This window comes from Eublepharis macularius, chromosome 4, assembly GCF_028583425.1.
Source record: "Eublepharis macularius isolate TG4126 chromosome 4, MPM_Emac_v1.0, whole genome shotgun sequence".
Classification (NCBI taxonomy): Eukaryota; Metazoa; Chordata; class Lepidosauria; order Squamata; family Eublepharidae; genus Eublepharis; species Eublepharis macularius.
In genome coordinates this window covers 113,706,357-113,772,921 of record NC_072793.1, presented here as the reverse complement: position 1 = coordinate 113,772,921, position 66,565 = coordinate 113,706,357, and the positions used below count along the sequence as shown (strand labels likewise).

Sequence of the window (66,565 nt, the reverse complement as noted above, 5' to 3'; positions counted from 1 at the left end):
AATTTATTCTGATAATTGATAACAGGCCCCAGAAACGTTGATTGCCACTAGAGGGAGAGACAGGTTTGATAGGAACTGGTTAGGTTAGGGACTCACAGCAAGAAACTCAGAGTAGCAGCCAAACTTAGCCAAACAAATGCTACGAGACTGTTGTTTTTAATGTTGTTTAATGTCGTTTAATGTTGTAAAATGTTGTTTTAGTTAAAGTTGAAATGTTCCTGTTGAAGAGGTGGTGGAAGAGTGGGGCAGGTAGGGATGGTGCGGGTGGGGGCCAGCTGATGATGAAGGCTACATCCCAACACTACCTCACCGGTGTTTTCCAGTTCAGCCTGAAGCTGGTGCTGGGGGCGGGGGGGACCTCTGCAACCATCTCCACAAATGCCATTGTCTTGTGCTTGTGGCTAGGTATTGTTCTGCTCTATGGTGTTTCCCCACTGGCTGAACTGAGAGCCCAGCTGCAGGAAATGACAATGGTTCTGCAGGACTAAGTTGCAAGAGTTTCCCCCAGTTCAGTTAGGTTTGGGTGGAATAGGTGTGTGACACTGTGGTTTGGCTCCCTTGGAGTCACTGTGGTTATGTTGGGGGTATGCTGTCTCCCACCCTCAGCCCAGGAACTCCAAGAAATAAAGTGTTTTTGCAAGTAATTGTGTGTGTGTTTGTGATTCTCTGTGTGGAAAGTTGTGGTACTACTGCCTAGGAGACTGTTGTGATGTGACACTAGTGTCATGTGCCTTTAATGCTGTAACTGAAAGCTAAAAAATATTTTTTTTGAACTTGATTCAATGTGTGTTTGTGTTTTATTCTCTGGTGTGGTTAGTTCCCATCATAGGGAACAATGGGGAGTGGCTGGCCAGCCCGCTCTGGGGTTGGTGGGGAACTTGGGGGTTCGTGTCTGTGGTTCAGGTGTGCTTTCCCGGGGACAAGCTTGCACTCAGGAGTGTTCCCTCCACTGTGGCACCCCTGGCCTGTGCATGATTGCCCTGGGAAAGACAGTTTAAAAGTTCCCATCATAGGGAACAATGGGGAGTGGCTAGCCAGCCTGCTCTGGGGGTGGTGGGGAACTTGGGGGTACATCTTTGGGTCTGTGGGGCTGCTGGTAGAGTAGATTGAAAGGGGGATTACGCCTGTGTCCATGGATGTCATATTCCATGGGTTCCTGCTGTGGGAGTCTGGATATTCCCACAACAGGAACCAATGGAGAGTTGCTGAGCAGTTACTGCAGGGGTGGTTAGTTTTTTGTGTGGGGGGGTGGAGTTTGGTTCTGAGGGGCTGCTTGGGGTGTGTGTAATGTAGCCATACTGTGGCTGTGGCCATTGGCAGCCACAATCCATGTGTTTCTGCTGTGTGGGAGTCTTCCCCACAGTAAAATAAAAAAGAGTCCAATAGCACCTTTAAGACTAACCAATTTTATTGTAGCATAAGCTTTCGAGAATCACGTTATCTTCGTCAGATGCATTTTGCTACTACAGACTAACACGGCTAACTCCTCTGGATCTATCTTCCCCACAGTAGAAATAAAATGGTGCTGTGGGAGAACCACCTTTGGGGGGCCATAACATGCCCCCCCAATGTGCAATCCCTCTGAAACTTGGGGAGGGCATGGTAGGACAGGTAGGAGCAAGTCCCCCTAAAATTGGGTGCATTTTACTTGCAAAATGCCACCCCAAGCCACCTAGAAAGATCGCTTCTTTTTTCCCATAGGGAATAATAGAGAGTGGAGGAGGATGGGGGCACCTTCTTTGGGGGGCCATAAAATGGCCCCCAAAGTGCAATCTCCCTGAAACTTGGGGGAGGGTTGGAGGAGAGGTATTAGCAGGTCCCCTGAAAATTGGGTACATTTTGCTTGCAAAATGCCACCCCAAGCCACCTAGAAAGATCGCTTATTTTTCCCCATAGAGAATAATGGAGAGTGGAGGAGGATGGGGCACCTTCTTTGGGGGGCCATAACATGGCCCCCTGAAGTCTAATCGTTCTAAAACTTGGGGAGTCGTTATAGGAGAGTTAGGAGAAGGTCCCCACCAAGTTTGGTTTGCTTCGTAAAGAAAATGCCCCCCCCCGGCTCCTGGAAAGCCTGGAGCATGTTCCCCTTGAAAACAACAGCCGAATCTTTACAAAGCAAACCTGAATCTTTCCGAATCGGGCATTACGAAGCAGCCTGCCACTTCGGAATTCCCTTTATTCCAAATCTTTTTCCTGATTCAGGTAAACCCAATTGGGAAACCCAAATCACCCTGGCCCTGCACACCTCTATAAGGTATATCAATTTTTACAAAATTCTCTCCAAAATTCATATTCTCTAAAATCTTAACTAAAAAAAACCAATTCAAATTATCAAATGCTTTTTCTACATCTAAAAAAAAATTAAATCAGCTTGCTTTTCATTGCTTTTTTCAAAATATTTCAAAATATCAAGTACAATTCTAACATGTTCTTCTAGTGCCTCTTTGATAAAAAGAGGCACTAGAATAAATTCATGCAAAAATCATGAATAAATTCACAAATAAATTCTTGCAAAAATCTTTTACGTCTTTCTGCTAGAATTGTAGTAAAAATCTTATAATTGTTATTTAAAAGTGAAATTGGCCTATAATTTTTTGTTGAAGTCAAGTCTTGTCCTTCTTTGGGTATTAAAGTTATATTAGCCTCTTTCCAGGATTCTGTCATCTTACTCCACTGTTAAATAGAATTCATTGTATTTTTTAGATGTATTGATATTTCACCTTCAAACACTTGTAATATAAACCCGATAGACCATCTGGCCCTGGTGCTTTCCCCAATTAGATCTTTTTTATTGTTTCAGTTACTTCAAAAATATAGGTCCATTCATAAATTGACATGGATTATTAAGGACAATAACTTAATATCTTCACTGGATTCCACTTTTATTGTCTTTACCGCATTGCTGAAATAACAATATTCAAATAACTACGATCATTTTATCCTCAATGTTGTCTGTAATTTTGTTAGATTTGAATGATCGGCAAATATGATTAACATACTTTCCAAAACATTAGTTTGGAATGCTTATATTCGGGCTAGCACTCACATGAACACTGTTTGTTAACCCCACTCCTCCCATTTGAAAGCAACTCCAAGCCAAACTAAATGTGATGGTGAATGTGATAGAGGCACTTGATCGCTATCACCATTTTAAAGTGTTTTTAAAATGTTGCAAGGGTCCACTCCTGATCAGGCTCTTGGGATGCAGGTCTTTATTCCCCGTCCTGCACATTTTAACATGTCAAAACATCTGTGAGGCTCTGTTTCAGCACCAGAAAAGGTGCAGGAAGCGGGGTGGGGGGACTGCTCAATGCCACAGGCCCAATCAGGATTGGGCTCTTGCAGTGTTTTTAAAATACTTTACAATGGTGATGGGGATCACATGGCCATACATTCACCATTATGTTTAGTTTGGCTCTCCATGTTATCATAGTTCTACTAAAGAACATAAGAAAAGCCTGCTGTGATGGAATGGACTTTTAAACGAAAGGTTTACTAAGTGCAGCACCCAGAGAGTGGAAGGGAAAGGGTTAAAAAAAACTGCCTGAAGGGAGAATAGTTGACAGGCACTCCTTCCCCTTTTTGATTGGCCAGTGAGAAGATAACAATTGGAGCTGACAGAATTGTTGAGGAGTTGAAGTTTGGAGCAGGAAACCTGCTGTTTCCTTTTAAACTTTACTTAGCCTCTAGTGCCATTTCATGTAAAGAAAATGTGAGCTTCTCTCTTACCAAATATTTGGGGTGGGATATAAGCCAAAAATATGTTTTAAAGTGTGAGACAAAAAGATCTTTACTTTATACCCAGAAACACGCTACCAGAGGCTACTAAGCCATAGCAAACAATCTTGATTGTTTAGGACGGAAAGTCTGTCTCACAGTGGTAGAGTGAATGGGGTTTATGTCTTACCAGCTGAATCAAACAACTGATCCAGCATCCTGTTTCGCACAGCAGCCAGTCAGTTGCCCCCGGAGGGCACAGAGGCCAAGGACCTCCCCTGCTGCTGCCTCCTACCCTGGAATTCAGAAGCTTGCTGCCTCAGGATATGGTGGCTCCCTTCAATTGCCACAGCTAGTAACCATTGATGGATATGTGCTCCATGAAACTCTTTAGCCTCCTTTTCAAGCTATCTGTGCTCATAACTGCTACTGTAGTGAATTCCAGTTTGATTACTCATTGAGTAATGAAGTGTGTCCTTTTATCTGTTCTGAATTGACTTCATCCCATACCAACAATTTCATTGGGTGCTCCCAAGTTCTAGAATTATGGCAAAGGAAGAAAAAGCTCCCTCTCTCCACTTTCTCCACCCTGCACATAATTTTATAGCCCCCTATTGTATCTCAGCCATCTTTTTGTCTAGACTTAAAAGTCCCAAACTCTCCAGCTTTTCCTCAACCGTTAATCATCTTGATAACGTTCCTTAATCTCAGTCTCAGCCAGGGTAAAGAAACTCCTTTATCCAATTTGTTTCTTTTTTAGTTTAAACACCTTGGTTCTAGCTTTTGAGACGTTTTTCTCCTTTTGGGAGGCTGGGGCTGATCGGCACTGTCTGTTCCAGCCAGATAAGAGACCTTGAACCACAGGTGCAAAGCTGTATCTCTAGCAATGTATCTCTAACAAGCCTCATGACTTGTTAGCACGTAGCATTATTGGGTGGGGTGATGAGTTCTTTTCTCCTCCCTTACCTGTAAGGATAGGCTATGGCTGGGCTTTGTCATCAGAGGGTTTTTTTTAGCTCTTTTGATTGGCTAAGAGTTTAGACTGGCTGCAGATGGCTGGTCTTGAACACCACCATGGGGGTGGGGGAGGGGGGACTCAAGTCAGTTCCCCATGTTAAAATAGCATGGGGGAGGGGGTTTCCCTGTTTTTACTATTCTATGTGCACAGAATACTCCACATGGAACAGCAAAAACACACACGTCAGCTTCCTCACTATTTTGGAAAATGGCTTGATGGGGGAAGAAGGAGCCCTTCCTCCTACGAGGTTCCTCCCTCACCAGTGCCCTCACCTGATGGTCTGCCATCCTGCCAGCTCCCCAAGCAGGTGTCCTCCTGCCCTGGGAGTGACAGCGCACTCCAGCTACCTCTCCCTGCAATTCCTCTTCGGCATTCTCAGGAATCTGACTTTAAAGGATTCTCCTTGCCCCATCTTCCTGGATCATCTCCCAATCCTCACCCAGCCTCCCTGAGTGGCACTTCTCCCCACCTATCCAATGGGAGGGCTGGGTAGACTCTGCAGTCTCCTTGCCCCACCCACTCCATCCCAGCCCAGGGTAGGACGTTTGTTCTGTTCTCTGCCTGGCTTGCCGCTGCTGCTTCTGGAGCCTCTCTATCTAGTGGCTCCCTTGGTGTCTTGGGGACTGTGCCTGCCTGGCTTGTGCTGCTTGTGATCTCTTGCAGGCCTGGCTGAGGTCCAGCTGCCTGGGCAACTGCAGGAGAAGAATGAGTCATCTAGGTGGCTGCAGGCTACTCTCCAGGGTTGTGCCTGGCCACCGGCTGCTGCTGTCCTAACTATGAAGGTGGCCTGGAGCTCTGTAGAAGCACCTTTAGCTGTGATACTGACAGAGGTGGCACTGCAGGGCCTGAGGGCGAGGCTTGCTGCTGCTGGACACCTCCCTCCATGGTAGCGCTCTGAAGCTGTTGGAACTCTATTTTTAATAGCCATTCCCTGCAGCTGCTGTGTGGTTGTGGAGAACCTGAGTTGGGTCTGGGGACCCTGGATGCAACTCTTTAAAAACCTGCACATCTAGACAGACCCTAAGGCTTCACTTAGTTACACTGAATTTATATTTGAAAGGCCACATATGAATTGGAATGTAAATGAAAATTATATACACAGCTAATGAAAAAGTTTTATTTATCAACAGAAAGACATGTCATTTTCATAATAAAAATATAATACATCATGCATAAAAATAAGAATCCAACCTGAGTAGAAATGTCAGACCCAGTCTCCTGTAGTGGATAACTAATAGGGCTTTTGTGAGAAGGCACTCAGACATGAGAGTCTAGTCCTCAAAGTTCTAGACAATTGGTTTCTAATACTCAAATGAATAGTTGTTACTTGGATGTGAAAGAGCCAGACATCTTTCCTGAGGGAAATGCTTTTTGTTACATGAATGCCTTTTTGTTAGCAATCTCTTAGTGCTAAAAAAATGCAATTCTCTAATCCTTTATATAAAAATGTGGTTCGCATCCACATTAGCCTTTTATTCTAGAACAGGCATAATTTGTTCCCTCTATTTATGCATGCTTACTAGCAGCAGATTGTTCCAAAAGGCAGCAAAAACTATGGCTATACAGGGACCTGTGACACAGCAGCTGGGGTTCTTTAACAGCTTGAGAGACCCAACGTATGGGTTCAATATAATTGCATTGTCCAAAGCTCCGGGCTTAAGGCAGTATTCCCTGATTAAACCTCACAGAGTTAAGCATACTTAAGCCCATGGAAATGCATTTTTGTTAACATGTTGGATTTTAATTACGTTGCTAGCAATTGTGAAACTCGAAGATACAGCCCAGTCCTAAACACATTTACTGGAAGATGCCAATTCTTAGTAAGTGTTCTTTGGATTACTTCCTTGCAGGGTCATTCTAAACAGCGTTACAACCATCTAAGCCCATGGGCTTCAATGGATTTAGAATCTATGATGGTACTATTAATCTCATTAAATTTTACATACTGAATTTTTACAAAAAACTGTTAAACAGTGCACTTTTAAAAAATGTGCACTGAATTTAATAATTTAATTCTTGAAATTTTCACTCAGACCTGCAGATCAGAAACCAGGTTTTATCAAAAAGTCCACTGGGATAAGACAGAATTGAATATTAAGATTCTAGGTGACTGAAGAGTGAAATGCTGCATTCTTTCAGCAACTGTAATTAATGAGAAAGTACAACAGCTGTAAACCAAAGTAATACTTGATTCTTCGGCTTTTGGATCAGTATTTACATGTACATATGATTACAAGAAAAGTTCTTTTGGACCACACTATGTTTACCAGTAATAAAAAATGCTACAACTGTTTCTTAAAATTATTCTGTGTTCATTCTCTATTTAGTAACAAAACAGAAGTTCTACTACTTTGCCCTTAAGAATTGGTTATTCTTATAATTTGTGGGAATTTTTACCAACTAAAATGGTAAATGAAAATACAAGTACATTTATCTGCATAACTGCCACAATGTGCTATATATATGTAAAACCAAGATGTTTAAAAATGAAAATAAAAAGAAACAGTATTAATTATGAACATATATGCAAGCTAAATTGGATACATTAGAAGTAAAATGCCTGAAAAATTTGATGCATACAATTGCCAGCAACAATCTATACACTGAAGTTTTACCTCCTAATGCAGCAGCATTAATGTTCTTTTAAAAAATTATTCTTTTTCCGTGCCAAGTTACCCAATGAAAGCAAATGCAAAGAAAAAAATCAAACCAGAAAAGTGCCACAATCCAGAGCAAATAAATTTAAATGCCATAAACTCATTTTAATGTTAGTAAGCATAACAATGCTTATCTGTACTGTGGGTTGTACCTAGATGCATACAACCCATAATACAAATAAGCATAGTTATGTTGGGAAATGTATTTTGTTTTAGTCTTTTCCCCAAAAATTTCTATTGAAAAACTGGAAAATACTACAGAATTTGTTTTCTACAGTCATTTTTCCACCTCTAAGATAACAAAAATTATGACGTGCTAAGGTAGCATAGGCTGCAACAGCATGCAACTCTTTATTAAGTATTGGGTACACATTCAATTTTTCTTATTGAAAACCAAGACATTTATACTTTTAAATTTCATAAATATGATAACTTGTGAAATGTTATATCCTAAATTATAAATGAGCATTTAAATCAATAAAATATGTTTAAGTTTTGTAGAAAGCTAAGTATTACATATATTTCAATTTTCAAAAAAAAAATTCTGATTTTTTTTCTAGGAAAAAAAAGGTGGGGATGTTTTTTCTATGGCTTTAAACTTTCTGAGAATTTTATACCCTTATCTGTAGCCACTGCCTTTTCTCTTGGAGGCCTTTCCTCAAGGTTTGAAAGTTAATTGCAGCCTTAACAATCACAAGTTGCTTCACTGGTTTCTGGTGAGGGGATACAGCATCAACAGCAGTACCCAGTCATTGTGGGATTTTTAATGCAGTTTTACAGCTGAATAGAAATAGTCACATAAAGCTGCCTTGTAATGAATCAGATTGTTGGTCTATTGAGGTAAATATTGTCTACTCTGATTGACAGCACCTTTCACAACTTATCAGGTAAACACTTTTCGTAACATCTAATATCCGATCCTTTTAAAAGCAGGATTTGAGTCCAGTGGCACCCCAGATGCCAACAAGATTTTCAGGATGTATGCTTTTTAGAGTCCAAGCTCCTTTCTTCAGATACCAAGAGCTTAGATTCTTGAAAATTTATACCCTGAAAATTTTTCTTGATCTCTAAGGTACCACTGGGCCCAAATCCTGATGTTCTACTGCAGACCAACATGGTTTCCTACCTGATCCTTTTAAGGAAGGGATACAGGAATGGAACCTGGGACATCTGCATGCACAACAGGATGTTCCATGTCTGAGCTTCAGCCCCTCCCTATGCATAACGCCATATAAATATGGATTATAAAAGTTTTAAAAAATGCATTTCTATTGCCTTGTTACCTTTGGAGCCTACAGCAAATACAAACATGCAGAGTGCTGATGGATGCTAGCAAGCTAAATAGAACTCCAAAAAGGGTGGTTTCTGGTCTCTATGATCCAGTTGGATTTTGAGAGCAAATCTAATCCTTAACAAGAAGGAGTGTTAGATGTAGTGGACTTTCAGGACTAAAAAGTTACTGTCCCAAAAGCTTTCATCACATTGCTTGGGAACACTTTAGCCCTTACAAAATATGAGCCCTCAAAATTCCATGATGAGGCATATCATGTCTTGTGAATTATGTAAATTAAAAAATTACATGATTTATGTACATGATGTAATTAAATTATATAAAATATTGTGATCATAGACTTCTGAGATGTTTGCTAGACAGTTTTGTTCTCTCTTTAGTGCAGAAGGGCCTTTTCATATCTGTAGGATGACTGCATTGCTATTTTATGAGCAGAAGTCACCTCTGCTCAGCGTCTGTCAAGAAGGCACAGAATGTGAGGAATCCACAGTGGCCTGTAGACTTGAGGAATAACAGGATCTGGAGAAGAGGTGTACATGGCAGTGCTCTCCGATGCAATGCTAATAAGGTAATGTGGACATTTTGATGCTAGTCGCCTGGATACAAACTCTTGTACTACAGATTTTAACTAAGTTTTCCCAACAACAGCAGATGATCATCTTATTTAGTTAAGAGACTTAACAGAATGATCTTTCTGGCAAACAGTTCTGTGGGAAGTTACAGAAAAATGCTTGTTTGATTGGCTTCGGTTTCTTCATGCTTTGCATCCTAAAGAAAATAGTCCAAGTGCAGAAATTACCTGCAGAAATCAAAAGTTCAACATTTTTAATGTTATTTATAGCCCACATTTCTTTTTAAACCTCAAAGTGGATTACACAGAGTAGAATTAATATAATCAATGTCTGGGACACTCCATAAACAATACAATAAGTTATGGACAGCAGAAATCCAAATCCAATCTACTGCTCAGAGCAGCTGTAGGAGAAAAATAACCAAAAAAAGGCTGCTGGGCCAACAGTGTGACATCTCTTCCAGGGAAAAACTGGAAGTGATGTCAGTCCTCTGTATTGATGGAAACATCATGATTTTATCAGAGTTTCAGGTGATTCCTAGAGAGGTTTGATAGCATTTCAGGGTTGTCCCTGGAAGTAACACCATGTACTGTCAAGACAGTCCCCCTCCTATGTCCCTGTTCCCCAGTCTTTCATTTGTTGCCTAGATATGCCAGGCCTGACAACCCTAGATAGGTTGCACAAGCACCATTTGTTTTGTTACTGTAGTTAAAGAAATTAAAAATGAATATCCTATTCCAATAGGATAGTGCTGCTTTTAATCTTCAAAGAGCCATGGGACTCTTGTTTTGTAATGACTTTTAAAAGAAATAGTAGGGAATCAGCTATGAGGACAGAATGTATACCTGTAGACGAATAAATGAATATAGATGGTCATTTATAGAACTGTAACTAATATACAGTTCAGTCTTAGATCTAGATGGCTTATTCATTACTGAAAAGAAAAAAATTGGAAATACAAGAAAAATACATAGCTCCCGACAGACTGTAATCTAAAGATTTTTTAAAAAATTCTGTAAGCATTTTGCGATGTTGGCACAAAGGCTGAGATGAGGTAAACAGGATTATTAATAGAGCATTCTTGAATTTATGCTATTTTTCAATACTGTTGATATTTTTCATTTTTAATGACTTCTAGTGATCTCATATGGTTTGTAATCATATTTGTTTCAAGATTTGTAACTTTGGAGAAAACCATAAAATAATGACTGTCGTGCACTAGAGCTGCCTTTAACGTCCATAAACTACATCCTATGCCAGCTGCCTTAGGTAATGATGAATGCCACTGACTGCAAATCTGCAAAAGCTACATGCACACTAAAAGTACAGATAACTGAATTGCAAACAGATCAGCAGTTCAATAGCATGGATGATGAACAAATTCGGTAGAGACATGAGAGGATTTGAAAGTATCCTATTCACTGGAAAAGAGTTTCTTGTTGCTGTCACCACAGAGGGAAGCCTAGGAGAACCCCTTCCCTCCTATTCCACTTCATCAACCGAAAAACTCTTTTCTTGGTTTGTGTGTGTTTCTGTTGTGGTTTGTGTCCATTTATTCTATGTAGAGACAGTTAAATGTAAAAGCTAGATGTTCAGCGCTGAAAATATAACATTAGAACATGTGGAGGTGAATGAGACTTCATAATTTTACTGTGCTTCTGTACTTGCTCAACAACAAACTAGAACTCTCTGCTCCTGAGGCAACATCTATGTTTTTATGACCGGAGAGCTTGTTATGCAAATACTGCCTTGCATTATAGAGTACTTTCAGTGCTGAAAGCATTTCACATGCATTGTCTTGTAATCCTTAAAACAGCCCTCTAAGGCAGAACAATATAATTACCTTCATATTGCTGATGAGTGGAGGGCTGAAAGATTTGCTGAAGGTCAGCTAGTGAGCTGGCAGCCCAGGTGAAATTTGGGCTAGGGGCTTCCTGGATCATTCATAACTCAGTCTTTTAGCCTTCCACATGGAAAATGGCCCTGTGTTAGGGAAATGTCTAACTCACCTTTATATTACTATGCTTTTGTGGTCATGGGCTTCTGTACTCCAAAAGCAGTAATAAAAATATTCACAACCACTATAATGAACACCAGTCCTGTCGCAAGGTTATTGAGGAAGTCCAGCTTGGCATGTTTTGCGGGGTTATTAAGGTCGTATTTTACTGCAAGAGAAAAACAGTGAAAGGAATGCTTTTACAATTGGAGAGCTTTTATCCACATAATAGAAGTGTATTATTAAAAACCTGCAACAATTGTTTTAAGAAAAGTATGTCAGCATTAGAATAACATTTCAGAATATGCAACATATTTCTGGATTTTACATTTCATCTTGGATGTTTTTCACTGGCTTCTTGATTGTTTTTAATGGTTTTTTTAAGGCAGGAAGGAAACTTCTTTAGAATAAAGTATTTTTAATGAGGAAATAATTTCTTAGATGCAGCCATTCAAATGATTCCATAAAGTCTAACATTTACAGTGTTTTCCTTTGTTGTAAATGCTATTTTGTCATTGCTTTACTTTTTCCAGTTGTTGAATTTCCTTCAGTACCAGCTCTACCCACTGTTGGTTGTTCCTACTGCTTTAGCTTTACATCTGTTCAGTAAGACGTGATATATCAAAGGCTTGCAACTTATACTTAGTATTATTGAGAGCTTCAGCTGTGTAAACACAATTACTATTCATTAACTTGCATGTTCTCTTTGTCTGTACTACCAAAGGGTGAAAGAAGAAAAGAGATGGAGGTCACATCAGGTGATTTTTTTTTTAACTTCCAGGTCTTGATAAATATATTGATGGGTTACATTAAATATGCATGCTTTTTGTATGGAATTGCCTAATGGATTGGGGGTGGGGGGTGAGAAGATATTCCAAATCAGTAGAGAACCATGGATCTCTTTAAAAAACTTTCTATGTGTAGGCATATCATAAAAGCAGAGATGGGCTATGACAAACTATGTTTTTTTCTCTATCAGGAAAATGTATGAGTAAAGGCAAAGGGATTTTGATCTATCAATTCAATGACTATGATGATGTAAGTGGGAGAAATTGACATTAGCCTCCTCTTATTGTTTGTTTGTTTGTTTATAGGCAAAATCCAGTTTGAAAGCTTTCAGAGTTCTACTACTACTGTACAGATCCAGTATTCTACTTTTAAAATTTGTTGAGACAGCAATAGGATAAGCCATGTGAAAGGCTTGGGAAAAAATGTAAATTGGTTGAATATTAACATTTACAGTGCAATCGGGGGGGGCAGAAGTACTTAGAAAGCCAATGAGCCCCCATGATGGCATATCTGCCCACTCTATGTGCACATGATGTGCCGTCAAGTCGCCTCTGACCAAACATTCTATTGTTAACAGACTTGTTCAGATCTTGCAGATTTCTGGATGTGGCTTCCTTTATTGAGTCAAGTTATCTCATTTTCCTCTTTGCTATATCCTTCTGCTTTTCCTAGCGTTATTGTTTTTTCCAGTGAGTCTTGTCTTTTCATGATGTGACCAAAGTTTGATAGCCTCAATTTTGTCATTTTAGCTTCCAGGGAGAATTCAGGCTTGATTTGATCTGGAACCCATTTATTTGTGTTTTTTTGGCCATCTATGGTATCTGCAAAACTCTCCTCCAGCACCACATTTCAAATGAATAAATTATTCTTCCTGGCAACTTTCTTCATTGTCCACCTTTCACATCCATGCATAGGTTGTATTATCTTGATCTTGGTCCCCAGAAAGACATCTTTATCTTTAAGGATCTTTCTAGTTCCCTCACAGTTGCTCTTCCAAGTCTCAATCTTCTGATTCCTTGGTTGCAGTCTCTCTTTTGGTTGATGATTAAACCAAGGAATAGAAAATCTTGAATAATTTCAATTTGTCTTCTTGATGTTCCGCTGTAATTCTGCTTTGGAGCTTTCTCCTTTAACCTTCATCAGTAGTAGTTTCAAGTCTTCACTGTTTTATGCCAGTAACGTGGTGTCATCTGCATATCTCAAATTGTTTATGTCCCTTCCACCAATTTTCACTCCACCTTCTTCTAGATCTAATCCAGTTTTCCTCTGCATAGAGTTTGAAAAGGTAGGGAGATAATATACATCTTTGTCTGATACCCCTGCCAATTGGAAACCATTCTGTTTTCCCATATTCTGGTATCACAGTAGTCTCTTGTCAAGAGTACAGGTTGCACATCAAAACAATCAGATGTTGTGGCACGCTTGTTCTTTTAACACTATCCAAGCTTTTCATGATCAAAAGCTTTGCTGCAATCTATAAAACATAGGCTGATTTTCTTCTGAAATTCCCTAGTATGTTCCATTAGCCATTGTAAATTTGCAATGTGATCTCTAGTACTTCTTCCTTTTCTGAATCCAGCTTAAACATCTGGTATTTCTCATTCCACATATGGCAAGAGTCTTTGCTGTAGAATTTTGAGCATAATTTTGCTTGCATGGGAAATTAACGATAGTCCAATAGTTGCTGCACTCTTTGGCATACCCTTTTTTTCCAAACTGGAATGTAGACTGAGTGTTTCCAGTATGTGAGCCAAATATGTTTTCCATATTTGTTGATAGATTTTTGGTAAGACTTTGATGGACTCCGTTTCTGTAGCTTGAAATAGTGCTATTGGTATTCCACCTACTCCAGGTGCTTTGTTTCTCCCAACTGCTTTGAGTGCAGCTTTTACTTCACTTTCTAAGATTTCTGGTTCTTTGTCAAAATATTCTTCTTCAAAGGTATCTGTCATCTTTTCATCTCTTTTGTATAGTTCTTCAGTGTATTTGTTCTATTTTTCTTTTATTTTGTCCTAATCAGATACTGTATTTTCATGTTGATCTTTCAGTATCCCGAGCAATGGCTTGAATTTCCCTTTTATTTCTTGGATCTTGTGCAACAGATCTCTTGTTATTCCTTTTTTGTTATTTTCTTCTATTTCTTTGCATTGATATAATATTTCTTTGCACTGGTAGATTTCTTTGTCTCTGCATTCAAGACACTGAGAAGTTCCATTTAGAATTTTGACTCTATTTCTGTCACCTTTTCCTTTTGCTTCTCATCTGTTTTTAGCTATTTATTTATTTATTTATTTATTTATTTCAAATTTCTATTCCTCTCTCCCCGCAAGCGGGCTCAGGGCAGATAACAACATATTAAAATACAATAAAAATTCATCTACATTAAAACAACAGTGTATTAATACACATTTAAAACAAGATGGTGGACAGCCTTCACAGGGACGGTTAAAATTTTATACACCCCTTTTTTCAGGCCGGCGGAGGCCCAGCCTCAGCCATATGCCTGGTGGAACAACTGTCTTGCAGGCCTGGCAAAAGGACAGTAGGTCCTGCCAGGCCCTGATTTCAGCAGACAGAGCATTCCACCAGGTGGGAGCCAGGACTAGGCAGGCCTCCTTGGGGCCAGGGACCACCAACAGCTGTTTGTCCCCTGATCACAGTGTCCTCTGGGGAATATATGGGGAGAGACGGTCCCGTAGACACACTGGCCCCAATCCACACAGAGCCTTATAGGTCAATACCAGAACCTTGAATCTGATCCGGTACTCCACTGGTAACCAATGCAGCTCACGTAAGAACGGTGTTATATGCACCTTATTTGGCACTCTCGTAATAACACGCGCCGCTGCATTTTGTACCAGCTGTAATCTCCAGGTGTTGTAATTTCCTCAGTCATCCATTTAGGCTTCTCCTTTCTTTTGACTACAGGAATAGTCTTTGCACATACTTCCCTCGTAATAACATGCACCACTGCATTTTGTACCAGCTGTAATCTCCAGGTGTTGTAATTTCCTCAGTCATCCATTTAGGCTTCTCCTTTCTTTTGACTACAGGAATAGTCTTTGCACATACTTCCCTCGTAATAACATGCACCACTGCATTTTGTACCAGCTGTAATCTCCAGGTGTTGTAATTTCCTCAGTCATCCATTTAGGCTTCTCCTTTCTTTTGACTACAGGAATAGTCTTTGCACATACTTCCCTGACAATATCTCTGGTTTCAGCCCATAGTTCTTCTGATTCACAACCAATCACAATCACAATTAAACTTTGCATTGCAAATCTGTTCTTTACATGGTCTTTTAATTCTTCAGGAATATTATTTAGATTGTGTTTTGGCACTATGATTCTTTTAGTGTTTCTTTTAAGCTTTATTCTAATTTTTTTTTTTTAAAAAAAAATTTTTATTGGGTTAGAACATTAATATTTTTACATTACATTACATTCAATTTTCCCCTAGTTTTTCGTTTCTAACCCCCTCCCTTTCCCCCCCTTTTGTTGACTTCCAACAGCTTTCCCACCCTCTGTCCCTTTTCCCTTACTTCTATTAATTTCCTCTGTCTAAAACAAATATATATTCTCCATTATATTAAGCAGTACATCTTTAACTCTTTTACTTATTATACATCCAAACTACACTTCTTTAGATAAACAATTTATCCCATTATCCAGTTTTGAATATTTCTATATATCATAAACCATAAAAGTTTCCCACATTTAAATCAAACAATTTGATTTGTTCTCTATATATTAATCATTTCTTCTTTTTATAGTATTTCTATATAACTCATCACATAGTCAGTCGTTTTAACTCTTCTATACATTCAGTTTGGTGCATATAAGTCTTATCAAGTAAAAAAAATATTGTTAATTACTCAATCCTCATGTTTAAACCGTTAATTATTCTCTATCAATATTCTATCAATTAACCTTTACATATCTATATATATATCTCAATCAATTAATTAATCTAACTGCTTATAAATTCACATTTCTCTTCCTCCCCCGGTAAAGTCACCCCTCTCTTTTATACTTTTATTGTACTTCAGTAGTTCTCAAACTGCCACAGTTTTCCTCCCACCTCCCACTTCTTCTCCAGATATTGTTTCAGCTTCTCCCAGTCTGTGTTAAACTGCCCTGAGTCCAGATCTCTCAGTTTTCTTGTCATCTTGTCCATTTCAGCCATATACAGCAATTTGTAGATCCAATCTTCAATAGTTGGCACTTCTTGTACTTTCCATTTCTGCGCATACAAAAGTCTAGCTGCTGCAGTCATATAAAATATCAACGTCCTAAGATGGGCTGGTATTCCCTCCATTCCCAAGTTTAGCAGCAGGAGTTCTGGGTTCTTATTTATTTGAAACTGTAAAATTTCACTCATTTCTCTTATTATTTCCCCCCAGAACTGCCTAGCTACCTCACACGACCAAGCTTTATTCTAATTTTTGATATTAGCAACTTATGATCTGTACCACAACCAGCTCCTGGTCTTGTTTTAGCAGCAAGAATAGAGCTTCTCTGTCTTTTGCTTTGAATTATGTAATCTCTTTTGTTCCTGTATTGGTCACCTGGTGATTTCCATGTATGCAACTGGACATCCTTTCAGCTTTAATCTAGTTGGGGGTTGGGCGAGAGGGTTGGGTGGGCACCTTGTCTGCATCTTTAGTATAATTTCCCTCCCCCCTGGCAGAACAGGGCTCCTCTCGAGGCAGGTGCCTCTGTTGGGATTTGACAAGCCTGACTGCAGTGTTTTTTCTGTCCTGTCGACCCACTTTCTGCGGGGGGGTAGCATTGGCAGCTAGCAATAGTAAACATGTCCTGGCCTGCAGATTGACTATACACCTTTCTCTGCCACTCATGGTGTTGTCAACTGCAGCTGCCCTGCCATTGGAGGACAACTAGGGTGCGTTCTCTCCTGGCAGCACCTGGCCGAGCTTGCCATGCCAGCCTTGCTGGCTTGCAAAAGTCCTTTGGGAGTGAATGAGAGGTGCCAGGGTTCTTTGGGCCAGTGGGATTTTTTTACCTGGTCCTTTAACCACCACACTTCCATGCCATGGCATTCATTGCTAGGATTGCACTGCCTGACTTTTAAAATAAACGTTTGTAGCAAATATGGACTAGAATACATAGAATTATACTAGGTGGGCTTGAGGATGGCCCAGTGGGATTTTTTTACCTGGTCCTTTAACCACTACACTTCTATACCATGGCACTAATTACTTTGGGAAACTCTGCTGTGTTTCAAAACCAGTTTGCTGTGTGACATACAGGGCTGATATCTGAAAAACGTCTGTCCAAAGTTCATTTGAACTTGTGGAAAATAGACACACAGTTTGGATCCTAGCCACAGCATACCATTCCTCTTTTCACTTTCAGATTAGAACATTAGAATATTTTTTCCACAGGGCAGACAGCTGGTAGGGGAGAATACAGTGAAAGGCATTGTGTGTAACTCAGATTTATATGTTCAAAAGTCATCTGGTTGTAGAGCTGAAGTGTGATGATTCATCAGTACTGGAGGCATGGAAGGTTGTAAAATACAGCTGTCTCTATTGACAAAGCCAGGTTCTTAGCTTTGAAATGAAACTGCAGTAATCCTATTCCATTATATTCCATTATAATACAACACAACAAAGTTAAAACTTGAAACCATTCTTCAGTATGGGTATAGTTAAGCATTCTCTTATACCATTCCAGGCCTACTGTCATTTTGCATATCCTGAACTATTTCAATTTTCTCCCTTAAAGAGGTAAATAAAGGCTCTGATGGTTAATATAGGGTCTTCCATGATTAGAGTTCACCAAAGAGAAACCTTATAAAACCTTTTGCAGACTTATAACCTGACTGGGAATGTTATCATATATTTTTTAAAATTTGTTATTAGAGCTGGAAACCCTGCCCTTTAAGACAGGCTAATAGTTCAGCTTAGCTCACTTCTCAGTTCAGCAGAGAACAAAGCAAGTCAATAAGCTTCTGTTCTCACTTGTTAACAGAATAAAATACTGCCTCTTCACAGTAATATAAATCAGACTGCTGATGGGTTTGAACACTTTTTCTCCTTCACAAACAAACAATACCAAACAGGGAACTTGGATTTGACATCAGGGTAATAGTAAATTGCTGGAGTTACCAATCTCCTAGTGGGGCCCCGAGATCTTCTGGAATTACAGCTGATCTCCAGATAACAGAGATCAGTTCTACTGGAGAAAATGGCTGCATTGGAGGGTGGACTCTGGCTTTATACCCCATTTTGTTCGGTATAAACAAACCCTACCTTCCCTAGACTTCATCTCCAATTTTCCAACTTAGAGTTAGCAACCCTAGAAACAGCATATACAATCAGAACAAAAGAGGATACCAGGAGCTGTCCTATTCTGTACTAAGATGACAAAGAGATGTACAAACAAACAACTGCTCTCTTGCAAAACTCTCTTTGTGTCTTGAAGGATTATAGTGTAACAGGAAGAGTGGCTGGCCATCTGGATGTGGCTACCCAGAATCAAGTAAAATGGTTTTGGCTGATTTTCTAATAAGGTGAAACCGAGACTGCCAATATCAACAATGTAAGAACATTATGCCAGTGTCTTCAGATTCCTACTCTCAACCTTCTCTTCTATACCTTAATGAAAGAGCACTAGTCACAGTTCGGTGCCTTGAAAGATACATTTCAAGCACCTTTTACTGGGAAAAACAGGGGCTTTTGACATCAAATCCCAGTTGGAATGATTCACATGAAGTTCCTCTTCTTGAATGGATAAAAAATATTGCCTTCCTGTCAGTGGATAATCTAATGAAGGAGGCTATATTTTAAGCACTGTGCTTAGAAATGGACCCACTGTAAAGAGAAGGAAAAGACTGAAGACCCAGGAAAAGACTGCAAAACATCTGCTGTAGGCTTTTCTTTTTTAAAAAAGTTTTAATTTCGTAGGATTTTTCTCTGCGCTGTTTAGCTGTTTATTTCTGGTGTTCTTCTGAGTCCATGTTATATTTCTAGGGAAAAACAAAACTTGGTAACATGCAGAAGGTGAGGATAGCTCATGATATTTTTTTATTAATAGTTTTTTATATCACTGTATTTTGGGCACAGGGGATGCAAACCCTGGAATTATCTTTTGCAGGTCCTTGGCTTATAGCTATCATTTTCTAAACTTCAGATGACAGGTTTTAAAATTGTTTAGTTCAATTTCCCAGTAAGAGATTTTTGTGCTGTAACTTAGAAGAAAACTTTATATTTGGAAAATGGCAGAGTATACTCATTATGTTTAATCAGGTATAGTAGAAAACTGTAATTCAGACTGTATATTCTAGGAATAGAAGGACAGTTTCAATATTCTTCTGGAGCTGCTTAGAAACAAAAGTCACAACTTTACAATCTTTGAGCAGCATTTTGCCAAAACATATAAATGACAGAAACACACAGTTTCAGGAAAAAATATTTTCACTGTTTTCTATATTCAATAGCCTTGCCAGTAAGCCAACAAAAGTTAGTCTCAACTAGAGATGGGCATGAACAGAAAAAAAAACCAAACACAATGTTTGTTGCCATCCACGAACAGAGATTCACGAACATCGATGGACATGACATGTTCACGAACATGTTCGTTGGAGGTTCGTGGGAGCCAGAACGGCCCCCTTGGGACTTAGCTGAACTTGAGCCGGGGAAAGGAGAGTCCATGGGCCCTCCCCCTTTCATGTCATTTTCTCTTCACAGTGGCAAAAACTGGACTGTCTGCTGGAAGCCACTTTGAGGGGTTACAAGCCAGAAGGAGTTCAGAGTTCAGACAGTCCATGCCTATGTTGCCAGGGGAATTGATTGAAAGGCGCCAGACTGTCTGGCTTTACGAATGGCTGATGAACACCACGAAGAAGGCTTGGAATGAACATATGTTCACCGGGAACAGGGCCTCATGAACAGCTTGCTCGTGAACAGCAGATTGGGCTGTTCGTGGCTTGTTTTTGTTCGTATTGCTGTTCATGCCCATCTCTAGTCTCGACTATAGTTTTTTAAACCAGCCTTGCAGCTGACACACACTCATGCCTCATTATTTGTGGCTTTAAAAGGAAACAAAAATACCTTAGCCACATTTCTCTCAATTGGGAGCAATTCTCATTGTCTACAGATGACTAGAAAAGTAATTGCTGAAAGAAAGTGACAACCCTCCCCTTTATCCTTGAACAGTACCTCTAATTTTATGGGGTCATAATCATGCATTGGTGATTCTAGTAGTAAACTGAGTAAAAAGTAAGAAGCCAATATTAGCACAACAAAATGGTATCCAGAGTTTTGTTTTTAAACACATACAAATTAAGCTTCAGAATAACTTTTATACCATGCATTGTTTGTCTTAGAATTAGTATGCTGCTATTAAAAACTGAAATGATATCTTGCCTTTGTATTTGTATCACCAGACTTCTGAATGTATTTCTGTTTATTTTTAGAAGATATTCTAAATTTTAGAAGACATTCAAAACTATTTATCTTCAGAAAACCAGTTCTTTAGACAGTAAACTACTTGTAAAAATAGAATATAATGATTATTTTTAAAAAATTAGCAGGCCTTTTAAAAACTTGGAAATAGAGATACCAATAGATGCATTAAGGGTGGGAAAAATCAATATTTGTTGTCCCTGTACATACCAAGGAATATCAGAAGCACGCCAACTCCAATCTGTAGTGTGAGTGAGATGCTGATAAGGACAATAAGAGGAACATAGAATGAAAAGGAAGGTCCTTGTTCCATCACTGCTTTGAGCTGGGATGCATTGGCCATGAGCAAAGCAATGTCCAACATACTCTCAGCCGCACTCTTCTTATTGGCATAATGGTTAATATTAATCGGTCTGTTCCTCCGTAGCCACTGTCTTTGAGGCTGCAAGGCAAAATATTTCCAATATAAAAAGAAAAGAAAATGCATTGTTTATACAGTGTATTGTGTATAACAGGGGTGGGCAATTGTTTTGGTTCGGGGGCCACTTTGTGGGAGCGGAGGTTAGCAGAGGGCTGCACCTTTTAAAATGATTGCATTCATTAGTTAACTTTGCATTTCAGAAAAGGTATAAATTGTATCATAAAAATCAATAAATATAAATTAAATAAAATAGTGGTCGTTTTATTCAATTTATTTATTGTGCTAATTTCATATCATCTATAGCTGCAAGCACATTTAATTTTAGAATCAGTTTAATGAGACAAATGTAGGAATGAAGGAAATGAAGGAAATCTCAGTTCAAGGCGGATTTTTCTGACTGTCTTGGCGGGCCACAAAAAACTCTGTAGCGGGCCACATGTGGCCCGCGGGCTGCAATTTGCCCACCCCTGGTGTATACTATTTGAGAATCAAAATAGGACAGCTAATTCTCAGCTGAAACCACATGGTACTTTTATAGTTGAAACAGAAACAAACAAGGAATATGCAACAGTTCAAGCATAGATGAGGGTCTGACTTTTGGCAGCATCTGGATGGGAGACACCTGCGAGCTGAATATAAGTCACCCTGAGCTCCTTGAAGGAATGTATAATGTAGAATCCCCACTATGTCAGTACATTTGAGATATTTAGATAGCCCACAATAGAGAATCATCATATATTGTCTCCCATTTATTATGCTTACAGTTCAGACTATGTCTGTCAGAGTAACATCAGAAGGCAAATTATTTTATTGCAAGACACTATCATAACTATGTTTTTGTACAGATACTGAGAAATTGTGGTATAAGATATAGGCAGTACAAATGTGTCCACCATTGTCTGACAACCAGTTACTTCCAATGGGATAACGAATTCTATGAACAGATGGATGGGGTGGCCATGGGAAGCCCTCTCAGCCCAGTTATAGCAAACTTCTACATGGAACATTTTGAAAAAACAGCTCTAGAATCAGCACCCCACAAACCTACAGTCTGGTTCCAGTTCGTGGATGATACCTTTATCATTTGGAGCCATGGTGAGGAAGAATTGATGGGAGTTTTTAAACCACCTCAACAATATCCACCTGAACATACAATTCACCATGGAGAGAGAAACCGAGGGTAAACTTCCATTTCTAGATACCTTGGTCATCCGCAAAGCAAACTTTCAGTTAGGTCACAAGGTCTACAGGAAACCAACTCACACGGATCGGTACTTACACAAAAACTCCAATCACCGCCCTCGACAGAAAAGAGGCATAATAAAAACATTAGTAGACTGTGTAAGACGGCTATGTGAACCACACTTTCTCAATGGGGAAATTAATCAACCACGCACTTCAAGCAAATGGCTACTCCAGAAATGAAATCAGAAGAGCGAGTAAACCAAGGATAAATCAAACAACTAAGGAAAAACAGTCTCCCACAGGAAAAGTGTTTTTGCCATATATCAAAGGAATCACTGATCAGATGGGAAAGCTTATGAAAAAGCACAACCTTCAAGCAGTATTCAGACCCACCAGAAAAATACAACAGATGCTACGTTCAGCAAAAGACAGTAGAGACCCCCTCACCTCTGCAGGAGTATACCGTATACCCTGCAGCTGTGGACAAGTTTACATCGGGACCACAAAGCGTAGCATCCAGACAAGAATAAAAGAACATGAAAGACACTGCAGACTTGGCCATCCTGAAAAATCAGCAGTGGCTGAACATAGCCTAACTCAAACAGGACACAGTATCCTATTCCAGGACACTAAAATACTTGACAACACTTCCAACTACTTTGTCAGACTGCACAGGGAAGCCATTGAATTTCACAAGCATAAGCACAATTTCAACAGGAAAGAAGAGACTTTAAGAATGAATAGAGCATGGTTTCCAGTCCTGAAAAACACCAGGCTAACAAAACACTCTATACGCAACAATAGCCCTGCAGAGAAGATTATCACATCAAGCACCAATCCATATGCAAAAGAACCTCCTCAGGATACAGTGAAGCCTCCCTCCATTAGCATTCCACACCCTGGGAAACTCTTACAGGATGACTCAGCCCAACCCCACCCCTCCTGAGTAGATATAAATGACCTGCCAACATCTTTTCCACACTGTGACACTGAGAGATCTCTGTCTTTTGGTGCTACACCTCTGAAGATGCTAGCCACAGCTGCTGGCGAAACGTCAGGAACTATAATGCCAAGACCACGGCTATACAGCCCAGAAATCCACAACAACCATCGTTTCTGGCAGTGAAAGCCTTCGACAATATAGTAAAAATGTGTGTTTGTGTGTAAGCATGCAAACAATCTGGGTTAGCCTGTAGGAAAATATGAACCTTAGAATTATTTAGAAAAGATGGAGAGTTTATTTTTAAGTTATAGATAAATGTAAATTCTTTATTACCCAGGGCTATTTTCCCAATATATCAGGTACGCACTATTACAGTCAAAATTATAAATCCTACTTTGAGAAGCTATATGAAACTTGACTACAGAGATATTACTTGTAATAGATTCCACCAGTGTCTGAAATGAGTTCCAGTAGTGAACTTTGCTCTTTTGGATCTCTGAAGACAACTTCCGTAATAATTTTTATTTTTTTATTCGTTTTATTTTTAGCCCTCCCTCCCCGCGAACAGGCTCAGGGTTGGGTACAATAAAATGCTCGATGAGCATTTAAAATATATATACATATATAAATAGATTTTAAAATGCAATGTAATGTAAAATGTAATATTACAAGAGCTTAGATTTCTGCGGCATCAAACAATGCTGGAATAGAATTTGGATACTGAGGAGGGGCAAACTTGTGTTAGGCTGCAAGAAGACATTACATAATACAGCTTCTGCATATTAAAAAAAATCTTTTCCACAAAGGAATCTAATATGAAACACACCATGATCAGATAATGTGGGCAAACTGCAGAATGCTGATACTGAATAGAGGGCAGGCAGGCAGATCGTTCCTTCCAGTCCTGTCCTATGCTATGCAAAAATCACATACAACAGCAAAACTGCATTTTTCATTATATTTATGCATGTTAAGAGTTTAGAAAAACCACAGAATATACCTCCTAAGTATTATAATGTTACATTTGTCATGCTTATCATATGAAAATCCATATAACAATATTTAACAAAGTGAAGTAAAAGTATTTAAACGTCCATGCTTTGGGGGCCTTTTTATACATCATAAAATATTTTCTTTAGCTTATTATATCATTTTGGGGAAAGTATGCATCTCTCCTAAGAGTTTCTTTTTATGTCTACCAGAAGAACATGCTTTCTAATCATACTCTTCAGTGGCATTGATCAAAACACCCAGATTTCACTTTTTCTGTGCTAACCAAGTCACTAGATGTATGTTTATGGTGTGCCTTTTTAAATCCAAGAAAGTTTCAGCCTAGTTAATGGTTTCTGCTATGATAGATAACTTCCCAGTTTATTCCAGGACAGCAAGTTTACAAAACATGACCTAGTTTCCTCTAGAATCTTTGCAACTCAACCATACTTGAAATATTTTGCTCAGAGAAAACAATATCATGAGGCAGCAGCAGCCTTTTCTGCACTGGAAATGAAGCCATCTGATTCTATCCTTATGCAGGAGGTTTTGTATGTTTAAGCTTTTCTCTTGATCTGAAAGATTAACACTTTTTTGTTTTGAATATCTAATTACTGGGCCAAAAACATCCCTCCAGTTTGGCTTCAGTTCATCAGCAAGTTTTCCCATCCCCTGAAAAACTAACAGTACTAATCAGTGAAAATGTTGTTTGGAAAATGACAATTTGCTAGGCCATTGTGACTCCTCTTACAAAATAAACGTTATTCCTGCTTTTCAGATCTTCACAGTGGATCCCAGTTGGTATACATGTGTTCCCAGTTGGTACACATAGAATCTCAAACAGGGCAAATAGCACCTTTGGGGCTGTTTCGTGTAGGGGGAAAAGTGCAAGGAGAGGCTTAACCACTTTCTCACTGCAAGTCATGTTTCTAATTCAGATTTGGTTCTCCACATGACTGGAAATAGAGTGGGTATGTGGGCACTCCCTCTGTAGCCAGTATATGGAGGGGGCAGAGCTAATACCACTTTTAAAATATTAAACATGCACCATTTTCCTCCCTTTTAACTCTTTAAAAGGAATTTTCCACTTTTCCTGCTTTGCTGTGCTGTACTGATAAGCACAGCTTGTGAGGGGAAAGGAGGTGGTTCAGGGCCCATGGCTTAGTGGTACAGCATCTGCTTTGCATGCAGAACAATCCAGGTTCAATATGCAATAAAAGGAATCCAGTAATGGGTAATACAAAACACCTTTACCTGAGATTCTGTAGATTCACTGCCAGTCAGAGAGGACAATACTAATCTTGATACTGACTAATGGTTCTGTATACATGCCTCCTTCCCCTGATCTGGGGAAGGAGCAGCCCTGATCACAAGGAGAAAGCATATGTGTGACACTGCCTCTGCATGTAGGTGCCATGCTCATGAGCTGGAGATCTTGTGTGGGCAGGGCTAGTATGCTCATGTCCACTTTCCCTCTCCATATGTTCTGTCAATGAACAGAGAAGTTGCGTTTAAAGGGGTAGTTGGCAGCCCTGTAAACCTGTGAGTGGGGTGGGTGGCAGCAGCAGCAGTGACTGGCATGGGTGTTTGTGGACACTATTCCCACCCATTGTCTGCTGCTTGCTCTTGCTGTCATAGAGAGGGCATGTTTCTGCACACCCGCCTAGAAGCAGCCTCTCTATCATTTCTTTATCTGTCGCTGCCTTCTCTAAAATTCTAAAAAAGGTCTCCATAACTTGGTTATATTTAGCACTTCCTATATCTGTTCTTCCTGATCACATGCTACTGAATAACAATTTAAAATAATAGAACTTAAATATTCATTTGAAATATACATACAAAAATTAAAACATTGAAACCTATAAAATGTTTCCAAAATTGTGTGATGGAGTCAACTTGTTATACATGGATGTATTCCTCTGGTAAACTATTAGTCTGAATCATGGTAAGAAAAACTACCAAATTTTGCTGATTTTCATCTCCACAGACTTACATTGTTAGTATGTTTTTCTCCTTTCTCATCACATGTATTTGAAACTATGAAAAATATGTTTTGGTAGTGGGGCAGTACTCTGATAGCTCATAAGAAGTTACTTGGTTGATACACCATGACTCATACTTTTCAGTTCACCGGAACTTCCCTTTTTGTAGAAAGAAGTTATTCACTTACAAAACAGCCAGGTTGTGTCTCATGTATTAATGATGCAACAAGAGAAATGCCATTAATTTTGGAACAAGTGTATAAAACTAAACAATTGATTGGTCAGGTAAACTATTTTAAAAGAAGTCCTGAAACATAATTATAAAGATCCCCAAAGGGTTCTGAGAGGGCAGCAGTAATACCTATATTGAATTCTGAATGAATATGAAAACTGATATAGTTGAAAAAGTTTTTATCTACAATCAAAATTGGGCATGTGCGGTTTGGGAATCCGATTCAGAAAAAATGCTCGAATTGGACCCGATCCGTAAAGATTCAGGATTTCTGAATCTGGCCCCGATTCGGAAATCCCAAATCAAAGCTTTCGAAGCATTTGTAATGCTTTGGAAAGCTTCGGGGCTGAGTTTAAAGGACTCTGCCGCTTACCTTGTTGGTAGCAGCAGTGGCTCCGGCCCTCCCTGTGGGGCCATGGAAAAAGCCCTTCCTGCCGCACAAATGGCTACAGTGCCGCGGTGGCCATTTGAGGGGCAGGAAGGGCTTTCTCCACCTCCTCCGGCCCTTCCTGCCCCTCAAATGGCTGCCACAGCCATTTGAGGGGCAGGGAGGGCCGGAGGAGGTGGCTCTGCCCTTCTCCACTGCCCTGCAGGCTCAGGAGGCGGTGCGGCAGCAGAGGAGCTGGCTGGCTCCAGGCCGTCGCAGCCTCGTGCTGCTGCCGCCGCCACCACCACCACCACGGCGTGGCAACCCGCTGCCCAGCTCATGGCCCTCCTGCTCTCCCTCCAGCCAGGTAAGTGGGGGGGCGGGGCGGAGGGGTTGCCCCAGAGGAAGTGGGAGGTGGGGGTGGAGGGGTTGCCCCCCTCACTTCAGTATGCTCCAAATATTTATGGAGCATACCAAAGCGAGTAAAATACCATAATTCCGAAGCAGCTTACCGCTTCGGAATTATGGTATTTCCGAATTTCCCCCCCACTTTGGGTAAACCTGAAGCAGGAAACTTGAATCTTTTCGGGCTGCACACCCCTAATCAAAATATCAGAGATGAAAGACATTTTTATGTCCTAGGGAGATCTCCATCATATTGTGAAGGGCTAAGTTTTTTAGCATGGTGAGTTCAGAATTTCAAATGTGCAGATGAAGGGAAGGCAGAAAGAAATTGTGTATGGCTGCTGTCAAAATGGTCCTTAACTCTGCACAGAGAGTCCGTTCCTTCATGCTATTTTCTAGGGTCTACATCCCAGACATAAAAACATGCTTTCCTGAAGCACAGTTCATCATGTTCCCATTCCCATATACCTCTATACAGGTGAAGTAGCTGAGGAGAAGTATGCTGACAGATACACATGCTCATATACTGACATCTGGAACATTATTAGAGAAGATTATTCTGAAATCAAAAACATCTTCAGTTGAAGAGAGGAATTAAGACACTTACAATTTCACTCTCTAAAAAAGTTGGGCAATATAAGTTAAAGCTACAGTAGCTGAACTGTGATAACTGACTATTTTTCTTTTGGGTAGATGTTTCATGATCTTTTTAGGCGTAAATTTAAAAACTGAATCACAGAGCCAAAAGAAGAAATTATGTATGGGAAACACACCGATTTGCAGTGGGACAAGGGTGTTCAGATAAAAATGAAAAGCCACAAGAACCACTGGTACATACATAGCCTTCTTAGAAAGTATGCCTCCACTGGGTATCTTTTTCTACTTTAGTTTTCTGAAACAAGTTTTTTTAAAATACATCTTCTTGTATTATGGCTGCCAAAGCAGTAGGGAAGAGCAGACTGCTTTCTATGTGAAACATCACAGGTTTATTTATTTATTTATTTAACAACATTTCTATCCCACCTTTCTGTCCTCACAAGGGCCACCAAAGTGGCTAACAAATTTAAACATAAGTAATAAAATCACATTTTAAAACCACTAAAACCAAACAAAACCCCCAATGCATCATTAAAACAATTAAAACCAAAGCTAAATACATACAAAAATATATAAAAAAAACATTGAAACATTGGGCAGGAAAGAGGGATCACTGAGGGAATACCAAAAAAACCCAAAAAAGTCTTCACCCACTAGTGGAAAATGTATTATTTTTTATTTTATTTCTTATTTATGTTATTCATAGTCCACCTTTCTCACTGAGACTCAAGGCAGATTAAACAGTGTAAGTGATTATGATCAACAGCTGGGATATTCAATAAACAATACACTATGCATAGCAGAAATTTGACACATAAATTCAAGTCCAGTAAAACAGAGATTAAACACTGCAGAAACTAATGTGACATTAAACAATGTGGAAACTTCCTACTAGGAGCCTTTATAAATTAATAGAGAGTACCCAGTAGTACCCAGAGTACAGTACCTGTCCCTTTACCAGAGCATCTCTCTGAACCATTACCTTACAAGACAGTCCTATCGCTTGAGTAGAAATAATTCAGTTTTGCATAGTTTCATAGAATCATAGAGTTGGAAGGGGCCATACAGACCATCTAGTCCAACCCCCTGCCCAGTGCAGGATCAGCCTAAAGCCTAGTTTGCAGAATGCCAAGAGTGTGTGAGCTTTCCTGACCTCTTCAGGCAAGCCATTCTGTAAGGTGGGGGCCACCACAGAGAATGCATGTTTGGGGACATCTGTTGATTTTGCCCATTTGCAGGGTGGTATCTGCGGAAGGCCCTGTTCTGATGACTGAAACAGTTGTGGTGGAGCATAGGTATAGAGATATTCCTGCAGATAAGAAGGGCCAAGTCCATGAAAGACTTTGTATGTGATGGACAAAACTGTGAACTGAACCTGGTATTTGATGGATAGCCAATGGAATGATTGCAGAATGGAAGTAATATTCATGCTCCACCTAGCTCCTGATAATAATCAAGCTGTAGTATCTTGTACCAGCTGGAGTGCAGCTGGTGACTTTGAAGAAGGCAATTGAAGGAGATAGATGAATGTCTCCAGGAAGAGTTCCAGTGGTGTGGGCACCCAAAGCAGGGCCTCAGAAAATGTCTGGAATGGTCAGATAGGTTCATAAGGGAGTAGGTGGTCCGTCAGATATGTTGTCCCAATATTAGTATTTTAAATGAAACATATGTTTTTAAACTATTTTCTCTCTGCCCCCACTTTTATAATATTAATAGAAGAATGGGAATACAGATTTCAATTACTAAAACCAAGTGGAGGATAAACCGCTTCTTTCCTCACCACAATTCTGAAGCAAACTGAATTTGCACAAGTCTGCAGTTTCCAGAGATGCACGTTATCTAGTGCATCAGTCTAGTCTACCTAAGCTTGCCAATCCCCTGTTGGGGGCAGGAGATCCCTTGCTCCCACCATCTGCCCCCCCCCCCCACCTTTCAGCTGGCTGGTGGGGGTGGGAAAGATGCTGGAACACAGTGGAAGGTGAAGTGTTCTTCCGTGCACTCCAAAGCATCCCTGCATGCCTGTTGCTCCAAGAATGATGTTATTCCCGGAATGATGCAGAAATAATGGGTTGCACTGGGGCCAATTAAGTAAAAGTTGGCCCCCAGTTTAGTGTTTGGGGCCTATTTTAACTCAATCAGCCCTGGCACAGCACATTACGTCTGTGTCTCTCCCTTTAAATATATGTATTACTTGTTCTCTTATCAACTCTAAACTTATTTTACTACATAATGTTCATTTTTACAACTTCATTAGCATGTATTATTTGACATTTATGAAATTAAAAAGTATAAATGCCTTAGATTTCTACAAGTAAAACTGAAATACACCTAATATTAGAGAGCTGCAAACTGCAGCATTCTGTGTTACTTTAACACGTGTATCTTAATTTTTACCATCTGAGAGGCAGAAAAAATCATTGAAAACAGAACATATTAATTTTAGAGTAAACAAAAAAGTCTCTTATTAGGACAAAACAGTTTCATATGGATAGCTCAAGCTAGCCCAATCTCATCAGATCTCTGAAGCTAAGCAGGGTTGGCCTTGGTTAGTAACTGAATGGGACATCACCAAGGAAGACCGGGGTTGCTATGCAGAGGCAGGCAATGGCAAATTGCCAGTTAGTCTCTTGCCTTGAAAACCTAGCAGGGTTACCATAAATCGGCTGTGACTAGGTAGCACCCCCACCTTCGCACAGTCATAATGGGACTAACAGCATATTTGGCTATCAGGTTAAACATTATCACATTGAAAACAATTAACTCTTCAGCAGTTTATCATCATCATACACATTATAGCTTATTAACTGTGGGCGCAATTACATTTAAACAATAAATATATCCTTCAAAATATTGTACATGTCTACATATACATGGTAAGCACCTCTCTCCAATATCATAGAGGCGTTACATAAAAATCTTCATATTATGAATTTTGAGGAGTAAAATCTTATCTTGAAAAGTATTCCAACTCCAATCATGGGTTTTTTTGTTTGTTTTGGTGCTCCCCAAAAAAGTAGCTGAAAGGAAAAAACCCTCTTCCCCTCAAATATTCTGCCTTCACATCTCTAAGCAACACTCATTCCTTTTGGTGACTAGGTCTGGCGTACAAACTCTCTGTACCAGATGGAAGAATTAAACTATGACTTGGGGGTACACATTGTATTAAGAGTTCCTCCCACAGGCTAGGTTATTCCAAGTCTTCTCCTTATGACGTAGGCAATGCGCAGACTGGACCAAAATTCAACTTGTATAACAATCTAATGACAGAAAATACAAGTTGCAGACTTGCTTATGCTAAGACTGCATCTGGAGTTTAAATTCCCAGCAAAGTGGTATTTGTGATCCTCTCCTATGACAGTAAATGAGCTAGAACTGAGGTGGATGTGTTTATACTGAGTTCAGTGTTCTCAAGGTTATACAGTTTAATCCAATATCCACTTTATTTGGCTATAAAGAAAAATCTCCATGTTATAGGTGTTATTTTAAATAAAAACATTGCTGAAGCAATGCTCCTGGATCTGTTCCAAAGGGTTGCAGGATGGTAACTACATGCAGGCATCAGACGTATATGATGAAGGGATAGGTTTGCCATCCTCCAGGTAGTGGCTGGAGATCTCCCAGAATTACAACTAGTCTTCAGGCCACAGAGATCAGTTTACCTGGAGAAAATGGCTACTTTGGGAGATGGACTCTATGGAATTATGCCATGCCAAGGTCCTTCCCCTCCCCAAACCCCACTTTCTCCAGGTTTCTCTAGGTTTCACCCCCCCCACCCCCACCCCCAGATCTCCAGGAATTTCCCAACTTGGAGCTGGCAACCCTATGAAGGGAGCTTCTCTCTCGAAAGCTTATATATACCCTGGAAACTCATTGTTGGTCTTTAAGGTGCTACTGGGCTCAAACCTCGTTCATCTACTGCAGACCAACATGGCTACCCCCCTGAAACTAGACACACGGATTTTTCCTTCCTGTGCAGCAGTACACTCAGTTCAGTAGATCTATGTCGGTACATATGTGATGCACATGTGCAATGCTTTCCAGGCTCTTGCTAGGCTACGATGGGGAAGCAATTTCACAGTATGCTTTATATCCTATGTATATCTAAGTCTTTCCTTACTCAGAAATTCAGGTGTGGTGAGATGCATAGACAGGGTCACCCAGAGGACAGAGAGGAGGGACAGGTGCACAACTTCCTGTGAGGCACAGTGACAAAAGGGAGCCCCTGTGGTGAGGGTCTATATGCTGTGCATGTAGCATGGGGATAGCTGGCATGAGGAGTACCCCAGGAATGGCTGGACACACTTTTGGCTAAGGAGCAGGGCTTTAGTGAGGAAGCGAGGAAGGTCTGGCACAGGCAAAACAACTATGCATGCCCAGGCAGGACTTGAAAAAGGCTAAAGAATCTGGTGCTCTTTAGTTTAGAAAAACCGTAACAAAGGGAGGGATAACAGAAGTTTATAAAATTGTGCATGGGGTAAAGAAAGTGACCAGAGAAAGCTTCTTACTCTTTCCTATAATAGTAGAACTCAGGAACACTCAATTAAATTAATGGTTAATAACTTTACTCAGTGAGTAATTAATAGTGGAATTCATTGCCAGGGGAAGTAGGGATGGCCAATGGCCTAGCTGGTTTTAAGAGTGAGCTACGGTGAGTGAAGAGAACCTCCAGACACAGAGGCAGCAAACCTCTGAATACCAGTGCTAGGAGGCTGCTTTAGGGGAAGGCCGTAACTTCCTCTATGCCATGCTTGTTGGCTCTCCAGGGCAACTGTTGGGATTGCTGTGTGAAACAAGATGCTGGACTAGAGGGACCACTGGTCTGATCCTGCAGGGCTCTTCTTATATTCGCATGTGGCTTGCTGAGGCCTGGGGTGGGAGCACAACAGAAGGGAATGAGGTAACTTCTCCTGTGCAAGGGCATGAATCTCTAACGGTAGTGGAAATAATGATTTTGTGGCACCACCTCTGTATCTATTTTCTAGCATACTCCAAAGGAGGAGGTAGAATGGAACAGCGAGCTCTGCCCATCCTGTTACTCTCTACTAGCCTGGCCACCCCTGCTCTGATTACAGCCCCAGTCACAGGAAGATTCTGTAAATCCTAACTTGGCTTGCAGATATTTCAATTAACATTAAATTGTAAACAAATTCCTGGCTATACAGGAAACTATATTAGAACACATGAAGCTGCCTTAGACTGAATTAAACCATTGGCCTGTTAAGGTCAGTCTTGCCTACTTTGACTGGCAGTAGATTTCCAGTAGCTTTCCAGGTCCTCAGGTGGAAGTTGTTCCACATTTCCCGTTACCCGATCTTTTCAGTGCTGGGGAATGAATTTGGGACCTTTTGCATGCAAAACAGGTAGTCTAGCACTGAGCCATGGCCACTCTCCCTTATTTGATAAAAAGAATTTCAGTCATACAATTAGTTTTGTGACTCCTATGTATTTTTAATATTCTTTCAGCCTTCCACAGGGTAATTAGCTGACATTAAAATAACAGACTTTCCATTGATAGGATATTTCATTTATTAAGATTCTAAACCCACCTTATTCTCAAAGGTTATGAGGAAAGCAAATGTATTTTAAAACAATAATTTTAAGAAAATCTAAAATTTAATATCTAAAATGACAGAAATTACTAAATGTTGTCAAAGATATTTCTGTTCAGCTATAGCTTCCTTGCTGCTGTTTGCAAATTTTGCAACATGGACTACATGATGTGCTTAAGCATGAAAACTTATACAAAGGTTGTACAGAGCAGAGATGAAATATGTTTTCTTTGCCACTGAAATACGGGGAGAAACTGGGAAACCTCTTGTTGCTTGCACTTCTGCAGTGAAGGTGTTTCTCCATCCTTTCTTTTTGCAGGGCATGTTTGTTTCACCATAGCTCTTTGCACATATATGCTTTTGCAAGATGTTCTCCATCAAACGGCATCTAATTTTTTTCTGCTTAACATTGCATGAAGTTTGTATCCAGGTGCCTAATACAACGTTCACTGGAGGATCAGTGGGCTTCTGCAAGAGGGTGAGGCGGCAAAGTCTGCTCCACAAGCTTTGCTACACTCACACTGATTTGGATCCAACACTTGTCTTTTGAACTATAAGTCTATTTGCATAAAGTTCATTATAAAAGTAATTAATGATAAATTTATACATAGAAAAATAAAAATACAGTTGTACTTGTTTTGCAGTATACCTTTATCTCTCCTTAGATGTAAATAAGTGGGAAAATGGTGACTGCTGCTTTTAATTCCACTTGGGCTTCTTCTGCCAGGAAGGATATGTGTGACTGTGTGATAATGGCTGTGTGACTTTGGATCCCAGTCTAGCAACATGTCAGCATCAAGGATGGAAATCAGCTGACAGGAAATGTGATATAAGGCAGCTGAAGAACTCTGGCACATGCTTTTCAACGAAAAGTAACATAGTGTAAATAATATCATGTCTGCATCATTCTGAACAGTTGAGATAGATGCACTTTTCATTTGAAATGAATATGGTGCAACATTCATTCTTTAAAAAAGAAACTAAACTATTAAAGCCTGGCCAGGAACCAGTCTTCCCTGGAGGAGCCCTATAAAGAGCAAATAGGGTGATGCCACTTTCTCCACACTTCTGATGTCTCCACACAGGGGTTGGTACTGGGTGTATGAGGTCCAGATTTGGGCAAGTGACCTCTGTATGGTGATCCTTAGCTTAAGCCCTAAATTTCTGAGTAGTCTCCTGTTCATCCTACATGCAAGGTGTTATTTGCTTCCATTATTTTATAGACAGACTAATTGCAACTCTGGCCCTCCCAGTTCATATTATAATGATATCATTGTGTTAGTGTTAGTTTAGGGGGCAGAGGAAAATACTACCAATCCCCTTTATCATGAGAAGCCTTCTCTTTAAGGCTGTGCCACAGAGGCCTAGGGATGTCAGGTACAAATATACTTTCAGGAGCAAGGAAAATCCCATGTAAACTTACTAATAAGAATTAATATATCAATCAAGGTACAAGTGTAAGATATTTAATCACAATTCACAACAACTTAAATCCACAGTAGAGCTTCTCGATACACAATAGCCTTACAAGAACTCAAAACCACAAATGGAGTAATAATTCATACAAGGTACAAATATACAGCTCTCGGGGTCAAACTTTAAAAGATGCTGAACAATCCATTAATAGAGACTTTACCTAGCAATCTGAGATACTGACCTATAGGCCTACACAAGAAGCTTTTAAGTTAAGACAGAACACTGGAAAATCTGTAAACAGATTACTGAACAGCAGACTGGGAGAGGCAATTTAGAACTGCTATTTGCCCTTGGGGGCTAAATAAATAGGTTACCTGTGGCTGTTTGATGTAAGGAAATAGCAAACGGGAGTTACCCACACACATACTCCATAGCTCACCAGTCCAAATGGAGCCCTTCTCTGTGCAAAATAGGAGTACTTTGCCATTAAAACACTGTAGATCTTCCAGCATTTCCTCATACTCCAATTTATCATACTCCACATGCACCAAAAATGCTAGGAAATCTGTAATTAAATCTCCTGCATCTCTTCTGTTCTAATCCTGAGCATACTGTGAGAGTAAACCGTCTGTGAGTAAGATGTCTGTGTGAATGAAAGCATATATGAGTGACAAAGAGTGGGTTGCCTGTGTCTCTGCAGAAGACAAATCGATCGTTTCCTGCTGTTTTTTATTCTGTATGGCTTTGATTCCTCTGCCATAGAGTCACTGATTTTCCTGCAGTCTGGTTCACCTGTTCTGAGTTATGTACTGCTAGCTTTTGTTCTGTGCTTGGGACAATGAAGGCAAAAAAAACCCCAACCTGATTTCACATATATCCTGATGGGGTTTGAGATGATAATGACCATCCAAGAACAAGTGGATAGTCTGTTGAAAATGTCAACTCAGTGTGCAACACTGATTTTAAAAAAAGAAATTCCATCCTAGGGCTCATCAGGAAAGGAAATGAGAATAAAATTGGCAGTATAGGAATAGCAAGGCCGGAAAAAATACAGAAAGGTACAATCAAAATGATCACAGGCTTGGAGCATCTTTCCTATGAGGCAAGATTAAAGCATCAGAAGCCATAAATTTAGAAAAGAGTAACTGAGGGATGACTTAATAGAGGTAGAGAAAGTGGATCAAAATAAACTTTTCTGCCTCTGTCATATTGCTTCAACTTAGGACATCCTATGAAACTGACTGACAATATATTCAAGTCAGATACAATGAAATACAACTTCATACAATGAATAGTTGACTTATGAGACTCACTGCCACAAGATGTGTCCCTACCAAGATGGTTTTTAAAAGGGGGATTGGACAGATTTATTGACAACTATCAGGCATAGTCTGTACCCACAGCTGACTGGGCCTCCAGGTTCAGAGCCAGAATGCCTCTAAAAGGTTGAATGCTAGGGAGCAGTCAGCAAATGGGCGCTGTTGTTTGTGGGTGCTTTTTTAATTTTCATTTTATACCTCGCCCTTTCTTCCCAATGGGGACCCAAAGGGGGTTTCATCATTCTTCTCTCTTACTCACGACAACCCTACAGTTTAGGCCAAGAGTGTGTGACTGGTCCAAGGTCACTCAGCAAGCTTCCCTGACAGAGCAGGAATTCAAACCTGGGTCTCTCAGCTCCTAGTCCAACTCTCTAACCACACTGGCTGCATGCCGACTCCCCTGTGATGTGTCTGGCCACTGTGGAGAACAGGGCTAGATGGATCATTGCGCCGAATCAGCATGGCTACGCTTATGTATGGGTGTATCACTTGACAATAAAGGATTTGCAAGCCAATGGTATTGCTGTGTAGAGCTTTTACTGCTGGGTTCCACCCTCGGATTCCCACCCAGGCGCCACACGGTTTCTTTCAACGGTCGGTTGTCAATCCCGTACTGTCGCCAAGTCCCCTCTTTTGACCCTCACAACTTGCGTGACTGGAGACCTGGCGCAGCCTTAGAGATACTCTTCTTCACCGAGGCAGCCTTTACTGTTTACGTTCAACCTCGCACTACAGGGAGAGACGCTAAAGAAGAGCCGAGATTTGCTGGAATTCCGCGTCCGGGCTACCACAGCACGATCTCGCCGCTTTCTAAGCGCTTCCGAAAGCAAAAGGGAAATGTCCCGTCTGGTCCTACCCCCCACAGGAGGAAAGCACACCGCTGCCCGCGCTCCGCTGCGCTGCTGAGCAACTAGGCCCTTCGGAGTTGGGAGGCACCTTCTTCTCCCGCCCAGCTGCAGGCGCATGGAACCCCTAGCGACAGGCTGCTTCTGTCCGCTTTCCATTGCCAGCAACTCATCCGTCTTCTAATGCCTTGTTCCGCTGGGGCAGAAAGGGGTTAGGCTGCACGGCAGCAATTCCGCACCTTCCTTACCTCCTCAGGCGGCGTTCTGTCGCTGCCGCCATTCCCTGTAGTCAGCCCGTTCATCTCGTGGGTTTCTTCGGCCGAGCCCATGATGCGGCACTCTCCTGGTTGCCCTGCCGGAGAGCGGCGCCGACGCAGACCCACTACGAATTTGGCGGTGGCTGTCCGGGAGGCGTCCTCTCCCTGGCGGTGGCGGCTGTTTGGGAAGTGCGAGTAGGAGGGAGGGACGGAGGGAAGGAAGGAACGGCGAGCTGAGCGCGAGGTTTCCCTCCCGGCAGCTCGGCAATACTCGCAAGAGCGGCAGCGCCGACTTAGCCAGGGAAACCTCGACCCGCCTCGGACTGGGCTGCTACGGATGTTTAGCAGCCGCGGAGATCCCCTTTGGCCGCGTTTTTCCTGTGTTTGCGGATCCTGGGCAGTTAAATAGAAAGCATCGCCGCTAGTGACTGTAGGTGGAGTGATCCCTTTCCCGGGAGGTAGCGATTATCCCACATGAAACGTCGCTGCCTTTCCCGGGCTAATGAGGCAAACATTGCGGAGGTTGAATTTAGTTGGGCCAGGGGCGGGGAATGGAAAGCAAGAGCTAGATCTATATTTATCCCGCTGGATTTCAAAAACCTAACATTCCATATGTCGAGGATACAAACAATATCCTTTTAAAGACGAAGCAGTCTTCACAATGCACTGTGCAAACTTTTGGATTATACAGAAGTCTTCTCTTACTTACATAAGTATTTATACCCTGCTTTTCTCTCCAATAGGGACCCAAACCAGTTTACATCATTTTATCCTCAAAACAACAACCCTGTGGATAGGTTAGGCTGAGAAAAAGTGACTAGACCAAGGTAACGCAGCGAGCTTTCTTGGCAGAGTGGCCGTTTAAACATGAGTTGACCAAATCCTAATTTGACACACTAACCAATGCAGCACTAGCTTTTCTTAAGCTGTGTGTTCTACAAATGTGTTCTTTAAATGGGAAGGGATTAGTATTTTTGGACCGGAGCGTGCTGTTGGGTCCTGCTTATCCTTTTCAAAGAAGCTCCTTTTAGGATCAATCTATAATACATGTTTGTAATTATTTTTTCCAACTTTTTATTTTAATTGAGAGGCCACCTCTAGCTCATAATTGAGAGGTAAAAGAATACGGAGGAAAGAGAGTGCAACCCTGTACGTTCCCCTCAGATGAAACCCACTGAAGTTACTGTGGTTAGGCTGGAGTAACTCTGCATAGGACTGTCACAACAGTGCTTAGCAAAGGCAGCGTAAACTTGGGCCAAGGCTTGAACTCTTGCTCAAGATGAAGTTAACTGAGCAAGTCATGCTCTGTCAACCTGCACTATCTTACAGGATTGTTGTGAGAATAAAATGCAAAAGCCCGCCTTGAGCTAATAATAAAATGCCTTGTTAGGCTCTTACACTAGGTTTTCAGGTTACTCAGAAACATGCTTATAAATGTGAGCTAAATATACTTCCAGTCTTTCAACTATTCCTAGAAATATATTTTCCTCTTCTTAGTGCTTCATTTATTTATTGATGTGTGAAATGCAGCCTTCAATGGAAGGAGAGCTGGACTATGTTTGGAAATTTCCAGTCCTCAGCTTTACTTTATTAGTGGCCAGAAATAAATATGATGAAAGAAGTGAGCAGGGGAGGTGGCGAAGTCCAATCCTTACTATCGTTTTTCTGGGTTTTTTGCCTCTTTCATTGCTACGTTGACTTTGTAAGATTCCACTACTTTCCTGGTAGGAAATGAAAGGTCATCTCTTATTCCCACTCAAAGAAGCACTTCAGGTGACTTGGTATCTTGCAAATTTCTTTTTGCTGGTCAGCACTACTTCATGAGCAGTTTTGCTCATGAGACGCTCTGTCTGTGCCAAAAGGAGAAGAGAAAGTCTACATCTTCCGTGACTGGCAAGCACCTCTCCCATCACAAAACAGGAGGCCGAAGAGGTCCATACTGTGACAGAATAAGCCCTTGTTAAATCAGATGTGATTTGATACTATTTGTTTTGCCTTACATTGTTTGTAATATGTTATTATGTTATTATCAGTGCAATCCTAATTAGGTCTACTTAGAATCCTAATGAAGTCTACTCAGTGGGGTTACTGTCATGAAATTGTACTTAGGATGGCATTGTATATGGGGGTGGTGGTAAAGTATGGGTTTTTTTTTTTAGTAAAAGGAAGACAGTGTAGATAGATGTATTGTCGAAGGCTTTCACGGCCAGAGAACGATGGTTGTTGTGGGTTTTCCGGGCTGTATTGCCGTGGTCTTGGCATTGCAGTTCCTGACATTTCGCGACGTGTAAATCCCACGCGAGAAAACACGATCTTCCGTGTTTTCAGCATAATCTTCCACGTCATTGTGAGTGAAGGTAAGCAGTGTGAAAAAGGCCAATATGTGTTGAGGCCCAGGGGCAGAGAGCATCTGAGAACTCTGAGCAAGTAACATGCTTTATTTTATTTGAGACTTAATCTCTAGTAATAAGGAAAGATCTCCGTGTTTCTGTGTAATAGAATATTTACAAACCATTTGTTGGAACAGTCAGTGATAGGAACAGCAACACAATCACTGGGAAAAGTTGCACTGAAGTGGTAAGAGAATATGGCACTATAGGTTTCTTGCTTTGTTTAGGAAAAAGATATTGTCATTATAATGTAGGCTTATCCAGGGTTCATTTTGAGGGGGGACATACAGGAACACAGCTCCTGCAGTTCCCCAAAGAGGTCACATGACAGGTGGCCCCGGCCACCTGACTCAGTCATTTTTGGCCCGTTTCAGCCTGGATTGGGGCTGAAACGGCCTGGATCGGGCCTCTGATGGGTGGTGGATCACTCTCCCCGCTCAGCAGCAGCTGGATCCTGACCATTTTGGGCCCCTTTTCGGCCATTTTCAGCCACTTTTTGCAATTTTGGGCCCAATTTCAGCCCTGAATTGCCACGATTGGGTCCAAAACAGCCAGGATAGGTGATGCCGGGGGTGTGGCATATGCAAATCAGTTATGCTACTGACACACTTCCGGTGCTCTCAAGGGGTGTGGCATATGCTAATAGGCTATACTAATGAGTTATGCTAATGGGTCCCTCCAGCTCTTTTTCTACGAAATGACCCCTGGGCTTATCACATGCGATTTGATTTCCTTAAGCGAAGCCAGCATTATTACTAAGCCAATGTAGGACAGTAAAAGGAAGTTGTGGTAATGAATGGACAGACCGTTTTAGGTCTGCCAGCCAGTTAGCATGTTTTGTGTTGCACACTCTTATCTTTTGTTTACTTGTTTTACGAGATGCAGGAAGTGGTCTGAAGATGTGTTGAGTATAGATATGCATAGACTCAAGTGAAGAGGAAGAAAACCAAGTTGAGTAAATTGCTAAGAATAACACAAACATGGAACAGTAATCTAAACATAAGCAGCACTGATACTTTGTTTTGTTCCCATGTGTTTCTTATTCTGTGTACAAATGCATCATTGTTATCATTCACTTCATGTATCTGATGAAGAAGGCTGTGTGTGTGTGTGTGTGTGTGTATGTTATGTGCCATCAAGTTGTCTCTGACCTATGGTGGCCCTATGAATGAAAGACCTCCCAAACATCCTATCATTAACAGACTTGCTCAGATATTGCAAACTGGAAGACATGGCTTCTTTTATTAAGTTCAGCCATCTCGGTTTAGGTCTTCCTCTTTTCCTAGCATTACTGTCTTTTCCAGAGGGTCTTGTCTTCTCATGATGATGAAGGGAGGCTACTTGTGCTATAGTCAGTGTTAAAATTCTACAGGGCTCTTTGGACTGTTTCCGCATGGCAGTTTTCAAGGCTGCTTTTTCCTATGCTATTCATAAAGGTGTTCTTAAAAGTGAGCAGTCTTCCAGAGTAGTATTTGACACAGCATCAGAGCTTACTGTTGGAAAAGGAAATGGTGGAAGTCTCAGTAGGCACCTGGAAGCATATCTAAAAATTTTGGAGTCTGGCATTTTTGCTGCAATAGACTGGCTAATAAGCTGCTTCACACATTATTTATTTGTTTTATTATGTTATTTATAGTCCACCTTTCTCAAGGCAGATTACACAGTTTAAGTCAATACACATTTAATAAACTGGCACATTCAATAAACAATGTGATAGGGTATGCAAATACAAAATGTGCAGAAATTTGAAAACAGGCAAAAATCTGATCTAGACTGAAACAATGCTGGAACAAAGCATAAGCAATTAAACATGACACAGCGCATGAGTCCAACCAGCGGGGACAGTACAAGTAGTGTAATCTGTAGTCCTTAATATCTCTTTATCAGTGCAATTACCTTTCTGTACAGACCTCTTACCCATGCGAAAAAGCCCTCCTGAGTAATTCAGTTTGGCACAGTCTGTGGAAAGCCAGGAATATAGGAGCCCTCCTAGCCTCATCAGGCCGGCCATTCCATACAGTGTGGACCACAACAGAGAATATGATGTATGGGCAGCTGTTGATTTTGCCCATTTTCAGGGTAGCATCCTGTAACAGATTAGCAGTTTTAGCTTGCATACCAATCTGGTCTATTACATTGTTTTTAATAATATTTTTTTTGCCACAAAATCATATGAATTAGGTTCATGACATTACCATGTATCTAACAGGTTAAACACTAGCTCCTTCTCGTAATAATATGCAGTGGCCTGATATGTTTTGAGGAAAGATGGAAAAGATCAACCTATTCAGGCAGCCTTCAGGGACTCTGCAGTTTGCTTCACACTTTGTACTGTATACTTAACAGGTTCTTTAAAACTGGATGTACTGAATAAATCATAAATTTATTAGGGGTGTGTATAACAGAGAAAAACAATCCAAAAACACCTGGAAGTTGCTGGGTTTTTTTGTTAAAGCAACCTCCAGAATGCTGAACCAAATCTAGGAAACTAAATTGAAACAAATCCCTCCCTCCAAAAAAGTTTGTGTGTTTCATTTTGTTTTGTATCTTGTAGTAGCAAGCAGACACAGGGCTCGCCTTGCAGGGCAACATCTTGTTTTCCAAAACAGTATTCACCAATTGGATCCCAAGCGAAGAGAGCTTTTAAATTATTATTTAACTCTGTTGGCAGAAAGGGGAATGAACACAATGTGTATGAATGCATCTCCTACCCCCAACTGTTGCTATCCAGGAAATGGTGCTTCTTTCTTCCAATCAGGTCCTCACATGTGGGGATTGCAGGTGATCTTTTTTGTCTGTGACAAGGAAGAATTGGCAATTCACACTAGAAACTGAATGAAATAGTGTCATGTGTTAAAAAAGATCCTAGAATCATAGAATCACAGGGTTAGAAGGGACCTCTAGGGTCATGTAGTCCAACCCCCTGCAAAATGCAAGAAATTTCCAAATACCTCTCCCCCCCACACACGCACACAATGACCCTTACTCCATGCCAGAAGATGGCAAAACTCCATGAGGATCCCTAGCCAAACTGGCCTGGGCAAAATTGCTACCTGACCCCAAGGTTGCAATTGGCCTTACCATGGGCATCTTACTATATAATTGAGTAAGCGTATTTCAGACAACTCACTTTATACCCTGGTGTACCACCAGAGGGCGCTGCCATGGAGGGAAGCCTAGGCAAGGCACGATGTCCCTCCAGAAAACATGTCACGGTGGGAAGCCCAGGCCAGGAGCAGGATGGGAGCAGGTGGCAATGCCCACCCCCTGCCTTCACCCAGCTGGTATTAGGAGCGTTGAAGGATTGAAAAGAGCTTAGTATTTCTGTATGAATATATAGGAACTTTGAAGAATTGGTTTGCTGAATGAAGGAACTTGTGTAAGGACTGTTAGGCACCCGGAATTAGTCTTTTGATAAGGTCTTTTTGTATGAATGTTAAGAATGAATTATTGTCTCCTGCATTTATAAATGTATTTATGTAAGTATTTATGAATTAGTAGCACTTTGCACTTTCAATTGCACTTAGTAATTATAAATTATATGTAATTGTTATTTTGCTTCCTGTGGGTGTGGTTTCCCTCTGTGTTCGACGGTATTAGGAGCAGAGCAGGTGGCCATGCCCACCCTCTGCCTTAACCCAGCTGGTATTAGTAGCGGAGCAGGTGGCAATGCCCACCCCCACCTTAACCCAGTTGGCATTAGGAACAGACCAGGTGGCAATGCCCACCTCCTCTTCAGCCAGCTGGGATCAGGAGCAGAGCAGGTGGCAATGCGTGCCCCCTGCCTTAACCCAGCTCTTATTAGGAGCGGAGCAGATGGCAATGCCCGCCCTCCTTCACCCAACTGGAGCAGGTGACAATGCCCCCTCCCGCCTCAACCCTTCTGTTATTAGCAGCAGAGCAGGTGGCAATGCCCATCCTCCACCTTAACCCAGCTGGTATTAGTGGCGGAGCAGGTGGCAATGTCCATCCCCCAGTATCACCATTTGGGATCAGGAGTGGAGCAGGTGGCAATGCCCACCTTGTGCCTTCACCTGGCTGGGATCAGGCATAGAGCAGGAGGCAATGCCCTTCTTCCCTTCACCCAGCCAGGATAAGGAGCAGAGCAGGGGGCAATGCCTGCCCTCTTCAACCTGCCAGAATTAGCCACTGAGCAGGCAGCAATGCCTACCCTGTCTTCACCCTGCCAGAGTCTGGAGCCAAGCATGTAGCAATGCCTGCCCCTCCTTCAACGTGCTGGAATCAGGAGCAGAACAATGCCCGCACCCCCTTCCCCCAGCTGGGAGCAGGAGCAGAGCAGATAGTAAAGCCCGCCACCCACCTTCAGCTGTCAGGATCAGGCATGGAGCAGGAGCTAATGCCTTTTCCTCCGTTCACTGAGTTGGGAGCAGGTGGCAATGCCAACCCCCTCTTCACCTGGCTGGGATCAGGCTTGGAGCAGGCGGCAATGCCTGGCCCCCTTCACCCAGCCGTAGTCACAGAAAAGGAGGCAATGCCCCCCCCTTTCCCAGCATCTATCAGGCATGGAACAGGTAGTAAAGCCCACCACCTCTTCACATGGCCAAGATCAGGCAGTTCAGGCGTGGAGCAAATGACAATGCCCACCCACTCCTTCACCAGCTGGAATCCGTGACAGAGGAGGAGCAAATGCCTGCCTGCCCGCCCTCCCCTTTCTAGAGCCTGTTGTATTTTTTTCCCACAACAGGCTTTGTTTCTAGTGTAAGTAGAACTAACAAGAACTAAGCACTGATGTAAGCCTTCCTACCCCCCTGCCCCGATCTGCCTAGGTTTACAGAATAAGCATTGCTGTCAGATGGCCATTTAGCCTCGGCATAAAAACCTCTAAAGAAAGAGAGCCAACCACCTCTCGAGGAAGCCTATTCCACTGAGGGACTGCTCTAACTGTCAGGAAGGTCTTCCTAATGTTTAGCTAAAAAAATTGATTTAATTTTCAATCCATTGGTTCTGGTCCGACCTTGTGGGGCAGTGGAAAACAGCTCCGCACCATCCTCTATATGACAACCCTTCAAGCACTTGAAGATGGTTATCATATCACTTCTCAATCATCTCCTCTCCAAGCTAAACATTCTGAACTCCTTCAACATTTCCTCATAGGACTTGGTCTCCAGATCCTTCACCATCTTCATTGCTCTTCTCTGGACATGTTTCAGCTTGTCTATATTCTTCTGAAAATGTGGTGCCCAAAACTGAACACAATACTCTAGGTGAGGCATCAGCAGAGTAGAGCGACACCATCTGCTTCTGTTGATACAGCCCAAAATTGCATTTGCTTTTTTAGCTACCACATCACACTGCTGACTCATGATCTACTAAGACCCCTAAATCCTTTTCACACATACTATTTCCAAGACAAGTCTCTCCCATCCTATAATTATGCATTTGATTTTTACTACCTAAATGCAGAACTTCGCATTTATTTCTGTTGAAATTCATTTTGTTTTAGCCCAGTTTTCCAGCCTGTCAGGATCATCCTGTATCCTGACTCTGTCTGTGACCATATTTGCTACCATGGCCAATTTAGTATCATCTGCAAATTTAATAAGCATTCCCTCTATTTCTTCATCCAAATCATTTATTAAAATGTTGAACAGAACAAGTCCCAGGACCGATCCCTGAGAGTGAGGAACCATTAACAAGCGCTCCTTGGGTGTGATCTTTCAACCAATTACAAGATGCAAGTATAATAATTACAGATGGTGATAAGTATTTATCTTTCAGATATTTCATATGGATTCAGATTAGTAAAACTGAAGCTAACAGAGGTATTATTTTGGACTGCATCTTATTGTCTGGTATTATGGCAGAAACTAGTTTGGGGGTAGAAAAAAACCTAATTAAGAAAATAGTAATTATGAAAGAACTTGGTGGGAAGGGACTAACAGTAATTTCTTCACTGTATTAGATAAATGCTTTAATCATCCAAGTTGCATATTTCTTTGTATTTAGTAATTTTTTAAAAAAACCAGCATTGTTTGTGGCTGGAAAAAGTGAGATTCCCAAAATAAAAGGGGTGTTGTTAAAAGTTGGCATAGGTGACTTATAAAAGGATGTTATGCAAGCTGGTGGTTCCAAGCAAGTGCACACATTACTTTTGACAAGCTCAATGTGCTACAGCATTTTGTCTCTCAATAGGAAGACGGATGTCTTCTGTTCATGCCAAAGAAAAACAAGGCAAAGGATATATAATGAAGGTAGAGGGACATATTAGTTCACATGGGAACAACTAACAACTGGTGTTAATAATAGTTGCTGTTTTTTCAGTGCTTTCCGTACTTACTAAAGCTGTTAGTTTCTTAAAAGATACTGTCATTCAGCCTTAGGTTTGTAGCATTATGAATAAAAGTCACTTGAATGGCTTTCCCATAAGGCTTTATCCATTTGGCTTTAAGAGGGTACTGTTTCAGTTTAGAAGGAATGCTCCATGATGTTTTGCAGCAAACTATATTTAACACACTTTCCCTTCCTTTTCCTCTTTTTTTGCTGATACATTTTCCTGCTGTTGCTTAATGCGCACTTCTTGATACAGAAATAGTTGGAAATATGGGGGAACAGTCACTGGTTTTGATCAAGAAAATCATAGATGTCTCTGCACCAAGAACCAGGACTAGCTCAGCTCCATGGCCACAAAGGGAGCCTAGAGGCAGAACAACCTTGGAGAGGGGCATGAAACAAGTAACACAGTTGTATGGCCTTGTATAGATTAGAAGAGCCGTTTCACCCTTATCAATAGATACTATATGTTAAGGCCCAGGTGCAGAGAGCATCTGAGAAATGACAGGAACATCCTCCTTCACAGAGGTGTCGATATAATTCAAGGATGGGTGTATTGGTTAATGGCCAAAAGATATTCATATGTAAGAGAAACTTGTAATCACTAATTTTACACAGATGTTGTTAATATAATATATAGCAAAAATAACAATTTTTATATAATTTGAGATGATGTTTCAAATATAGATAACCTTGTCTGGTGTTTGAAGTTGTAAGATTAGCCAAGATTAGCCAAGCACGTGAGCTCTTTTAAAGTGGGATATTTAGTTATTGTTAGGAGATGATTTTAAAACCCTATAAATATGAGAAGCTGAATTGATTGGGAGCTTCTTCCTAGAAGAGGCTCCTTGCCTGTGACCTGCCTATCTTTGGGCAAGATACTTTCTTGGACCCGTGTAATTGCTCTCCTTTAATCATCTATGTAGTTATAATGGGTGGTATGATTTACTGTTGATTTAGCTGATATTAACACTGAATAATCATGTTCTAATAATAAAGGCTTAGAATGGAAGCAGAGATTCTGTAATAGTATTACTTGTGCACTATACCTGGTAATGAACCTGAAAAATTTGTGTTGTACCTCTTGTTAGGAGTTAAAAGACTTGATATAGGAAAGCTAACTAGTTGCTTAGGGCTTCTTAAGTGCACACCTATATCTGAATCAGGTCTGACCAGAGTCATTCAGAACATTCTGTAAGAATGAAAGGCCTTCTCCCGTCCATATACCATGAGACAGAATTGAAAGATTATTAAAAAGTTAATATCCTGCCAAAACAGGACACACTATAGCTGCTCTCTGCTAAACAAAATGTAAGAGTGGCAATGGTGTTCACAAGAAGTAGTAATAAGATACTTAGTGGGCTTTCCTGGACCAGATTTTTGCACCAGCTTGGCTTAACTGCATAATTTTTACTTCTCTTTTACACACAATATGGTGGTTACTCTCCCAGTTGTTTTTCAGATCACTTTGTGGCAAATGATACTGGGTGTAAGGGGATGGGGGAGAAAAGCAGTTTTCTTTCAGCCAGGCTGAAGCAAAATCTGGCTCAAAAAAGCCGAGTGTTTCATTTTAGAGAAAAGATCACCATGGAGCGATATGATATAGAGGTTTATAAAATCATGTATGGGGTGGAGAAAGTGGACAGATGGAGCTTTTTCTCCCTTTCTCATAATATTCCAATAATATTTGGAAGCACTCAATTAAATTGTTGGGAAATTAGTTCAGAAGAGACAAAAGGACCTACTTCTCTACTCAACAAGTAATTAAACTGGAGAATTCGCTGCTGTGGAGGCCCAGATAGCTTTAAAAGAGATAATTTTATGGAGGAGATTTTCATCAATGGCTACTAGCTATGGCCACTGAAAGGAGTCTTTATATCTTGAGGTAGCAAACTTCAAAATTGCCAGGGGTAGGAGGCTGAAGTAGAGGAGGGGTTTGGCCTCTATGCCCTGTTTGACCTCCAAGGCAACTGGGTAGTCACTACATGAAAAAGATGGTGGACTAGATGGTCCGTTGGTCTGATAGAGCATGTCATCTCTTCTGTTCTTATAGTTTAAGCAAATGCATGAGTGTTTTGCTCATCCAGTTCTTCAGGATTCTAGTGACTTGACCAAAGATGCAACATTAAGATATGCAAAGGGTTCTTAATCTGAACACAAATATTTTAGCACAGGAGGCTTCTTGTGCTTTGGCTGGTATACTGTAGGTAGGAATAGTGGATGTGTTTGTGCTGCTTCCTGTAATATCAGAAACATCTGTGAGTGCAATAAAATGACAAAGGGTTAGATGCTATATATTGTTCTACTCTCACAAGTGAATGTTTCTGCCAATTCCTCCTTCCAACATAGGCTCTCTGAGGCTGCTATTCACTGGGCTTAAGAGTCCATTAGTCCCCAGGAACAGGATTTTGGCAAGCACAGTCAGGGTCCAGTGGGAAAGGGGAAGTGAAAAACGTCCATTCTGCAAGTGACACTGTGCTCCCAGTGCATAGGATCTATTCCAGTAGTTTCATAAGCTTTCTAGAGTGACAGTAATAAATAGGAGAGTGTAGTATTAGCTAAGCTCAGACTTGTGTTTGATCACCAGGAATTTATTTGTGTTGGAGGAGGAGGCATCCTTTCCCACCATTCAGAATAATACTATATATCACATCAGAGTTTGACATCAATTATGTTGTGGGGTGCCTGATTTACATGATCTCCCTTCCTTTTTTGAAAGGGAAAAATCATGCAAATTGAGGCACCTGCTTAATCAGACTACTTATTTATACATACATATATACACCTCTTTTCTCCCTGGATGGACCCAAGGTGGCTTACAATAGAATAAAACTGTATGAATAAACCAGTAGACAAGTAAACAAATAGAACTTGCCCAAGATATAGCTGTTGGACTCACTGGCTGTCCCCCCCGCCTCCCGCAAGATACCAGCTAAGAGCCAAAGGGCTTGTACCTTTGGCTATCCCAGAGCTTTATAGGGTACCTGAATCTGGGTGGAAAAGACCAATACCAGCAAAGATGTTAAACAGTTGTAAGATATTTCTACTCCTTCACTTAACACCCCATCTTAAGTTAGGAACTGCTGCACATAGGACCCTTTGCATGAGGGAGAAGAGCTACACCTATTTCTTCATCACAGAAAAACTCTTACCAGCCCAATAAATGTCTTAGCCAGATGAAAAAGATGCATATGCAACAGAGAATGTTACAAACTGCAATTCATCTTTGTCACCCTATCCTCAGACTTCAGATTCTGATTCAGAATAACAACTGTATCTTTATGTGGACAATCTTGGTTTCTGCTGTAGGGCCTTTCTGGGAGGAGGGAAGCTAGTTCTGCTAGTATCCAAATATTTAATTCCTGCTGTAATTGCCATATAGAGAGCATTAGCAATAAAACACTCAGGGATCATATTCAAGGGATCAATCTCCCCTCCATTCCAGCAACACCCAGAGGTTTTGCTATAACTATTTAATGATATCAAAAGAACAAACAAAGAAGACACCTCCTTTCTTTTCTGAGGAGGACTGCTCTAGCTGAAAGAGAACTGGGGGACACTTGATTACCTGGATTGCTTTTCCATCAACACACAGAGCTTGCTTTGGCTCAATGTCAGATATAGCCATTCTACTTATCTATGCATCTATAGAGCTGTCCTACACAGAGAGCACAATCCTAAGCAGGTCTACTCAGAAGAAAGCCCCATTTTAATAGCACTCCCAGGAAAATGTTCTTAGGGTTGCAGCTTGAGACAAGAATATGACAAAGCTGGTGAATATGGGTATTTCATTTTTGCAGCATCCTCTTTTTGATTTATTTAACACCATAATGCAGTGTGTTCTCTGAGGGGGGGGGGGGGCGGGGGCAGGAAGCAGCCAAGTTGTCCTTGTGTGAACTTGCCTTTTTGCAGACATTAGTGCTTGCCTTGCCACTCTCTGCCTCCCCTGGGCTTCCTCTCCTTTAATCAGTAACATGTTTCTGTAGGGGTCATCATGTTTGATAAGAGCATATATAAAAATAGCTATCCTTCCACACAAGTCTTTTGATTGCTCTACATTTTTCTAGATGAAGGAATGCCTGCAAAAGAAGCCACTTGACAATACTAATGATGCTCCACCACATAACACAGGGAGACAAGGTTTTGGAATGAAATTATCAGTGGAAACATAGCCTCTCTTTGAAAGAAGAGGAGAGTACGCTCTTCCAAGTCTTCATTAATTTAAAAGAAAAGCCTCTCAAAAATCCTTCCAACAGTCTCTTCATGTCAACAAAACATGACAAAGGGAGGAAAGAAAAGTACTGTATCAGAGAGCAGTGGAGCTAGAAGCCAGAAATGGGCAAGTTTTTGCTAAACATCTAATACTGCAAATCAGGAACGAATAAAACACTGAGAGAACACTGGAGACATGTTGAGCCCATTCACGAGGAGAGCAGATAAACAAACAAAACAGTGTGTTTTTAATGTGCCTGTTCTGAAGCAGTGCATAGTGGAAACAAATAGACTTTTACATACACATATACAAGGAGGGAGGGTAGGGTGGCCAGGTCCCCCGACCCACCCCCCCAGTGGGAGACCTGGGCCCCGGCTTCTACCTGGACTTTTACTTTTGCATGTGTGCATGCAGTGCATGTGTGCTCCCAGCTTGCATGATGACATCATGTCCGGGAACTGACATCATTGCATGGGTCACAGACTGCCCAGGAAGTGCTCCTGTGCTCCCCAGGGGACTGAATCAGGCCCAATACGGGCCCAATTTGGGCCTGCATTGGGCCAAATTGGGTTGCTGTGGAGTGCGGCAGCACTCCCACATTACGCAGTAGCCCAATTTGGCCCAAATCCAGGCTGATTCAGACCGAATGAGGCCTGAATCAGCCCACATCTGGTCGCTGTGGAGCGCTGGAGTGCTCCTGCACCCCGTAGTGGCCAGATTTGGGCTAAATTCATCCTGAGCTGGGCCAAATTTGGCCAGAGTCTGGCTGCTGAAGCACATGAGAGTGGGTGATGGAGGGTGGGAGCAGGGGACTGGCATCCCTTAGGGAGGTATGAGGGGGGGAAAGAAAAAAAGAAATTGTTTGCCACATTCATGTATCATGAGAAATGAGAACAATTATTTGCCGTATCTACAAATAAGAAGCATATGATTTAAACTTTAGGTAAATTGAGGTGAATTATTAGGAGCCCAACCATTAGTATGGTCTCCCAATGAAATGGAAGGTTGTCTTTTAGCTACAGGATCATCCTAGAGGGTTTACTAGGATAGACTGGCTGAGTGTCTTTCAGTTATTTGTATACAGGGCTCATTGTGAGGGGGAATGCTCAGGAACGCAGTTCTGGCAGTTCCCTAAAGAGGTCACATGACAGGTGGTCCCGCCCACCTGACTCTCAGCCATTTTTTGTCCGTTTCGGCCTGGATTGGGGCCGAAACAGCCCATATCGGGCCTCTGACGGGTGGTGGATCATTCTCCCTCTCAGCAGTGGCCCGACCATTTTGGGCCCCTTTTTGGCAATTTTGGGCCCCTTTTTGCCATTTCGGGCCCAATTTCAGCCTTCCTGAATGGCCAGGATTGGGTCCAAAACAGCCAGGATAGGTGATGTCAGGGGGTGTGGCATATGCAAATCAGTTATGCTAATGACACGTCTGGTGATGGCAAGGGGTGTGGCATATGCTAATGAGTTATGCTAATGAGTTCCTCCAGCTCTTTTTCTACGAAATGACCCCTGTTTGTATATATCCTGCATCTGAAGAAGGAAGCTTTGTCTCTTGAAAATTTATACCCTGAAAATCTTGTTGGTCTCTAAGGTGCTACTGGACTCAAATCCCGCTGTACATATTTATCAATTTATATACCATATTTTTATTTCATCTTTCCTCCAAGAAGCACCGTCAGTGGGACATAGCATTCCCTCTCTTCATTTTAGCCTTACAACAGTCCTGAAGAAGTGAGCTGTGAGTCACAATAGCTTATAACCTACCACAAATGTTGTTAGTCTTATAGGTGTTACTGGACTCTTGCTCTTTTCTACTGCAACAGACTAATTCAGCTACCCATCTTGATCCAACAGTCCTGTGAGGTATGCTAGGTTGAGAGGCAGTGACTAGTCCAAGGCTACCCAGCAAGTTTTATGGACAAGCAGGGATTTGAACCCAGACATCTCTATTCATCTTAAACTCTATACAACATACAACATAGTCTCTCAATATATCTGGTTCTCTATAGCTGCACTACTGCCTCTTTGTGGGCATTGTTTTGCTCAGATTTTTTGTTAACATAAATAAGATGTAACCACAAAGCCTAAATAGTTTTAAGTGTTGATTGGGTCTATGCAGTTATCATTATGTTTTTTTCAGAAGTTGTGAGCTTCAGTACTTTGAAAAATCAAGTCCAGAAACTCTCTGCCTCTAGAACCATCTATTCTTTTCTACCTCTTTGCTAAGACTCTCCCAATTTTATTGCCAAATAGAATAAATATTAACCTGGGGCTTTGTGGGACTTTTTTTTTGGCTGCCTGTAGCTATGGAAGTAGTCCCTTAGAATGAGGAAGAAATTTGCCATTTTAATTTATTTTAGTTATTTGTATACTTTCTTTTAACAGTACTTTTTCATAAAGGTATTCTCCCTTCCCAGCAAAACAGCTTAAGGAACATAGCGCCCTCTAGCCCATATGGACTGCTATTATCAATAACAGAGGGGATCATGGGGCTGTGTTAGAACTTGCCAGCATTTCATGATCAAGTGATGCCCTGTACTACACAGTCTTTCACATGATGGTGCCTACACTCCCTTCCAGCCCCAAAGAGATATAAGAGACTTTACTGCAGATTTGGCAAGGAGAGGACAAACTTGCAGCAACTCTCTTATGCAGCAACTTGAGCACAATGCAATGTCAATGCAGCATTTTGCTTGCTTTACAGTAGTTTACTCCAGAAGATGCTGCTTGAATATAATCCCAAGAAAGTGAATAAAGCTGCTTAAATATAATTTCAAGAAAATAAATGTATCAGGTTACTCTTTGCGACTGCGACTGATCCATATGAAAACTGATATGGATATGAAAACTACTCTATGGTCATATCAATTATTCTGGTTTTACTTGTCTGGATCTAGAATTTTTTGCACATATTAGATTATACAAAAAGTTAGTTTTTTAGCATTGATTTATTACATTGCACTATTATATATAGCATGACTTCTATAATACAGATGTACTTGCAATATCAGTCCTCTTTACATTCCATAGATCCAGAGGAGTTAGCCGTGTTAGTCTGTAGTAGCAAAATCAAAAAGAGTCCAGTAGCACCTTTAAGACTAACCAATTTTATTGTAGCATACGCTTTCGAGAATCACAGTTCTCTTCATCAGATGCATGGAGGGCAAAAAGAGAAATTGGTCAGATATAGAGAAGGAGAGGGGGGGCGGGGTAGATGCAAACATTTCCTTCTGATATGCAGATGCAAACAGCTCCTTCTGATGTGGAGATCAGTTTGCTTCTGTAAAGGTTCAGAGGACTTAGCCGTGTTAGTCTGTAGTAGCAAAATCAAAAAGAGTCCAGCAGCACCTCCAAGCAATTCCACTGCAGCGGAAGCCTTCGAGAACCACAGCTCTCCCCATCAGATGCATCTGACAAAGAGAACTGTGATCCCTGAAAGCCCATGCTAGGTGCCACTGGACTCCCCCTGACCCCGCCTCTGTAAAGGAAATCATTTACCTGTGATAATGAGATAACTATTCATAGTCCCTATTCAGTCCCAGCTTGACAGAGTCAAATTTACATATGAATTCCAATTCAGCAGCCTCCCGTTGGATTGTGTTTTTGAAAGGTTTCTGTTGAACTACAGGGACCTTTAAGTCTTTGATGGAATGTCCTGGTAGATTGAAGTGTTCTCCCACTGGTTTGTGGATGTTGCCATTTCTAATGTCAGATTTGCCCTCCATGCATCTGATGAAGAGAACTGTGATTCTCGAAAGCTTATGCTACAATAAAATTGGTTAGTCTTAAAGGTACTACTGGACTCTTTTTGATTTTACATTCCATGATACCCCTGATACATCATTTTTATAATAAAATCTTTTACAATCAATAGATACGTATAAGCAGAAGACCCAGGGGCATCTCATTTAACCCTCCTCCACTCTTTCCTCTTTCTCTTCTCTGAAAACTCCCACAGCCTCTTGTCTTTTCCTGTTTCCCTCTTTCTTTCCCACACACTAGCCAACCCACCTTTATCCACCCCATATTCAGCGCTTTCTTCTCCCTTCCCTTAGCAGCCTCTACATGGGAAAACTATGGCTCAGTTCTGCAATAGTAGCTGTCGGACCAACTTGTGTGTTGGAGAACCCACAAGAAAATGCAGAGGTCATCTCTGTATCCCCCTCTCCACACTATTCCCTCCCCCCATAATATGCATTTCTTTAAATATATCCAAATCACGGAATCAGCCAGAGAAGCAATTGGACCTCTGGGTGACCACAGAATAAAAGGATTGCTAAAAGAAGATGGGGAGATGTCAGAGAAGCTAAATGAATTCTTTGCATCTGTGTTCACTGTGGAAAGTGTGGTGCATGTATCTAGACCACAGACACTATTTTCAGAAAGGCAATCTGAAGAACTAACTGTGGTGATGAAAGATGAAGTTCAAGATTTATCAAGGAAATTAAAAGCCAATAAGTCTCCAGCTCTGGACTGAATACACCCAAGAGTTCTTAGGGAACTCAGATGTGAGATGGTTGCTCTATTAACCCATATATGTAACTTGTCACTCAAATCAGCCACTGTACCAGCAGACACAGAGGGCCAAGGTACAAGTGACAAATGACACTTGAACGGCAAGTGAACAGACTCACATGTATTCCTCCCTGTTCACTTGCACTCCACTTACTCGCCACTTGATCACAAGAAAGCTTGCTGAGGGCTTCTGTAAACAAAAGTCCTGCCTCACCAAGCATTTGGAATCATTTGAGAAAGTGAACATACATGTAGATATTGGTAACCTGTGCATGTTATATGCTTGGGCTTTCAAAAGGCTTTTGACAAGGTACCTTACCAAAAATTCCTGAATAACCTTAGCAGTTATGGGATAAGAGGACAGGTCCTCATATAGATTAAAATTGATTTAATGACAGAAAGCAGAGAGTAGGAGTAAATGCACTGTTCTCTCTTTGGAAGCAAGTAAGCAGTGGGGTCCCACAACGATTGATTCTGGGGGTGGGGCTATTTAATTTTTTAATAAATGATCTATAACTACAAGTGAGCAGTGTAGTGGCCATGTTTGCAGATAATACAAAATTATTACAGATAGTGAAAACCAAAGCTGATTGTGAGGAGCTCCAAAAGTATCTCCGCAAACTGGTGGAGTGGGCAACAATGTTGCAGATGAAGTTCAGAGTAGGTAAGTGTAACAAAAAAATCTCAAGTATCTGCTAATGGGGTCTTTGCTGAGACTGATAGGGAAACAGTCCTTGGGGTCATAGGATAGCTTAATGAAAATGTCAAACCAGTATGCAGCAGTAGTGAAAAGAACAAACTCTCTGCTAGGGGATATTAAGAAAGCGATTGAAAAGAAAACAGCTAATATTATAATGCCCCTATATAGATTTATGGTGCAAACTCATTTGCAACACTGTGTGCAGTTCTGGTCACTGTATCTCTAAAAGTACATTACAGGGCTGGAAAAAATATAGAAAAGAGCAACCAAGATGATTAAGACTGAGGAGTCTGGGATTTATCAGTTTAGAAAAGAAACCACTAGGGGGCATAGGTGTAAACTACGGGGGGGGCCTGAGAGGCTCGAGCCCCCCTGGATTTGGCCAGGAGGGGCTGAGCCCCCCCGGGCAGCCAGTGAACTACATGGGGGCTAAGGGGCTCAAGCCCCCTCAGATCTCACATGAGGGTCTCAGTTACAATAGCTGATGAAGCACAGGATTGTCCCCCCCTCCTTCCTGTTATATCATATTATAATTTCTATGATTCTTTGGGGCTCTGTTCCTGTTTTTTGCTTGTATGTATTAGTGTGTTTATTAAGAATTTATCATTTTTAAAAGTATTGCGGTTTGTATAAACAATTTACATATAAATGTTACAGAAGAATTAAGAGACTCTGATAGTAGATATTTGATTTTGAAAATCAGGCTCCTGGAAGGCAAGCTTTACACACTAGCAACAATATGTGCACCAAACAATGCAAGAGAAAGTTTTTATGAAAATGTTTTCCAATCCATTTTCAATTTTCAAGAAGAAAATGATCTTCGGAGACATGAATGGGGTAATGGAGCTAAGAAAAAGATAGGTGGGGGGAAAAAACAAAGAAGGCAAACTTCCCCAAAATGTGCTCTCTCCCCTCCTATCAAGAAACTATTTTTGAAGTAATATCTTAAATAGTATATGATGGCTTCATGGGTTTTTTTGGGTTGTATTTAGGTTCGTGCCCATCTCTACTCCTGAGTAGTAATCTACACATCAAAGGGCAGTAAAGGAATAAATAGTAAGCAGATGCTCTGACCAGTCTATCTTTCTCTGGTTTCTCCCCCTATGAAACCTGAGGAATGGGACAGCATTAGAAGTGGAATCTTCTAACATTCCCTGAATGTAAATTGTAGCCATGCACTTATATTGCACTTACATCCAACAGAGGTCTTGCAATCTGACTGTTGCTACATTGAAAATGGGTGGAGCCAGCCAGGGTTAATTAGTGTGTCATAGTCACACTAATTAGTGTGTCATAGTCAAAGGTATTTTAAGGCAGTGTATAAATTCTTTTTTATATAAAATTTATTTTTATAAATATAAGCAGAACAGAAAAAAATAAAAACAATAGCACAATTATAATTGTCAAAAGAAAAAGAGTAAACATAATATAACAAACAATATAAATGACTCATGTTTTTTTATATCCAGCACATATCAATCCTTGAATGTGTTTGGTGTCTGTCAGAAAAGAAAGTATAGTCTCCAATATTCAGATTTTTGATCCTACAAGCATCTTCCAATTGTAACATTTCCGTATAATTGAACACATTTTTGAGAAGATGGGGGGAAGTGAAGAGAGGGGAGAGACTTCTGAGGTAAATGCTCTCTGGATTTATGGCTGTCAAAATCTCACATGCTCTCTGGTCCTTTCTTTTATTTATGTAAACCGCTTCAGTCGGCCACAATGTAAAAGAGACACAAGCTCGGTTGATAGTTTGTAAGCTTTGCGTTGCCTTTGTAGGATCAAAAATCTTTTAGACATTTAACCCACTGAAGCCATCATATACTATTTATGATATTACTTCAAAAAATAGTTTCTTGATAGGAGGGGAGAAAGCACATTTTGGGGAAGTTCCTTTCCATGGAACTTCCACGAACTGTATGCTTGTTCATTGGGCCGTATTTACAGGGGCTGTTTAAATGGCCATTTCCCCAGTTAAATGGCCATTTAAACTGCCCCTTTATGGGCCCTGCTGCAGCAGGTCGCCCCCCCTCTCCCACTGCCTGCCAGCTGCAGCAGCCATTTGAGGGGCAGGAAGGCTGTTTTCAGCCTCTTCTGTCGCCCTGCAGGCCCCCAGGAAGGTGGAAGAGGCCGAAAACAGCCTTCCTGCCCCTCCTGGGAGGAGAGGAAGGATGCTGCACTGCAGGATAAGGTAAGTGTGGGGCTGGGCTGGGGCTGGGGGGGTAGGTGTGGCTGGGGTTTGGGCAGTTTAAAGGGCCCTGCCAGGCAGATCCCTTTAAACTATCAGCTGGCAGGCTGTGGAGGGGGGGATCCCCCTGCTGCCTGCCAGCTGATCATTTAAAGGGACCTGCCACTTGCAAGGCAGGAAAGGGCCCTTTAAATTGTTAAATGCCCCTTTCCCTGCCACTGTTAAGGCCAGAAAGGGGCATTTAAACCCCGTGAACCACGAACCACAAACTGATTCATGGTTCCCATGAAACCCACGGAATCATGAACCTGTGGGTTCATTGGGGGGTTTTTTGTTCCATGTCCATGTCTACTCATGAGGCCTTCCTCCTCAGAACAGATCTGTAGGTAGGAAGCTCTCTTCACTTTCCTATCAAAGTATGGAGTTTCTATAATAAAGAACTCTGACTTCTTTTTTAAAACTAAAATTTTTCTAAAACTGCTTCCCTTTTAAAACTTATACACTCACACCAGCCAGCAGGCTCCAGACACCCATCATCACGTTTTCTCTGCAGCCAATGCTACTCTGTTAAGGACCAGTTTCTATTCCTTTTAACAGGGAAAAAAGTGAGTATCTATTTTACTTTCCAGTAACCTTATCATTACATTATATTTTGGAAATGGAACACTGAGCAAGGGTAGGCCTTATGTTTCCTTGTTGAAATTTCTTTTTCTTTCTTTCTTTCTTTCTTTCTTTCTTTCTTTCTTTCTTTCTTTCTTTCTTTCTTTCTTTCTTTCTTTCTTTCTTTCTTTGTGGCTTTTTTTTGCTGGGCGTGAGAGAACAGTTAGTTTTTTCATGGTAATGTATGGGAAGGGGGCTGCTTCAGCCACTCCTAAACTCCTCTTTCAATTTCCATTCCATGTTTAAATGGAGAGGTGGTATCTATTGCAGAAAAGGACAATTCCTAAAAATGAGTGCTGTCTCTCTGAAGCAATGAGAAGCCCTATCTGCATGAACAAGATTGGAAGAGGGGGGGGGTGCAGATCAGAGGCCTTTTAAAAATTTCCTTTTGCCCTGTGTCCAGGCTGTGATTTGGTTAATAATGTCTTTTATGGTGGAGTTTAAGCAGTGTGCTAAGAAAGCAAAGTATATAAAATCCTAGGAAGTATAACTGTTTTCTTTGGAGTCATGACTAGCACTGTTTTGAATTGCCTCAAAATGTGCTTGTACTCACTTATAGGATATTAGTTTGAAGTGAGAAGATGGGAGTTTGCTACTACTTTGCGCTCTGTACACTGCTCAGAAATCGAGTGCACGGTAACTGTTTTGTATTCTGCCCTGGTTGAGACTTCAACCATGCATTTACCAAACAAAGGCATCTGCAATGCCATAATTTAGTAAATTTCAGTACTAAGTCACCCTTGTGAATAAGGCAGAATCAAGACTCCTGTAAATGAACATCCAGGAAAACTTACAGGCTTTTCTGTGTTGCCTTTCTTAGTGTCAAATTTGTGACCATTAGTTTGTCCTATACACATGGTATGTATGATTATAGATCATAAAGTGACTATCTTAAAAGTGAATTTCAAAAACAGGACACAGCAAGAGATCGCTGAGATGGCACTATAACCACTGACCAACTCCCACATTATTCTAGGTTTGGCCCAGCTCAGGGGCATTGTTAGGGGGGTCCCCATGGGTGCCTGGGTACCCCTAAATTTGGGCGGAGCCCCTCCCTAAATCTCCAATGGCCTCGCCTCCATATATGGTGGCAATGGAAGCCCCTCCCTGTGATGTCATTGGCTCCTCCCTGTGATGTCACTGGCATAGCAATACCTCTGGCCCGGCCCCAGCCCCAGCCCCCCCCCCAGGAAATTGGAAAGTCTACGCCCCTGCTAGGAGGAACATGATAGAGAAAACTTTCTTCATCTCCCAAAATACTAGAACTTGAGTTGATGGGTAGTAGATTCAGGAAGGACAAGAGGAAATACTTCTTTACACAATGAGTGATTGAATTGTGGAAGTTGCTGCCTGCAAATGTATTGATGTTCATAAGCATAGACAAATTTAAAAGGGAATTAGAAGGATTCATGGATCAGTGGCTATTAGATATGGTGATTAAAGGGAATCTCTACATTCAGAGGTAGCAAACCTCTGAATACCACTACCAGGGGTCAACATCAGGGAAGGCCTCAGTCTCTAGGCCTTGTTGTTGACCTTCCAGTGTAACTGGTTGATCAGTGTGAGACAGGATGCTGAACTAGATGGACCACTGATCTGACCCAGCAGGGTTCTCTTTACGTTCTTATGTTCCTCTCCTCCATTTTATTTTTTCAACCACCCTGTGAAGTTAGGCTGAGAACACACGACTGCCCCAAAGTCACCCAGTGACCTTCCACTGCAGTCTGGGAATTTAAAGCTGGGTCTTCCAGACCCTGTTCTGAAACTTCAACCGCTATACTACAGTCCATTACAATCTAAACTGAACAAGACACAGAATCCTGAGGAGGATGAAGATCCAGGCATGGTTCTGAGTGACTGGGATCACTGGGGTCAGCGTGGTGAACAGAAGCATGTTTTGGCCCACTTCACAGAGTCCTGGACAGCACCCCTTTTCTCTTGTATAAGTGAATGGCTGTAATCCACTCCTATATGTGCTGCATTTGGGCATAACATCATGGTGAAAGTAAAAACATACCTTCTATTCCCTAACTAACACAAATCCTTCAGTGGGGTGGGGGATTAGACTACACAACTGCTCCTTCTGCACACATGTTGCTCAACAATACCAAAGGCTTGACTATATTTCAAATTCAATGTAGAACTGTTCTCCATGAATGTGCTACTTTTCTCCGTACAAAAAGAGTTCATCTGTCACTAAAAGATTCCAAATAAGCATGTTACTTAACAAAATTATATCCCACTTTTTTAAACTCAGGAGTTCTCAATATGACTTGAGGATTAATAGCAATACTAATAAAACATCAAAAATATAACACATAAAATCAGTAATGAGTAATGTGCAGGCCAAAATATGAAAAATACAACGTATTACCAGCATTAACAAATCTCAACATAGCAAAAATACAAAGGATTTATATATCAGATATAGAGGTGGGCACGGTCCGCATAACGGACCTAATTTCGTCACGAACTTACCCAGTTCGTCATTTGCGAACACGCGGGCCGTGGGCTTGTGTTTTTCTCATGAAAGCGCCAAACATTGGGGCTTTCTGTCCATGTGTCCGTTGGCCCATCATGCCAGGATTCCTGCTCAAACAATTTCTTAGGCAACGGTGTGGAGCCACCTTCCCCGTTTGGAACTCACCAATCTTAGCCCAGGAAACCTTGATTGGCTTGATTGGCTCTGTCAGCCAAACAGAGATCACCAGCCTTTCTGCATAAAAGACAAAGCACGCGAAGCCCTGCTCCATTTTGCTGGCGCGGGGACGCGAGTTAGCTTCTAAGCTTAGCAACTGGTTGCTGTGGGGAAGTTTTTGTGTGTGTGAGAGAGCACGGCTTGTGTCTTAGGGCTTTGGGGCTTCAGGGGCATTCCTGTTTAATTTTTTTCTCCTTTCTATTCTAGTTTTCTTGAGAGCACTTTAAAAAAAATCCTTTTACTGCACTATGGGGTTACTCTGATTTCTTTTTGCGTTTCGAGTCCTTGGGTTCTTCTCGGGCTTAATCCCCCCCTCCCCCCCAAAATCTCTTCCTTTTTTCTGGGTTGCCGATGGGTTCTATTGTGCTCTGACCCCACCCACTCACAGACCCACAGTGGGTGCAAGGCAGCTTTGAGCATTGTCTGCTTGAGTTCTTGCCTTCTTCCCCCCACGTTCTTTCTTGGCTGCTGATGAGATGCAAGGGGAGGGAGACTGCTATTAGGCTCTGTGAAACACCCACTCTTTGACGACCGGCAGCAAGCTTTGGGGGCTCTCTGCTTCACTTCTTTCAAAGCCCTTCACTCCCTAAATAGTGGGTGACTTGGGGGGACATTTCCTGCCTGGCTTTTGAGGTGCAGAGGGAGGACTGCTACTGGCCTCTGTGAAACACCTACTCTCTGGCGACTGGCACCTTGCTTTGGGGGCTCTCTCTGCTTGATATCTTTCTAACGAACACCAAAAGGGAAAGGGCTTCCTCAAAAAAGCTGCACCAAAGAAATACAAAGGAAGCGCGCCAAGAATTATTATATTGCTCTATGTACAATAATACACTGAAGATTACAACAATTGGTGCAATGACAATTATTTACAATAATCATAGGAGCAAGAAAAATTCCATATTTACAATAATCATAGGAGCAAGAGAAGTTTCATCATATCCTTATAAACATTCAACAGATAAGTGGTAATCACGCCGCTGTTAATGCATAATGTCCCAAAGTCCGTGGAAGCTAATTGAAGGCATCCAGTAACGCTGAGTGGCAGGAACGCTGAGTGGCAACGAGCTTACCGGTCCCATTCGATTTGGCTCGTTTCAGGATAAAACCTTCATCAGGCCACCAACCTATAAATTATCATTAAAAGTCCATCATAGACCGCGCCACAATAACAATCATAAATACAATATCCAAATGCACTAATTAATACTCACTATTTTGATTCCAACACGTGAAATTAACCACCAAGTACAGAGTTAATGTAAAGTCCATTCGAAGGTAAAGGGGAGATCATTCCTAAGACCATAAATACTGTCATCATTAAAAGAATCAATTGAGTAGATTCATTGAACCATTTCATTAAACTCTGATCCTGAAAAGACCCACATCTACATATGGAGTCTACTTTTTTTAAAAGGGGACAGGACCAAATTGGTGTCCTGAGAAACAAATGTTCTCCACTGCACATGACCCCCCAGGCACACCAATAATTTGTTAAGATTATATTGTTAGAAAGGGTATATATCCTTTATATCCTTAAGAGAATTTTCGTCCCAAATACAGACCAGAGAACTCCACAGTCTGCGTAATTATCCAAGTTGTTTATACACCACAATGGGTGCTGAATCAAAAGATTGAAAGGAAGTGGAACATGAAACATTCATTGAAAACGGAGAAGGAATTTGTCAAAGCAAGAGATAGTGACAGCTGTCAGAGGAGCCCGTCCCTATTCGATTTAAGTTATCACGGAGATCACAAAAAGACTGAATAGTCTATTTCAGTATTTAAACCCTGTGGAACCATGGTTTTTAATCTGAAAATCCATCTAATCTCTGCCTGTAAGAGGCGGCGTTTGTTCACTCCCAATTTAGGTAACACCTCCAATACTGAAAATTTAAAGGTTTTGTCCCTACCATGCGTCTGCCACAGATGCTGGTGGAGTGTTGTTATCTCACTACAATTTTTGACCCGTGAAATGTGTTCCTGGATCCGTTGACGGATCGGCCGGGTAGTGCAGCCTACATATAGGAGGGGACAGGCACATTGAAGGAGGTAAACTACATTATCAGTATTACAAGTGGAGAACCCTTTTGATTGGGCTGATTGACTAGATGACGGATAATTTATATCTCTAAGATCACAAGACAGGGCGCACACACTGCAATGTCCGCAGGGGAAATGCCCCTGCGGCAAGGATTTTTCTTTCAAAGGTATTCCAAAATCGGAATGAACTAGTAAGTCCTTTAAGTTCCTAGTGCGGCGAAATCCTATTCTTGGTGGAGACTCACATCCCGGGATCTCAAGAAGGATGTGCCAGTACTTCCTAATGATCTTAGTAATCGGGCCAGATAGAGGAGAATAGTCAATGGCCCAAGAGATGCCCGTGGTTGCAGGATCCTTTTGCCTATAAGTAAGTAATTGCGGTCGGGTTTATAAGTAAGTGATATCTTTCTAAGCCTTTCACTCCCTAAATAGTGGGTGACTTGGGGGGACATTTCCTGCCTGGCTTTTGAGGTGCAAGGGGGAGACTGCTACTGGCCTCTGTGAAACACCCACTCTCTGACGACCGGCAGCATGCTTGGGGGGGGCTCTCTTCTTCACTTCTTTCTAAGCCTTTCACTCCCTAAATAGTGGGTGACTCGGGGGGAGATTTCCTGCCTGGCTTTTGAGGTGCAGGGTAGGCTGTGAAGAAGACTGCTACTGGCCTCTGTGAAACACCTACTCTCTGGCGACTGGCAGCTTGCTTTGGGGGCTCTCTCTGCCTGATATCTTTCTAAGCCTTTCACTCCCTAAATAGTGGGTGACTTGGGGGGACATTTCCTGCCTGGCTTTTGAGGTGCAAGGGGGAGACTGCTACTGGCCTCTGTGAAACACCCACTCTCTGACGACCGGCAGCATGCTTGGGGGGGGGCTCTCTTCTTCACTTCTTTCTAAGCCTTTCACTCCCTAAATAGTGGGTGACTTGGGGGGAGATTTCCTGCCTGGCTTTTGAGGTGCAGGGTAGGCTGTGAAGAAGACTGCTACTGGCCTCTGTGAAACACCTACTCTCTGGCGACTGGCAGCTTGCTTTGGGGGCTCTCTCTGCTTGATATCTTTCTAAGCCTTTCACTCCCTAAATAGTGGGTGACTTGGGGGGACATTTCCTGCCTGGCTTTTGAGGTGCAAGGGGGAGACTGCTACTGGCCTCTGTGAAACACCCACTCTCTGACGACCGGCAGCATGCTTGGGGGGGGGCTCTCTTCTTCACTTCTTTCTAAGCCTTTCACTCCCTAAATAGTGGGTGACTTGGGGGGAGATTTCCTGCCTGGCTTTTGAGGTGCAGGGTAGGCTGTGAAGAAGACTGCTACTGGCCTCTGTGAAACACCTACTCTCTGGCGACTGGCAGCTTGCTTTGGGGGCTCTCTCTGCCTGATATCTTTCTAAGCCTTTCACTCCCTAAATAGTGGGTGACTTGGGGGGACATTTCCTGCCTGGCTTTTGAGGTGCAAGGGGGAGACTGCTACTGGCCTCTGTGAAACACCCACTCTCTGACGACCGGCAGCATGCTTGGGGGGGGGCTCTCTTCTTCACTTCTTTCTAAGCCTTTCACTCCCTAAATAGTGGGTGACTTGGGGGGAGATTTCCTGCCTGGCTTTTGAGGTGCAGGGTAGGCTGTGAAGAAGACTGCTACTGGCCTCTGTGAAACACCTACTCTCTGGCGACTGGCAGCTTGCTTTGGGGGCTCTCTCTGCTTGATATCTTTCTAAGCCTTTCACTCCCTAAATAGTGGGTGACTTGGGGGGAGATTTCCTGCCTGGCTTTTGAGGTGCAGGGTAGGCTGTGAAGAAGACTGCTACTGGCCTCTGTGAAACACCTACTCTCTGGCGACTGGCAGTTTGCTTTGGGGGCTCTCTCTGCTTGATATCTTTCTAAGCCTTTCACTCCCTAAATAGTGGGTGCCTTGGGGGGAGCTTTCCTGCCTAGCTTTTGAGGTGAAGGGGGGGCTGCTACTGGCCTCTGTAAAACACCCACTCTCTGGCGACTAGCAGCTCGCTTTCGGGGGGCTCTCTGCATTGTCTCCCCCTTTGCATGGGCACCTGCTGTCCCCTCTGGCCAGGGGGGAATGGGTCCCCTGAATCATGTCCGCCCCGCGAAGGCAGGAAGGTGGTTGAGTTCTGTTGCTGATGCTGCTGTCATGTTTCTGTCTCCCCCCTCTCAGGAACCACGCTGACCCATCCAAGCAATGTCTCCTGTCCTGCCCATCCCCCACATTCTGCAAAGGCAGGACGGCAGATCCGGTCTGACTCCCACTTCACGAGGGACTCTCCTGTTACTGCTCCCTCCTTGGTTACATAAACGGTTGTGATCGAGCAGCCGATTGTACCATATGGGGTGGAGTTGGTTGTCGATGTGGTGGCTCCCCTGTCAATGGGACAGACGGGACCTCTTTCAGCTGGTTGGGAAAGTGTCATGCTGCAAATGAGGACCTCGGCGGCGAGGCAGGAAGGTGGGTGGGTGCAGTCGGATGATGTCGGCTGCTGTGCTGCTCTCTCTTTGGTTAGCCTGGTTGTGTGATCCCGCAACCGAAGGATACAGTGGGTTGACAATGTGGTGGATCCATGATGGGACCTCTTTCAGTTGGGTGGGGATGTGTCCTGCAACTCTGGTCCTTTCTGGCGAGGCAGGAAGGTGGATCTGCTGCTGCTGCTGCAATGTCCCTCGGTGGGACCCTCGGCTAAGGAGGACAGTCAGTAGCTGTGGGACCTTTCCCCTCCTCCCCCTCCTCATGACAACACGTAGTGTCCCTCATGTCCTCCTCATGATGACACGTCCTGTCCCTTCCATCCTTTCTGGCGTGGCAGGAAGGTGGGTGAGGTCAGCTGCCACCGAGTTTACGCTAAGATGGAACTTCAGGTGCGGTCACCTGGGAGCTGTGGAATCAGGCTTCCCCCGGGCGAATGTGGCCTCCTTTCCCCCACTCGGTGAGAATACCAGCGCGCTCTGTTTTGGCCTGTTGGGAACAGGGGGAACCTCCCCCTCCCCCTCCTCCTGATGACAAGCCCTGTCCCTGGTATCCTCCTCCTGATGACAAGCCTTGTCCCTCGTATCCTCCTCGTGACGACAAGCCCTGTCCCTGGTATCCTCCTCCTGACGACAAGTCCTGTCCCTGGTATCCTCCTCCTGATGACACATCCTGTCCCTGGTATCCCCCTCGTGACAACAAGCCCTGTCCCTGGTATCCCCCTCATGACGACAAGCCGTGTCCCTGGTATCCTCCTCCTGACGACAAGCCCTGTCCCTGGTTTCCTCTTCCTGATGACAAGCCCTGTCCCTCGTACCTTCTAAGAACCTCCTCTTATTCTTTATAAACTTAACTACTTCCATTATAATTTGTATATTGACAAAACAGTCTAAGGCACGACTGTTGTCCCTCCCATCTTTTCTGGTGAGGCAGGAAGGTGGATATGCTGTGGGGGAGGGGGCTGCTGTGCCCACATGTCCTTTCTTTGCCGATGCCGCCACGTTTGGGGAACTGGGTATCGTCAGCGACCGTCCTGCTCCTGTGAGCGCAAGGGCCCCTCCGAGTGGGGAGGCAGCTTCTGCTCCCTCCCCCCAGGCATGGGGGAGGGGCTGCAGTGCCTGCATGTCCTTCTTTTGCCGACACCGCCACATTCGGTTCAGTGAAGTGGGTGTTGTTGGTGACTTTTCTGCTCCTGTGAGCACAAGGCCCCATCCAACTGGGGAGTCCGCTTCTGCTCCCTTCCCCCAGGTGTGGGGGAGGGGTCCGCAGTGCCCGCGTGTCCTTCCTTTGTTGACGCCACTACGTTCGGTGAAGTGGGTGTCATCGGCAACCATCCTGCTCCTGCGAGCGCAAGGGCCCATCTGAGGCTCAATCCTCAAAGTCCAGTGACAAGTAGGACAGTGGCCCAGGTCAGAGCCCTGCCCCTAACCCAAG

At 42.0% G+C, this 66,565-nt stretch overlaps 1 protein-coding gene across 1 annotated transcript; it reads right to left on the bottom strand.

Moving 5' to 3' along the window:
• Positions 1-5,838: 5,838 nt before the first annotated feature.
• On the bottom strand, positions 5,839-37,253 carry NINJ1 (ninjurin 1). The gene is made up of 4 exons (XM_054975180.1): positions 36,968-37,253; positions 20,679-20,910; positions 11,265-11,420; positions 5,839-9,482 (listed from the first exon to the last, which is right to left on the bottom strand). Exons 1-3 carry the CDS (start codon positions 37,046-37,048, stop codon positions 11,275-11,277), a joined length of 459 nt encoding a protein of 152 aa, XP_054831155.1. The 5' UTR covers positions 37,049-37,253; the 3' UTR covers positions 5,839-9,482; positions 11,265-11,274.
• Between the last annotated feature and the right edge of the window lie 29,312 nt (positions 37,254-66,565).

Coding starts and splice junctions, on each gene's coding strand:
- NINJ1 (XM_054975180.1), bottom strand. CDS start 37,048: ATGGGCTCGGCCGAAGAAACCCACGAGATGAACGGGCTGACTACAGGG. Junction 20,911..36,967: donor ACAGAACGCCGCCTGAGGAG/GTAAGGAAGGTG, acceptor TTTGCCTTGCAG/CCTCAAAGACAGTGGCTACG. Junction 11,421..20,678: donor CGTGCTTCTGATATTCCTTG/GTATGTACAGGG, acceptor TTTCTCTTGCAG/TAAAATACGACCTTAATAAC.